This window comes from Paramisgurnus dabryanus, chromosome 10 (assembly GCF_030506205.2).
Source record: "Paramisgurnus dabryanus chromosome 10, PD_genome_1.1, whole genome shotgun sequence".
Classification (NCBI taxonomy): domain Eukaryota; kingdom Metazoa; phylum Chordata; class Actinopteri; order Cypriniformes; family Cobitidae; genus Paramisgurnus; species Paramisgurnus dabryanus.
The window spans coordinates 18,997,185-19,068,350 of NC_133346.1; the positions used below are offsets into that span (position 1 = coordinate 18,997,185).

General features: G+C 37.6%; 6 protein-coding genes across 8 annotated transcripts; 2 read left to right on the forward strand and 4 right to left on the reverse strand.

The window, feature by feature from the left end:
• Positions 1-4,300: 4,300 nt before the first annotated feature.
• Positions 4,301-5,836, reverse strand: ccl19b (chemokine (C-C motif) ligand 19b). The gene is made up of 4 exons (XM_065290471.2): positions 5,510-5,836; positions 4,956-5,076; positions 4,743-4,861; positions 4,301-4,650 (listed from the first exon to the last, which is right to left on the reverse strand). The coding sequence occupies exons 1-4, from the start codon at positions 5,586-5,588 to the stop codon at positions 4,628-4,630; spliced, it is 342 nt and encodes a 113-aa protein (XP_065146543.1). The 5' UTR covers positions 5,589-5,836; the 3' UTR covers positions 4,301-4,627.
• A 10,435-nt stretch (positions 5,837-16,271) lies between these two features.
• Positions 16,272-26,778, reverse strand: pigo (phosphatidylinositol glycan anchor biosynthesis, class O). The gene is made up of 11 exons (XM_065290470.2): positions 26,638-26,778; positions 25,606-26,087; positions 24,008-24,151; positions 23,730-23,853; positions 23,467-23,626; positions 21,574-21,753; positions 19,878-21,423; positions 19,598-19,801; positions 19,181-19,368; positions 18,934-19,004; positions 16,272-17,589 (listed from the first exon to the last, which is right to left on the reverse strand). Exons 2-11 carry the CDS (start codon positions 26,084-26,086, stop codon positions 17,460-17,462), a joined length of 3,228 nt encoding a protein of 1,075 aa, XP_065146542.1. The 5' UTR covers position 26,087; positions 26,638-26,778; the 3' UTR covers positions 16,272-17,459.
• Positions 26,779-28,530: 1,752 nt separating this feature from the next.
• On the forward strand, positions 28,531-32,914 carry LOC135779667 (uncharacterized). 3 transcript variants are annotated; one of them, XM_065290467.2, is made up of 13 exons: positions 28,531-28,689; positions 29,005-29,058; positions 29,177-29,209; positions 29,341-29,379; positions 29,460-29,489; positions 29,641-29,661; positions 29,733-29,765; positions 30,893-30,958; positions 31,106-31,129; positions 31,285-31,305; positions 31,555-31,572; positions 32,082-32,120; positions 32,210-32,914. In XM_065290467.2, the coding sequence occupies exons 1-13, from the start codon at positions 28,635-28,637 to the stop codon at positions 32,248-32,250; spliced, it is 474 nt and encodes a 157-aa protein (XP_065146539.1). In that variant the 5' UTR covers positions 28,531-28,634; the 3' UTR covers positions 32,251-32,914. The 3 variants fall into 3 exon arrangements, with proteins under 3 accessions (XP_065146539.1, XP_065146540.1, XP_065146541.1); XM_065290468.1 differs by having other exon boundaries at positions 30,920-30,958; XM_065290469.2 differs by lacking the exon at positions 31,555-31,572.
• A 2,523-nt stretch (positions 32,915-35,437) lies between these two features.
• On the reverse strand, positions 35,438-46,699 carry slc20a1b (solute carrier family 20 member 1b). Its single transcript, XM_065290466.2, has 11 exons — positions 46,413-46,699; positions 44,629-45,369; positions 44,401-44,541; positions 44,225-44,310; positions 43,881-43,977; positions 40,120-40,239; positions 38,619-38,846; positions 37,986-38,529; positions 37,612-37,797; positions 37,387-37,471; positions 35,438-37,248 (listed from the first exon to the last, which is right to left on the reverse strand). Exons 2-11 carry the CDS (start codon positions 44,969-44,971, stop codon positions 37,093-37,095), a joined length of 1,986 nt encoding a protein of 661 aa, XP_065146538.1. The 5' UTR covers positions 44,972-45,369; positions 46,413-46,699; the 3' UTR covers positions 35,438-37,092.
• Positions 46,700-48,202: 1,503 nt separating this feature from the next.
• Positions 48,203-57,516, forward strand: stard7 (StAR related lipid transfer domain containing 7). Its single transcript, XM_065290465.2, has 8 exons — positions 48,203-49,257; positions 49,351-49,511; positions 49,717-49,766; positions 49,998-50,108; positions 53,612-53,694; positions 53,781-53,880; positions 53,965-54,049; positions 54,515-57,516. The coding sequence occupies exons 1-8, from the start codon at positions 48,797-48,799 to the stop codon at positions 54,679-54,681; spliced, it is 1,218 nt and encodes a 405-aa protein (XP_065146537.1). The 5' UTR covers positions 48,203-48,796; the 3' UTR covers positions 54,682-57,516.
• A 6,438-nt stretch (positions 57,517-63,954) lies between these two features.
• Positions 63,955-69,921, reverse strand: drg1 (developmentally regulated GTP binding protein 1). Its single transcript, XM_065290463.2, has 9 exons — positions 69,730-69,921; positions 69,423-69,546; positions 68,842-69,017; positions 68,409-68,478; positions 68,146-68,315; positions 65,754-65,884; positions 65,495-65,662; positions 64,937-65,059; positions 63,955-64,318 (listed from the first exon to the last, which is right to left on the reverse strand). The coding sequence occupies exons 1-9, from the start codon at positions 69,766-69,768 to the stop codon at positions 64,219-64,221; spliced, it is 1,101 nt and encodes a 366-aa protein (XP_065146535.1). The 5' UTR covers positions 69,769-69,921; the 3' UTR covers positions 63,955-64,218.
• Between the last annotated feature and the right edge of the window lie 1,245 nt (positions 69,922-71,166).

Here is a 71,166-nt window from a genome sequence, read left to right on the forward strand (position 1 = left end):
GTTTTGCCTTCTGTTCTGAAAGCAAACAAAAAGATGCATCATTTTAAAATTGACAGCAATGCAGATAAGAACTAAAAAACTTAAAGGAATAGTTCACCAAAAAATGAAAATTCTGTCATCATTTTCTCACTCTTATGTTGTTACAAACCTGTATAAATATTTTTTTTCTGATGAACATCCCAGATAGCAAAAAATATCCGCAGGACTTCTTTTTGCCGCCAGCCCTAAGCTGTCGGCTATAGGTGCGTCCCGCTGGCGGGGATGAAACGTTTGCCGCTGAATACGTCACTCCACTTTCTTGCGATTTGCCGCCGGCATGCAGCCAGCGGACCGACTGCTTAATTTATGCAAAAGCGGCTACCGCCGGCGGTAAATTAAGAAAAGTCTTGTTACTCTCAGGTTAAATATGGTGTGCCACAGGTATCAGTTCTAGGCCCCATCCTCTTTTAATTTTACATGCTTCCTCTAGGAAACATTATTAGGAAAAATAACATCAATTTGCATTGTTATGCTGATGATCCCCAGCTTTACATTTCCTAGTACCTTGTGAAACCCACCGGTTTTCTAGACTAACAGACTGTGTCAACGATATCATTACAGACATTTCTCAAAATATCTTCCTTTGTGTTCATCAGAACAAAGAAATTTATACAGGTTTGTAACAACATAAGAGTGAGTAAATGATGACAGAATTTTCTTTTTTTGGTAAACTATCCCTTTAAAGAATTAACAAACTGTCAAATATTTGTTACTGCTTTAATTTTTGTGTGACCAAAATGATTTCAACGTATTGTTTTATATCCTGAAAATGATTTGTTGTAGCTTATAAAAATTAAGACATTGTTTAACTTATTTTTACTACATCATTTTATACAGTGCAATGCGAAAAATCTTTAAAAACCTTATAAAGCACTACCACTACCTACCGGGAAGTGACTTCTTTTTCGAAGGTGCAGGATGCGAAGCTCGTCACAACATGTATGTTCCCTGCATGTGTGTGGTTCGTTATTTCAAAATATATGTTCTGCACGTCGAGTGATCATATGTGCATCACGTGTTTTGTCAAAATAAGTGCTTGTTTCACACGCGTCTAAACGGTTTTTGATAAAAGTGACGCTCGCGTTTGCCAGATACTCGCATAATCTCATGTGTAATCAGAGTTTACTGTTAAGAGAGTATCTTGCGTGTATTTTGTGAACTTGAGTTTCTCTTTTATCATAAACGGTTTTGACGCATGTACAGCATGCACTTATTTTGACAAGACACGTGATGCACATGGTTCACATGACGCAACAAACATTTATTTTGAAAACACGAGCAACACATATTTTGAATTCGCGCCCCTCTGAAAAACAGTCACCAGCTGCCACTGCCTATATTATAGTCAATAAAAATAATAATGCAGACACACGAACAATTACTTAAAAGGGGTCAGACACATTTTTATGTTGCAGATTATTTCCGGATGTTTTCAACGGCGTTCCTATCTAAGCAATCTAGGCCAAACATATTCAGCCACACCAGACTCGGTAAATCATATTACTAGTGTCACTGCCACAACCACTGAGGTCTTCTGGTACATTTCATTTTACTAAATATTTTGTCTAAGATAAATTGAATAGCTTCATGATTTATTTTATGCACCTGCTGACAATTCCACAGAAGACAAAGAGGCTGTCGTGTATATTTAGTACACAGTATAAGTAGGTGATCTTGGACACAGCCCCTGGTCTCCGGACCGGTGCGGTGCATTAGCACACAGAACGCTGTGAATGATCTGACCCTGCAGGCTACATCCATTAGCTGTAATGCGCTTCGCTCGTCCATTTAGCCTGCTAACCTCCACCCCCACATGCTCGCCAGCTTTCTCCCTGCATTCCCTCACTCCAAACAGACTTATCATTCAGGAGACAGAAAGAAAGAGCAGGGTGGGAGATTTCACCTCTTTATTCTCTACCAGGTCTGCCAGGCACAGAAAGACCGAAAGAGTGGGAGAAAAATGAACACGAAGATATACAGAGAGAAAGTTTGAGAAAGCTACAGGGTTCAATACAACTCACAAAGACAGTTAAGAAAAAAATAATAGACGAGAGAGACAGGCAGGAAAGCATGGATACGGTTAAACTCCGCCCCCAAGGAAGATCCATCTGCTAAATTTGAACACCTACAGTATCATTTAGAAAGGTCTACATACCTGTTTGTTTCTTAAATATTTGTCTAATTTAATAATGCTTTTATCTGCCTGTGAGAGTGCAGTATACTCCCAGATCTAAAAAGTCCAAATTTAATATACTATTGAATTATTTTACATAATATTGCCATCATAGACTGTAAAAATAGATGGACAACGCTCGTTCGCTCTCTTCCATTGGTGAAAAGTGAAGCCACCAGTGTCCAGATACGGCGCTGACATCTTGAGTCTTGAGTCTGCGCAGAAGCGACTTCGGGACCAGTCCTGCGCAGTAGTGAGCAGGAAGTAAAGCCGCGAAATCAAGGCCCCGCCCCCGCACTTGCAGAATGCACATATCACAGCTGTCAATCATGACGTGACACCACCGTTTTATACTATTAAATTACTACCTAAAAACAAACTTATTTAAAAAAAAACACTTGAATTTACATCAGCGTGATAAAAACTACAGTAAATGACAGAAACCAGCTTCGGAAAAAAGATAATTGAAGTCTAATTAAATTGTTTAGTTGGTCTCAGGTCCCTTTGAGTAACATGGGGAGGCGGGGTTTATGACCTATACTAGAAGCAGTCACTAGGGGGCGATCGAGACGTTTTGGTTTCATTTTATGGGCTTGTGCGGCACGCTTGATTGCCAGAAACAGTAGCACAGGGATAACAAATAATGGAGACTATAAAGTCGGTCAGTAATAAAAAGTAATGTTGCGTCTCTAGTTTCTCTTCCGTTTGTTTGATGACAAAGATGTTATGAACTACTCAACATTTTAAGGCAATGTGTTTGGTTGATCTCTGTGAATACAAACAAAGTGTCTGTCTGTTTGCAGCAGTCATATAAGAACAAGAAAGATAAACAGTAGCTAATGTTTGCTTACAGGTGTGCATTGTGTTATTCAGTGCAGTCATTTCATTTTAGCCAGGCTCACACTGCAGATTTATCGGACCAAAATACCCAGATTTTACCAGATTGATCTCACGGAAAGTTGTGTTATAGTCACAATTTTTTTATTAATTTATTTATGTCAATGGCACAAAATTCTGCTTTTTTCATGTCTTGAGCATGAATGTCTTTTGTCACTCACACGAATTTCTATAAATAGTTGTTTCATGTCATTTTATGTATTGTTTTCTCATAGTTTTTCCTATTTTCTTACCATTATCGCTAGGGTTTGGGGTTAGAATCACTTTTGGTTACATTTTTACTAGGGCTGTCAAAATAAAAGTTTGTGTTTACATAACATATGTCTGTGTACTGTGTATAATTATTATTTATATATAAAAACACACCCAATCATGTATATATTTAAGACATTTTTTTAATATTTACATATAAAATATTTATATATAATATAAATTATATAAATGTATATACAGTATTTAAAGGCAAATATTTATCATATATATATATATATATATATATATATATATATATATATATATATATATATATATATATATATATATATATGTGTGTGTATTTATATATACATAATATTTACACACAGTACACACACATATATTTAGTAAACACAAACTTTTCTTTTGGATGCGATTAATCTTTTCACAGCCCTAATTTTTAGACATCCTAACCCAAACCCCAACTCCAGGTGAGAATAGTTTTAAAAGCAGAAGAAAAACATGTAGAAACCAATACATAAAAGTACATCCAAACCCCAAATCTAACCCCAACCCCAAGCGACAATGATTTAAAAATAGGGGGGAAAATGAGAAAACAATACATAAAATGACACGGGATAGAAAGTCGTGCCATGGACACGAGAAACTATACACGAGAAATCATGTTGGATTTTTCCCTTTTGAGATTCAGAGTCCTGTGGCTGGATTTAAATTAGACCAATCTACATTTCTATCAGTTATTATCAGTCTTGAAGAAAAAAATCCATGACTAACTTTTAAGACCAGTCTTAAAGGTTTATGCAACTGGCCACTGGACCTTGATCAGTTCAGTGACATTTACAGATCAAATCTTACGCCTCTGGCCATATTTAAGTCAGGATGATTACATCGTAATTTTTTACAATAGCCAAAGAGAGCTGGAGGTGAAAACTTATATTTATTTTATTAGGCGGGAAAAAACACACAATGTTCATGTTTAACATTCACATTATTTTATTTGTTTTCAAAAATGGCAAAAATGTAGAAAAATAACATCTCATCATTTACTGGCTCGGGAAAAACAACACACTAGCTATATACAGAAAAATATTTATACAAAAACAAATTATCAATTTCTCTTCATATAGACCAGAAGGAGAAGGTTCATATCTCCGCAATCTCTAAAAAAGCTTATATGACATGAAATGTACACTTTGACCCGCTACACCAAAGTGCACGTGTGGTAAAAAAATACTACATTTACTATAGCATCTACTTCAGGATCAGTTAGTAGTCTGACATCAGGTTAACCCTCTTCTTCGTTTACTGTTTTCTATGTTTCTTTCCTGTAAGCAGAGAAAGCAGAACGTTTTATGTGCTTCACTTATTGTATACGGTCGGTTACAGTATATGTTAGGTTGCATGAGTTGGATTGTACCGTTCAGTTTTCTAGACTTTTCCACTGGTCCTTTAATTATGGTTTCAATCAGTTCGCTGACCCAGGAACTCTCACTTGGAAACGGTGCGCAGAGTTTTAAGCCCTTCTTTGTGACAAACCTGTAAAAATGTATTTATATTTCATTATTATATTGCACAATCCAACCACACAAGTCTGTTTAAGATTTGTCGATTTTCACTGTGTGTGACTTACACAGTGGCAGGAATTCTGCAGGCTCCATCTCCGGTCTGAATGGTGAATGATGTCACCACCTTTTGTGGGATTCGCCGGGTGCTGGTCGATAAACAGCAATCCACTGCCATATCACTTTGAGCTGTAGTTAAACAGTGCACAAAATGTTAACCATTACCAACATTATCATCTTTACACCAGGGGGTCCAAAAGTCTGAGACCAGAGTAATAATTTTGCATTATTGTCCCATTAAAAATTTTCATTGGAAATTATATGAAGTGTACAAAATAGTGAAAGATTTAAATGACTTGCATAACCAACTTGTAACCGTAAAATAAAGTGTTACCAAATTGTAATTGTGGCCTCAAACTTCTGTATTGTTTATAACACTTTGCCATTTTGCAACTACAACCTTACTGAGATACATTTTAGGAAACTAAACAGCTTAATGTGATTTTAAGTTTTAAAGAACCTCAAAGTCCATGCAATAAATCAATTTGGCAAAATTAGTTCAATTGTCATTGTGCCCCTTACAAGTACAATACAATGATGTTCAAAATGCATTTTGACTCACCTGTTGTACAGCACCATAGACTTGCGCTCAGAATAAGCAGGACACTTGCCCACAGTGTTACAAAGTTGGAGAACATCATTTTTTCGTCTCTTTCTTCTCACCTGTGCTCAGAGATCTGAGCCTCGCTCTGTGCACACTCTCTTATTTATACTTCTCTTTACTCTAACTTTCACTTTCTGTCCTCTTTGAAGCAGCGATTTCCTGTAAATCCATCCCTGTTGAAACCTCCTTTCACCTTTTGTTACCTGGAAAGGTATACCTGCCAAGCAGGGTCATTCATTCTCCGAAGGGAAAGTTTCAACTTGTCTTATGGGCTTTTGAAATGTGCTTATCAATGTCACTCGCTGATGGGAAACAAAACACAGTGAAATTATAGACCTATTAGCGTATGCCATTTTCTGGATAGCTTGGACATACTGTACAGATGAAAACAAAAACTATTGATTTTGGCAGCTCTGCCTGATACCACCTTGACAGGACAGATATGTCTGCTAAAGTTCACACATTTTGGCCACCCTGCGCTGTGAAAGTTTATACAGGGTGTTCAATAAAAACATAAAAATCTATTAAGAGGTATTTAACATACTGTGCTTTATGACATACCGCATGATCGGATCAGATTTTATGACCGTTTATGCAGTAGCTTGTAGATTGATCGATAGATATATAGATTGGTTGATCTGGATATGTAGTAATATACTGTATGATTTGTTGGCATGCAGTAAATTAGGACTGATTATTAATCTATTTACGACTCATTTGTGTAACATATTAACATAATATCATAGGCAGGAAATTGTGATTCCTCACATTGTTTGATTGACGAATGTACTATTATGAATATGTGTGTGTTTGTGAGTTCTAGGTGGATTCCAATATCGAAATGTATTGGCTTTCAGCATGCTGGAGGAAAGACATCTCATGCATGTTCATTAAAGTGCAATATAAAGTCTAGGGTGGTTGCTTTGGTACCTGCTAGTGAATTATTCTCAAAATTCCAAGGTTTGTTTAACCCAATGGTTAGGTTTGTTAATGTTTGGCACAACCATGGGTTTAACACAAACGCTGCATGTTTTGAAAGTGATATGAAAGTCCCTCTTTTATTGTAAATCTATGGGATTGTTTTGTAATCATTCAAACAAAAAATGATTTGTTTTATTGCTTCAGACTCTTAAAAATCCTGGGTTATTTTCAGGCCAGCAGTGGTTCAGAAAGAGACCAACCCAGCCATTGGGATAAAATAACCCAGCATTTTTGTTTGAAACAACCCAGGAAAATAAATAAAATTATATCGGACGGAACACATGTTGGGTTATTAAATAAACCTATGCTGGGTTGTTTTAATGTTTCAATCAATTTTGATTTAACAACAACCCATCCTTGGTTTATTATAACCCAACATGTGTTCTGTCCAATATTTATCCATCATTGGGTTAAAAATAACCCAGCACAATTAAGAGTCTACTTATATATACATTCAATATACATTTGCATAATTAATTACATATAAAAAATTAAATTTACTGTAAAAAAGTTCCGTAGAAATTACAATGTTATCGCAGCTGGGTTGCCGGTAATTTACCGTAGATTTAAATGTATGTTATTTACAAGCAAGAGTTTGTTCGAAGTTAAATACATTTTAAATATTAACAAGTCTCTATCTTTACAAAATAAAACTATAAAATAACAGCCTCGTGCAAAGCATTCTGGGAACCAGAAATCATCATCAACCTTTTTCAGTTTTTTGCTTCAGATTTTGTTTCCCAGAATGTTTTGCTGGATGCTGTTTGTTTTTTTTTTTACTTTGAAAGACAAAGACTTGTAATGTTTAATGTTCATTTAACATCATTAACATTGAACAAAATGTTGCCAGTAAAAAACATAAATTTAAATCTACGTTAAGTTACCGGCAACCCAGCTGCAATTTCTACTGAATTTTTTTACAGTGTAGCTTAGCAAAATCCATTGAATCTGATTAGACCATTAGCATCGCACTCAAAAGTAACCAAAGAGTTTTGATATTTTTCCTATTTAAAACTTGACTCTTCTGTAGTTACATCGTGTACTAAGATCGACAGAAAACTTTGAACAAACTCTTGCCAGTAAATAACATAATTTAAATCAACGGTAAGTTACCGGCAACCCAGCTGCAATAACATTGAAATTTCTACTGAATTTTTTTACAGTGAGGACTTTGCTGCTGTAACATGGCTGCAGCAGGAGTAGTGAAATTACGCACTGCCCGAAAATAGTCCCCTTGGTTACTTTCAATAGCAGGGGACTATTTTCGGGCAGTGCGTAATATCACTACAGTACGTTACAGGCAACCACCTGCAAAAACACTGTAATTTCTACGGATTTTTTTTACGGTAAAATCTAATGCATGTTCATCTTTTTTTAACTTTGAACTTGTTACAATGCGTCGTGACTTAAGGTAGGACCAGACCAAAATATTTTTTAAACCTTGTCATATTTTCAAAATGTCAGAGACCACAAACATGCTGAAAAAAATCTACGAATTACCAGTTTTGTTCCTATAGTGTGTGGATAGTGGTCATCACAGCATACCACACATCTTCAAATTCCTTTAAGTCTACAAACAACTCTCTCATCGACCCTCGACAGAAATCTCGCGTTAATCTTGTAATGTCTCTCGTGGTCAAATGTGACTTCACAGTAAACAAACACGACGGGCATAAAAATGTCCAAACAGATTCAGATGCTCTAAACACGCCACACACCACAGGAAAATCTGATAAGATAATCGGTTCAACCCATAGACTGTAAAAAATTATAGACATATTGTCTGTGACGTCAAACAGGGCTTAATAGCACTAAAAGTGGTTCACCAGTTCACTGGCTCGTAATCATTTGGGAACCATTTTAAGTGCCAAATAGCATATGAAGTACCTGTGTAGCACCGGTGTAGAACCATACTGTGCTGTATAGAACCATAACTGGGACTTCTCGTTAAAGGGACATTTCACTTTTTTTGAAAATATGCTCATTTTCCAGATCCCCTAGAGTTAAACACTAGATTTTTACCATTTTGGAATCCATTCAGCTGATCTGGCGCTAGCACTTTTAGCGTAGATTAGCATAATCCATTGAATCTGATTAGACCATTAGCATTGCTATAAAAAAGAGTTTCAATATTTTTTCTATTTAAAACTTGACTCTTCTGTAGTTACATCGTGTACTAAGTCCGACAAAAAAAGTTGTGATTTTCTAGGCAGATATGGTTAGGAACTATACTCTCATTCTGGCGTAATAATCATGGATTTTGCTGCTGTAACATGGCTGCAGCAGGCGTAGTGATATTACGCACTGCCTGGAAATAGTCCCCTTGGCTACTTTCATTAGCAGAGGACTATTTTCAGGCAGTGCGTAATATCACTACGCCTGCTGCAGCCATGTTACATCAGCAAAGTCACTGATTATTACGCCAGTTATAGTTCCTAGCCATATCGCAGCTTTTAATTTTCTGTCGGTCTTAGTACACGATGTAACTACAGAAGAGTTAAGTTTTAAATAGAAAAAATATCAAAACTCTTTGGTCATTTTTTAGCGCGATGCTAATGGTCTAATCAGATTCAATGGATTGTGCTAAGCTATGCTAAAAGTGGTACCACCAGACCCGAAGATCGGCTGAATGGATTCCAAAACGGTAAAAATCAAATGTTTAACTCTAGGGGAGCTGGAAAATGAACAATTTACAATAAAAGTGGAATGTCCTTTTAAGACCGGCACATACCAAAAAACTATCGGGCTGAATTTGGGACGATTTTCCATCTTACGACAATTCTAGGTGAAGTCCTGATTGTCTTCGTTATTGAACCGATTATCTCAGACTATTGAAGATTTCCTGTGTTGTCCATCGAGACTTGTATTGTTTGTGAAAGGAAATTAAAGATGTGTGGTGTGCTGTGACGACCACATAGCGGCAATCCACACACTATAGGAACACAACTGGTAAATCGTAGGTTTTTTTCAGCATGTTTGTGGTCTCTGACATTTTGAAAATATGACAAGGTTTAAACAATCTTTTGGTCTGGTCCTACCTTAAGTCACGACGCATTGTGTAGAAGTTTGTGGTCTTTCAAATTTTGAAAATCTGATAAGATTGGTATGGTCCTAGCTTAAGGAGGAAAATCTGGCCAAATTCAGGCACGATGTGTACTGGCCTTTACAACTACATTCACGCCATATCGTAATTACCGTAATTACAAGATTGCAACGCGACGGAAGTGTTCACGTCCTCTCAGAGTTCGTAATTACATGTGTACTGGGTGTTGTCTGAGCGCTACGACTTGTTCCAGATGACCGGTGCAACCTCACACGGAAGAACTTCCAGTATGTTATTATTGTCATCTGATGCACTTTCTGTGTTCTGCAATATTTAGCAAAAGCATTCAAATGAATTTTAATGTTGTAAGGGTTCAACATGAACAGCTTTGAGGTCACAGGTTGTCATCGCAAAATACCAGTAATTATCTATGAACACAGAATAAAGCCACTAGAGATCATTTTTGTTCTTTGTTCCAGCTTTTGAGTTCTTACAAAAAAACCTATAACAATTATTAATATTTTGTGCACACATTTACTCGTGTGGACATAGCCACGTAATAGGCGGAAAATATGTATATCCTTTAATTGTGTTACATTGCCTGGCTTTAAATTATCTCTCACTTAACAAGGATATTTTCTGCATATTTCTGACCTCTTCGGTGCAGCTGGAGTGTGAATCATATTATTTATAGATAAGCATTCGATGTTGGCCATACTGTATTTCAGGCATGCATCAACGTGCGAATGCTAAATATATGCTTGGAATGCATCCAGAAGATCTCTGAAGACCTCAGACAAGCGTTAATAGTGCTGAACGAAAGTTTGCGTTTTTAAAAACAGCTCATGTCTGGATTAAAATCCTTATGAGGGTCGTAGCCTCCACACGCCAACCAGGTTTTCCTTCTTTTGAATCTGTTGAATGTGATGTAGATGATCTGAGAGTAGTCCTAATGAAGCATGAGAAGAAGATCAGACTTTGATCCTCGGGCAAGTTTCATTCGTAATGACAGCTATATTCGCTACTCATTGATCAGTTCAGGGTTGTAAATGAAGGATAATTTCTCACTTCCGTTCTCGCTTCCATACTGGCAACAGCAACTTGAGGTCCGGATGTAATCAGGCTGCATTGTCTGATAAGGAGGAAAATCAAGGCTAATTCAAGTCTTATGAACTCGAGTTAAACCACAATCATATCTTTATGACACTTCTTCATGGGTCATCATAAAAAAATTTAATTAATAAGGAAACTATTAACTATTTAGAAAGCCTGCGTTACATAGCATAAAACAATGTCGAGTGGCTTTCGTGACACTGAGAAAGTCTTTGCTGTTTTGCAACAATGCAAAATTGTGAAAAGCACTTTTGTAATTGACAAACATTTGCAAGGAACCAAGGTTTCGGATCCTAAGGTTTCCTTTTCCCCTCCAAATCGTTTGGCGATTAAGTATTATATTACAACAGTCACCACTTATACAATATTTGTTTTGTATGACATATCAGCAGTCTTATTCATCGACCGTGTTTCACATGTCTTCCAGTGTTATGTAATGTCTAAACGTGCTTTATGAAATATTTGTGGTTAGTAATTGGCCTAAAGTTGTTTAACTTACAGGAGGCTGTAAAAACAAGACGCGATCAATTCATTTGATAGTTAAACTCATTTTCTTCACGATGAAAGGCAAAGATCAACTTTCACTCGCCCACGTACGTCACAACGGCTCTTGTTCAAACACGAGGATCGGGTTTGCTCTTCTTTAATAACAAAAAAGTCATGGCACTTCCCGCAGTCAGGCTGCACTCTTGCCAGATCTCTGTGGACCGGTACAAGATAAACACATTGCAGAAATCTGTCGGGTTTGGTTGGCATTGTTATGATGCCCTTAAGCTAAAGATTGCTATAATTGTTTCCTGTCTTTCACATGCAATACTCGCACACTTAAATCACTCACAGGAACATGCATGACATTTGTCGGCAAAAAACATTTGTGCAACGTACAACACATTACATTTTTATCAGTATTTTGTGCTGCTAACACAATGATGCACCAATTCTACAGGAACAGTTATACTATACAAGTTACAATGGCATGATGTTGTTTAAAGGTTTATACACCCTGCACAGAGATAACACCAAGCTAGAGATAAATATTAACTAGCGAGTAATCTTTACTGATTAGAATCTGACCATCCCTCCAGAAATCCCCTTTTGAGTGCCAGGTTATATAATGCGGGGGACATTTTTTTAAAGTCATGCCCGCCTGCCAAATATGCAAGATTTTCTTGATCTTTCTGTCCAGATAAGCAGTATATTCCCAGCACACTTATGGTGTTTTTGAGATCAAATGGGCATTGACAGTTTACCACGGTCTATGGGATGTTCGGTCGATAAAAACGCGCTTAATGTTTGATCTTCTTCCTGTTTTGAATCGGTTTTTTATGTTTGTGCACTGAAGCTTTTTATAAAGAACCTATTCTACTGCAAGGACAAAGCACATGATGGAAACTCCCTAACGTTAATTTGTTTATGGTTGGGCATGGATGATTTTTAAAATCACTAACAGGTATTTCCCACTTCTGATGCATGAGATACAAGAGTCTAAAGTGCATCAATACAGTGCATTTTAGTTGATTTGTGTTATGTAAAAATTAGTGCTGGGCAAAGATTAATCGTGATTAATCGCATACAAAATAAAAGTGATTTTTTTTGCATAATATATGTGTGTACTGTGTATAACTATTATGTATATTTAACCACAAACACATAAATATATTCATTTTTAGAATTGTTTTATTTATATATTTAAAAAAAATAATTTATATGTAATATTATAAAAAATATAAATAAATATATAGACATGTACATGTTTTTGTGAATGTGTGTGTATTTATTTATTCACATAACAATTACACACAGCACACACTCATATATTATGCCAAAAATCACTTTTATTTTGTATGCGATTAATCTTTGCCCAGCACTATGCCGAAATATTTTCTATGCATAGACATGACAAGAAATATAACAAAGCAGACGACTGAAATCACCGATAATTTTTTTGTAGAGTTTCTGGGTGGATTTTAATGCTACAATATATAACTAAAATAGAAAGCATAAAAAATGCATAAATAAATATTTTCTTTGCATTGATGTGACAAGCCATATAACAAAGCAGACGACTGGAAATCACCGATCATTTTTTGTAGAGTTTCTGGTTTGGTTTTGGTTGCCTTTTAAAGCAATGCATAAATATTTTCTTTGCATTGATGTATCAAGTAATATAACAACCAGGTTCCAGATATGTGATATATGGTGGGGCAAGTGATAATCCAGGTGGGCCGGTCGGATTGGGGGGGTTAATCTCACATTTCTATACAGTTATGTGTAATATCATATAGTTTTAATATCATATATTCTTTTTTTTTCTTCATATAAGTCTTTTTGTAATGTAATTATAGTGATAATGTTGATGATTGCATGAGAGAGAACGAGCAGTGCCCCGCACGCGCACACTACTAGAGTGGGCGTGTCTGAATGCGAACGCTGCAGCCTCCGGAAGTCGCATATCCAGGCTGCATACGTCATCAAGACTGTCTTGTTTCAGAATATTAGCAATTATAAAGTTAAATATAATTTTTTGTTTATAGTAAATTGTTGTAATATGCGTATGACTTGCGAATGTAATGGTGAGTTAACTTGAATAAACCAGGCTTGATGACGCTGCCTATGCGACCTCCGCAGGCTGCAGCCTTTGGAAACGGACAGTATCTGCTCGTTCTTTCTCTCCCTCTCTCGTGCACGCTCACGCGGATCCAGCGAGAAAATGTTTTCCGTCTCGTGTACAGAAATGTTTCGCGATGTCCAGCTGGGATTAGTTTACAACGCGTCTATTCCCGCTAAATACGCGAACTAATGACTCATCTGAACCGATTACGTTTAATAAACGATTGAAACTATTGATCTGTAGCCTACAACACTGAACTCATGAGACGTCAGTCAATCAGTCAGACACTCAAAGCCAGGTAAAAAAAAATCACAGCTTTTTTTAAAGAGGGCAAGAAATGACAAGCCAGAGTATATGTGTCTAATAAATGCATAGGCCTATTGTGGTGGAGATTGTAAAACTCTTTATTAGTATCTTAAAATGCCTCTCATTTTCTGACCTGCACAATGAAGGATAACAGAACATTTTGAGTGCACTCACATACTACATGTGTTTTTGTTACCACAATTATTTTTTAAATAATCTATTCTGTACTCTATACACTTTGTCATTATTTGCCTGGGCTTCTACTTTCAAAGCTAGATATTAATTGAGGTATTTAAAAAAACCAATAGTAAGCAAATGCAGAGAAAACTATGCAATGTAACGTAATAAAAGAGTTGATACATTCATATAGTCATTCAAATACAACCGGCCCTTTGAGATTAACCGTAATGCTGATGTGGCCCGGGATGAAATTGAGTTTGACACCCCTGCCTTAACAGATCTTGGATTAATTCAGTAACTTTTGATTTGTTCTTAAAGATTATTCTCACGTCTGTTAACATAGTATAACATTACACATTTTTGGCCAAAATATTGGTAGAGCCAGGCCTGATAACAAGCGAATGGTAGGGAAATCACTGATAATATTTTTTAGAGTTTCTGGTTTGGTTTTGGTTGCATTTTAGTGCTACAATATATAACTAAAACAGAAAGCTTTAAAAAAAGCATAAATATTTTCTTTGCATTGATGTGGCAAGCCAACAACGCAGGCCAATGGAAAGGAAATCACCGATAATTTTTTGTAGAGTTTCTGGTTTGGTTTTGGTTGCATTTTAACTCATATATAGCCTAACAAAAAACAGAAACAAAAAAATTCAATTTAGTTGAATTAAAATTCCTAACACCTTAAACTTGGGTGTGTTATGAAACACTGTTAAAAATGATATCAAATCTATAAAGTTTAGTTTCGCGCTCGCACACGTGAAAGTGAAAGTTTCATGTGCGCATGCAAAAGTTTTTTTACTCCAATGTCACCGTAGGGGCTCGGTAAAATTAAGTTGTTACTATGTAATTCAATTATGTACACAAGTTCAACATTGTTGAATCAAGTTTTCTTGATTCTCTAATGTTAATTTAATTTTAGGAAAACGTAATTCAATCATGTGCAACTGGTGTCCAAAAGTTTTTTTTTCAGTGTATTAACATAACAATTTCAACTTGTTTTTGTAAGTTATGTCAACATATCTCAAGTCAAAACTTAAATAGTAGGCTGAAGTTGCTTAAATGTTGAAGTTTTTTTTACAGCGTATAGGGTCTATGCAATATATTTACGTCCCCTTAATGTCTGTACTATTTTAGTTTTAACACAATAAAAGGAAAACTCAGACTGAATCTCACAGAATTTTACAAAAAGTCCATATTTTAATGTAAAAGAATTTGTACCATGTTCCCAGATTTCTAAATTTAAAAAAGCCAATTTATTAAGCCATGTATTAGATTTTTCTTAATATTATTATTCAAATGTTTAAACAACCCAACAATCTTTACAATATTGTTTTAATTAGTAATCAATGTTTTTTATTTCCTACTGTATGTCCATAGCATCCATTTCTATTTATATCACTTTAACAAAAAATACACTGTAAAAATACATTGTTAGTTCAACTTAAAAAAATAAGTTACCTGGTTGCCTTACACATTTTGTGTTAATTCAACTTAAAAATATTAGTTGATAATACTTTTTAAGTCAACTAATATTTATAAGTCAAATCAACTCAACATTTTAAGCAACATTTTAATCAACTTTTTTTAAGTTGAACCAACAAATAATTTTTCATTGTGTATTGTTTAATGACATCATCTTCCAGAACAATTTTGGTGGGAGAACTACAACAAATAGAAATCATCAAATATCTTTAACTTATATTTTCATTCAGTTAAGTTCCACTAAGTTTCACGTTCCATCTGAATGGTTTTCAGTTATTTTCTCCAGCATTTACGGCTTGATTTATGAACATTACAGATGGTAGCATAGATGTTGAGTTCCTGCTTGTTATAGGCACATTTGTCTTCTGTCTTGTTTTTAGAGAGATAAGAATGAAAAACATACAAGACGTGAGATTTCGGTTCCTTTAGGTACCCATCTTCCAGTGGCTACATATGGGATACAAACATATGGGGGGCGGTTTGTCCTAGATCATTTTGTATCAGTAAACAAATTACCATTCTTAATGATAATAAAACATTAATCACCTACATTTTTCTTTTACAAAAAAGCTTTGTGTCAACCCTGTAACAGCTGTACTTCAGTGCTGCACACAAAATGTTTTTGCACTGCACCTTAAACATGAATTATATCAGTAGTAAGTCACAGAGATACACACAGCCTGCTGGTTTTCTGCTGACAGTTTAGCTTTTATCACACCTCTGCCCACAACCGGGCCGTGAATGGTAATCTGTAGACCAACAGAGCTCTGCTCTGTGTTGTTGTCGTTGTTCACAACCAAAGGATTTTAGACCACTGGCCATTCCTGAGCTTAATGCGGAGTTAAATCAAGACTTCTGCATGTGATGTCTAATGAGATTATTATTAGTTATTTAAAATTTTCTTACAAAGTGAAAACCCAGCTAAAGCCTTTATTTTTTTATGTGATTTACTGTTTTTTACATAAACTAATCCTTTCTGTGAAAACATAACCCTAATATCTTTAATATTGACTGAGTAAGGTCAAGACAAATATTAAAACCAATGTGAAATTAATCATGATTGAAATCAAACTTTGATGCTCGAAATCTCATTATTAGCTTTACAAGACACATGGTCACATATTTTGGTCTCTGAAAGAAAAAACAGTGGGGTATAAATCCAAAACAATTGTCCAAAATCTTCAAGGTAAGCACCATCTTTAAGGCGAAACAGTGCCCTCTATTGGCCAATAGCCGCACTGACAACCAAACAAAATAAGCAAACAAACATTTCAAATTGTACAAAATATTTAATCGATTTTCTCCCTTTCATAAATGATTTTTACATTTGTGATTAAAATGATTTTCACAGTCTCTAAATCAGTCAGACATCAATACGTTATTAAAAGCCATTATTTGGCTGTGAAAAAACCCTTACACACAAAAACTGCACCATGCAAAACAGAATACTTCTATTGCATCATAGCGAAATAAACCTGAGCACATGATGTTATTATTTCCCCATGCATTTCTCACAAAAATGAGATCGGTAAAAATATTTAATCCATTAGTGAACTAAATATACGACGATATAAGTAAATAAATAACAGTCGATGCACATTGAATGAATGCACATTTCATTTGACCCTGACACTTATTGCTAATGAATAGACGCCAAATAACATTCAAGCAATGAGGTCAACAAAAATCATGAGAATAAAACCGACGTCTTACGTAAAATCCCTAATGAATAGTTACAGTTCAATGCTGAAAATATTGATGCCCTCGAGCACACTTGTGCTTTGAATGTTTGAATAAAAGCCTTTCCAAGTTCAAACACGCCATTGCAACACTGTGATTTCATGTAGCCCTTCAAATAATAGCATACAATCTTTCCTATAATGACTTTGTATCACGGCAGTAATAAAGGCATGCACAAACCATTATCTCTCTTTCATTAGCTCTCTTTTCAATACAAACGCACCGACGCAATAAAAGGCTGACTGTTCGATGGCTTGTTCAAAGCGGTTGCAGTCTCGTAAAATATATCAATTTCAGTTTATCTCACATACTTTAAAACATGAAGAGACACTTTGGTCCAAATGAGTTCCGCTTGCGTTTTCGTTCACGTGTTTGGCAGTGGAGTCGAAAAAAAACAAACATCGGGCATCTTCGGCAAGATGGGCCATCTGGCAAACAAGGGCGAGGTGCTACCTTGAGTTTTGAGGGAGGAGTTTCTTAAAGAGGCCTCCCACTGATATGTCCACCCTCATCACCATGGCAACTCCCAGCATCAGAAACACACTGCCCACGATAAAGCCAGATGCCTCAAACATCAATCTGCAGGAGAAAGATGCTTAGAGCTCAAATTTGTACAAAAATTCATCCTATTTAATTTAAAGGGGACATTTCACAAGACTTTTTTATGATGTCAAATAAATCTTTGGTGTCCCCAGAGTACATAATGTGAAGTTTAAGCTCAAAATACCTCACAGATAATTTTTATAACATGTTTAAATTGCCACTTTGTAGGTGTGAGCAAAAATATTTAGTTTTGGGGTGTGTCCTTTAAAATGCAAATGAGCTGATCTCTCCACTAATTATTATAATACGATCCCCTTATGACATCACAAGGGGAGCCAACTCTGAATGACCTATATTTTCACATGCTTGCAGAATATGGTTTACCAAAACTAAGTTACTGGGTTGATCTTTTTCACATTTTCTAGGTTGATAGAAGCAATGGGGACCCAATTATATAACTTATGTCCCCTTTAAAGGCCATTTTGTGAAAATATAACCTTGATATCTTTAATATTGACTGAGTAAGGCAATGCCAAAATTGAAATCAATGAATTAAATAACACTTTGTTGCTCCTGATCTCATTTTTACATTATGAGACTTAAGGGATTTCAAACAGGGTCACTCGTAGTCTATAATAAACAATAGTCACATCTATATCTATAGCACACTTCAGTATAGAACACTGTTTATGTTAATATTATGATGGTGTTAATTATCACAAGGTTTACATCGGCAGACAGTAAAGATGAACAAAACGTAATGTATAATCAGTCCCTCCAGAAAAACGCGATCGCATGATTCAAATACGCCGCACTTTCGCAGCATAAATTGTAGATTTCTATGCGCACAATATATGCGGGGCTTGCATGATTTCATAATCCCCGCACTTTCGTAGCAAAATTCACATATATATTAGCAGAAAGTGGAAAAATTTTGCATTCACCTGTTGCCATGGCAACGTTATGAAGTGATTATGTGACGTGAACATCATTGAAAAGCTGCAAAGGCTGAAACAGTTTTTGCAAGTTCCCGCAGTTTTTGCAAGTTCCCGCAGTTTTTGCAAGTTCCCGCAGTTTTTGCAAGTTCCCGCAGTTGCATTGCATAAAATTGCATAAATATCCCGCATATTCCATCGCATTTTTTTATAAAACGTGCCGCAAGATCAAGGATTTTTGCCAGCAAGAATCACAAAAAAACTCTGCGTTTTTCTGGAAGGACTGTATAATACAGCTCTTGCACAAATTACAATAGGTTACATCTCAAAATCACAGCTACTACCAACAAATGCTCATCCTGGTTCATTTCATAAGTAACTTAAAATAAGAAGCAATAAGAACAAAAACTAGTGAGAGAAACAAGTTTGATATGGTGACACTTACTTAGGTGCAAACACTTTCCAGACCATGAGGTGTCTCCTAAGAATGGCTGCAGCACACACCGACGCAAACACCTTAATAAAGCAAACAAGACGAGATATTTCTTTAATAAGTAAGCTACAGCAATGTGTTGTTGAACGAATGCATGCTCCTGCAGACTGCAACTAGGTCAGGTCTTCACAGGTGTGCGTGCATTCGTGTGCGAGCATGAAGTCTTCTTGATTGTAATGAAAGCATTGTTTGGACCCACCTGCGCTCCATTTACAAACAGGTAGCGTGCGGTGAGCTGCAGGAGAGCCGAACTGAACTTCTGAGGGTTTTCTCTCAATCTCATTTCCATGACAGCGTCCTCGCTCTCCTCCACTCCCGCTGAGCGCGCGGATCGAGTCCCACGCACCTCGCACACCAGAGGCCAAAACAGCAGCAGAGGACAGCCAACTGCAATTAACAGTAAAATGGCTTTATTTGCCGGATAATATGCCGGCATAGTTTCACAAAAATTTTGAATATTGGAGTAATTTGGTTATTTAGATGTATGCAAAATCACATGTTTGTGTACATAAATGAATGTACCAGGTTTAATTTTCAGAATTGGAAATATAGGGCTATGATTGTTTGACAGATCATGCTAAGTGTAACTCTATATTTATTTTAAGATCAAGCTTACCTGCAAAAATAATGTGAGAGGAAAAGGTGTTGAGGGTCACCAGTGAGGCGGGAAGCACGGTGCCTGTGTGACCTTGAGGAAAGCCCACAAACGCGGCACCCCACTGAATGGAGGGGAAGGTCGGGAGGTGTCCTGTGGCATGGAAAAACTGGGCAGCTGCCAGAGACCACGCAACCACAGGAACCCACGGCACACTGAAGCCATCTGAAAGTATTCAGAGAATCGATTAAGACTAAATGCAGTCATGCGAACAGAAGTAAGGCATAAAATTGTTTCTTACTCGAGAGTTTGTTCAGGCTGGACAAGTTGGTGGTACAGGCGTGGATGTGCAACACAGCTCCAGCTTCCAGAAGTAGAAGCAGGAACGCCAGGGCCATTCCTTCGGCGTGGAGCAGCAGCAAAACCAGTCCAAGAAGCCCGCAAAGTAGTACCAGGGGTGCGGAGTACACCGTCCCCAACCCGTAGGCTTCCACAGACGGTCTGTCATCTGCTTCACCGGCCTCCGCGGCTCCATCTTCCAACGAGTGTCGGATACGCTGGTACAGCTGCGGTATGAGGTGGTGCAGTTCGGCCTGCGGGCTGATGCCTGTGCTGGCTCTGTATTTTGGGGGTGGGAGCGATGGCCCACGAGAGTTCACTGGGGTCCGTGACTTGATGAACACGGTCATGGGGTCGACCCACAACAGTAGCAACCCCAGGCACAGCAGGCAGAAGATGGCACGTGGGAGTAACACATGGGCAAGGCCGATCAGTTCGGATAGGTTCCTGAAGGTGTCTTCAGGTGTGGCGCTTACTGCCCAATGTAGCCCCATGCCAACACATGCCAAGGGTAAGATGTAGCAGGCTGAAATCACAGTCACTCTGGAAGAGTTAAGGTTTCCGTAGTGTCTAAGCCAACGATGAAGAAGGCACGCACATGCGACTAATGAGGCCACTGAAAGCACATAGTAAACATTACGAAGTTGGCTGTCCTGTACACGTGACAACGGGAAAAGAAAAGCGGAGGGCTGGCAGCTTCCCTGCTCTTCTCGACAGTTGTGGAAAGAGAGGGAAAGGTAGAGTGATCCTACCAACACCCCCAACCAAACCAACAAGACGTTGGCTTCCCTTTTCACTACCGATGACGGTAATGCTGCTTGGCGCAGCAGAGGGGGTTTCTGGGTATCTGGTGGAGGAAGTGGCACCAAGAGTCCATCCCAGTTGAGTCGGAGAGGAACGTATACGCTCAACGTTAAAAGCAAGAAGGTCACCACATGACCTTCATAGATGACGTAACTGTCTGATAGCAGCGAGGCGCAGCGCAAGAAAAGCACAAGCAGGGCCGGTGTGAGAAGGTTAGCGGGAGACAACCTTCCTTTGGGAGAAACTCCATGAGTTCTCCAAAAAAATAAAACCTCTGATGAAAGCGTTGAAGCACCTAGGCACCACGAAAGCTCTAAATGGCCCTGCATAAACAGCTGGCCTGTACCTACGGCTAGTCCCACCACCAATCCTGATAAAATGGGCAACTTTAACAGGCCCTCCTGAATTACCAAATGGGACAACTCAGAAATGACGTAGCACAACATACAGCCAAGACCCAAGATTAAGAGTCCCGCAGCCATTTTGAATGGGTTGAAACGAGCCCACGATGCTCTGCAGGTCTCTCGAACAGCTGTCAGATAGTTCTGCATGGAGACGACAAGCTCAGGAGAGGGGAGACGGCTTTCGTGGACAGTGGCCAGGTACTGAGAGGAAATGTTTGAGAAGTGAGCACGCAGCCGAGAAAGACTGTCCGGTGGGATGTCTTTGGCCATGTTAGAGTAGGTCTCCAGGAAGCGGTTTACCTAGCCAGAAATTAAAGTTTGTGTTAGGCTTAAGGTAGAAATGTACAATTATGCGAAAAAAAATTCAAGTGGGATACATAATAAAGACTTATTTATATAACTAAGCCTTCAAATATTATATCTGTGCCGGGTGAGCAAATTTCCTCTAACCTGTCTGACGTTAATCCACAGTGCCTCCGCCTGGCTGAGACTCGTAGGTGCACTTTGTGAGCCGTTTTGAGGAAACAGTGGCAGGAGAACTTGGCCCACGCTGCTGAAAGGAATGGGAACTCCCAATAGCAATGCTAATGTGGGTACCAAATCAGTCTGGGGAACGACATCGGGCTCTACCTACAGATAAATAAACATGCTGTTTACCAAATGAAGTAGCATATACATATATGCGACCCTGTCAGTGTAATCCAGGCTAAAGTTTCATAATCTAATTATGAGAAATCAAAGTTTGATTTCAATATTTGATATGGTTTTACTCGGTCAATATGAAAGATATCAAGATTACATTTTACAGAATGTTCTTTACATGATTGGTTTTATGTAGATTACAGTAAAATGCAAAAAAATGACTTCACAGACTTGGTCACATATGGGTAAAACCTGCAAACATATATGCATACGCTGCCATATATTTTAGACATAATAAAGGTTAGAAGGCTTTTCAGAATATGCGATATTTTGATCACATTTCAGCTTTAATGATGAAGGAAAATATGAAAAATCTTTACATTTCTGCTTTTTAAAAGAAAACAGCACCGTGTTTCAATATTTTACTATGTTCTTACCTCAACTTGGACGAATGAATACATCCCTATCTTTTTTCAATGCGTGCACTTAATCTTTGTACAGCACGTTGTGAATGTGTTAGCATTTAGCCTAGCCCCATTCATTCATTAGGATCCAAACAGGGATGAATTTAGAAGCCACCAAACACTTCCATGTTTTCCCTGTTTAAAGACTGTTACATGAGTAGTTACACAAGTAAGTATGGTGGCACAAAAGAAAACGTGGCAAATTTTTAAGCGGATAAAAAATGAGAACTATATTGTATGGTGGAAGAGCACTTCATTTTTTAATAATATCATCACTCCTGACTACACCCCCTCTTTTGAGTTTGAGCGAATATTATTTATGAGAGCATGTGCGTAAAGGGGGTTGCACAACAGACGCACAGCGTCACGTCTAGAACAACTCGGCGGTTTCGTAAACCGGAAGCGCACATTAAATAGCTCAAGGTTAGATAGCGTCTACTTCAAAATACAATAAATACGTTAGCAGCCAATGTTAATCACTAACGATTTGGGACAAATATGATGTTATTTAATGTTAAACTATGTGAGTGGCGCGACAGGGATTTGAGCAACTTCCTGAGTCGTAGCTGGGCGCCGTGGACAGGCGCCGGTGTGCGTATACTCATAGAAAACAATGTATTCTGTTTTTTTAGAACGGCGTTGAGCTGCGCATCCGGTGTGCGACCCCCTTTAGAAACGTGGTATTGTATTGATGATCTGTGGTCATAGTTGGTGGGAGTTTGTGCATTATATAGGGTGCAATTTTCTGTTTAAAGAAAAAAAATTGCAGTGTTTGTACATACCAACTGAAAACGATATGTGTGTGTCCACTGGTGATTTATTTATATGCTTCATTCAGTGGTAAAAACTTTTATGGTTGTGCCTGTGAGATTGTTTGGGTGTCTGCCACATGAATAAACAAACAATGTGCTTAAAAGACTGGCTGAGAAGCCATTTTTGCTGTGAAATTGGCATATTACAGCGGGACATCGAGCCAGGCTGAACGCTCTTAAAGGGGACGCACACAAATCACACTGTTTGAATCTGACTATGAAAAACAGGGTGGAAAATGGTTATAAATTACTAAAAATTTTGTGTTTTCTGGCAAAAAAACGTAAGTAATATTATAAGTACACCTCAGGAAACATAATAAAACATAAATAAAAAAAACATGTCTGGGCCCCTTAAAATTTTTTATGAAGGTGCCACTGGTTGCAAAAGATTCAGTATAGATAAATCCTAACAGCTTATCTTTTACCTGCGATCCTGGAGCTGGAAACAGTGATGAGGAGCTGTAGAGAAACAGGGCAGCGTCTGTCTCCTTCTGACTTTCTCCACCATGATCCCCAGTGTCTGTCATTCCATGATCCCCCATCACCACCAACAGCGTGTCATTCTTCAGACGCTTTATTACTGACCTGGAATCAGCATTTCAGTAGCAACAGAAGAATAGCAAATGAATAATGCAAGAAAATGTCATTATATTCTAGCAGTTTTATTTGTTGGCAGAGAGAAGTTAACCTGATGACTCCATCCATCTGGGAGAGTTTCTCAGCCATGGCAGGGTGATCAGGGCCAAATCTGTGCCCACAGTGATCCACACCCAGGAAGTGAGCGATCAACACATCCCAGTCATCCCCCTCCACTGTGGACAGCAAACAAGAAGCGTTACACCCACTCATTCAGATGCCGTGTTTACAGGATAAACTTAAGGTATGTATGTTTGTTTAGGATTTAAACAAAGCGAGATCTTTAACAAACCAAGCTGGTTTCAAACTGATGGATAAAGCAAAGCTTACTGGTAGGATAGATGTTTTGGAGAATGCCGTTGTCCACGGTGTGCAGGTCTTTCACGTTGAAGGAGGGGAAAGGCAGAGATCTGTGAAACTTCTTGGGGAACAGACTCACCCACGTATCATCACCCATAAAGACCACTCGCTTGCCTTGAAACAGACACAAGAGCAGAATGCATTAACAGTTATGAATTTGGCAGATGCTTTTTCAAAGCGACGTACAATGCATTGAAGGTAAACATTTTGCATCAGCCGGCGTGTTTACTGGGATTCAAACCCATAACTTTTAGGCTGCTAATGCAATGTAGAATCATACAGGACTACATAAACTAATTTCTACATATACATCACTAGACCTAGCAACTCCAGCGTTATGGATGTGACATTTTCCGAAACATTTTATATAATTTTTTAGAGAATGAATTTTTGACTAATATATTAAACCATGTGTGTATGTTTTCATAAACCTCTAATGATAGAGTATAAACTTTAGAAATATCACGTACATCAGGGAAACACACGTTTTATGGATATGACAAAAATGTGGAAGTTTTTCGGAGAACAAATACTTTATAGGAATTCTGTAAAAAAATATGTAAACAACAAACGGTGAAGGGTTTTGTTCCTTTTAAAAAATGTAATATTTACTTTTCTTAATTTGTGTGCATTTATGAGAAAAAAAACTGCATTATGGATGTGACATTCCTCAGTTATGGACATGACAATTCTGAAATCTGTGCTTACAGAAATATAATTGAGTGAGTGATTTGAATTAAAATAGATCTGATTAATGCAGTCTGATACAATCTAGTGGACAGAGTACAACTCCATCAGGGTAGAAACTATGGTAAATCATGACTGTAAGTGGGTGGGGCTTTATCAATGTGACCTCACAATGATAAGAGAATCAAAACAGCATGTCTAATGAGACCGCTTTGGTTTAATGAGGATTAAAAAACAAGGAGCGGGTGGATATTTTTCATCGTAGGGTTGTTGTGTTCACACAGTGCCAACACACATTATGTGCAAACACCTTGTAAAAGTGGATTTTGCATAATAGGAGCCTTTTAATATCCTATTGATTCTTGGCATAAAAAATTTATAATTTTGATCCAAACAATGTATTGTTGGCTATTGCTACAAATATACCCGTGCTACTTATTACTGGTTTTGTGGTCCATGGTCACATTAAGTTAAAACTGAATTTTTTCATGATAAGGTTGACATTTGCATGAAATTGCTCAAATCTTATGATTATGGTTATTTTTTGCATGAATAATGTCTATTTTATGACCATCAATTCTGCATAATTTATTCGTGTTCAACTATAGATTTTTATGTTTACAATGATTCACATCACAAAACTAATCAATGAATCATATGTATTTAAATAGTATACATTACAATAATACAATAATATACATTTAAGCATTTATACAGTAATGAGAATTAGATTTAGTTTTGCATTATGCTAAAGCAAATAAAATGAGGCATGCTGCAAAATGTAATATTCCAAAAAATTTCGGAATGAAACATGACCCCCACATGACTCCAGAGTTTCACCCACAAGCTGTAAAGATCAAAAAAAAATTAAATTCACTCACCCACTTGACCCAACTGGTGCACCAGATTATCCTCCAAGATTGCATTGGAGGCAAAGTTGTTCCCCACGTCGATGAACGTGGGCAGCGAACCTGTAGTAAAGCCTTTGATCCTCTGCATCGTGGTGGTGGGGGGATCGGCCCGAAAGGTGTAGAGTCTCGCATGTGTAGGGTGCAACGATGCCATTTCATCTAACACGGGCAGTTTATTCTCAAACGGTCTGGGTGCCGTGTTCTCGGGATCATAGCGGGTGAAATCAGCTTTGAGGGCGTCGATGATCAAGACCACTGCTCTACGAAAGCGTGGCTCGCTCAGGCAGAAATCTCCCTTCACCTGGGCTCCTGGAGATAAGACGTCCGCACAGGTGCTGGTTCTGTTGACCTCCAGTCTGACCAGTAAAAATCCTCCCACAAACAAGAAGATGCCTACATAAAATACTGAGCAGACCCAGATGAGAGGAACCAGAACAGGAAGTCTCCTCATTCTAGAACAAGGGGGAAAGGTGAAGAAGAGTGTGCATATGAACATTTCTGAGTTGAAGGTCTTCACACAGGTCCACAACAATTTTTGAAGCCCACTTCTATGAAATATTTTGATGTCTAGCTTGTTGTTTAGCTCGTTGTAATGCTTATTTTAAATCATCTTGAAGCTTGGCTGAGAAACACTTTGATAGACAGACAGTACAGACAGATTCAAATGTACCTATGATGCTGTCTGCTAAGTAATTCACTAGGTTTTAAGATACTTGTTCTGTACTGTAAGTAGTGCTGCATACTAACTCAAAACTTGAACACAACTAGCTATGGTGGCTTGGGGTATAGTATGACAATTTTTACATTCATTTCATTGACAAAACCTGTCCCACTTTACCTTTTATCCCCCTATTAAGACGTGAGGTGAAAATATACGTGCCCCAGCCCTGACTACTACTACATACATACTCCCAATAACGCACTTAAAATTAAGACCGTAATGACAGGTAAGTGACTGCTGTTTCATTCATGTGTCTGCATGTTTAACGTTACAGTACTGACCTTGCTTTGCTGTGTTTGTCCTCTTTATTTCTCTCTTGGTAACAGAAACGTAAACAGCAGCATAAACACTGTGAGGAAACTAAGGCGACATCTGTCTGAGATCCTATTAAAGCTTCAATGCTCCTCTACACTCGCTGACATGCAGCGGAATCGCATGTGAGTTTTGTTTAAATATTGTTCATCGCCCAGCCCGGTTTCCACTTCCGTTGACATGCGCAGTGAGTGTGGAGCGCCTGGTAGCAAATTAAAAGTCACGTATTTGCTGTTGCCATAATAAAGGTCACGGAAACGGCTTGGTAGTAACGTGACGTGAATCTCACGAAGCTGCAGCTCGAAGGACATTTCAAGGAAATGTGTTACCCACATAAATCAATACGAATTATAAATTTAAGTTATAATTATACATCTTTTTTAAAATTTCATCCATCATAAAATCATAAACTAAATAAATACTTGATAATATACTTGAGAAAAAAAGGAATTTCCTCGTTCTTTTAAAGGAGACTTTTTTTAAGATGTCAAATTAATTTTGTGCATATGTGAAGTTTTAGCTCAAAATACCATGAAGATAATTTATTATAGCATGTTTAAATTGCCACTTTGTAGGTGTGAGCAAAAATGTGCCGTTTTGGGTGTGTCCTAAAGGGGACATTTCATGAAAATCTGACCCAGGAACTTTGTTTTGGTAAACCATTCACTGCAAACATAAAAAATAGATCATTGAAATCTGTATCCCCTTGTGATGTCAGAAGGGGATAATACCGACCCCTTAATCTGCACTATCCAACCAGGTACTGGCATTTAGGGCAGAGATCAGCTCATTTGCATTTTAAAGGACACACCCCAAAACACCACATTTTTGCTCACACCTACAAAGTGGCGATTTTAACAGGCTATAATAAATTAACTATATGGTATTTTGAGCACATGTTTGCAGAGAATGGTTTACCAAAACTAAGTTATTTTCTAGGTTGATAGAAGCACTGGGGACCCAATTATAGCACTTAAACATAGAAAAAGTCAGATTTTCGTGAAATGTGCCCTTTAAACAGACAGAAACAAATACATAACCAACTGTTCAGAAACAAATGTTTTAAAAATCTCTTTTAGTTTTATTAATTAAAATATTTTTTAATATGTAATATTTCCCTAATGAATAAAATGTCTAGTTTGCTGGTTTAGCTGGATAAAGGTGCTGATGGCTGGTTTAAGATGGTCCTCCCAGCCTGGCAAAGCATGATCATCTAAAACCAGCTTACTACGCCAGCTAAAATCAGGCTGGGAGACCACATGAAACCAGTTTACCAGCTTATGCTTTTTATAGCTGTTTTTTTTTTCACTTTACATTTTTACTTTGAATTTAAACATATGTTCACCCCCAAGTAAATTAAGCTTGTTTTAGGGATGCCAAGTAGTACATTTCTTGCAGTGCAACAAATTAGAATTTTTATTTCTAAATTTTTTAGCTTTAGTGAAAATTTTATGTGTACTCATGGTTGTGTTTATATTTTATTTAGAGGCAGTATAAGACACCTTAGCTCACCCCACATATAATCATGTTCAAAATAATTTCTACAATATTTTGCTTTTAAACTGTGCAGAATATACTAGCACAACAACATGTTCATGTGCCAGCTGCAGTGCCATCATCAGATCTGTTAGAAGAACAATCAATCATTTCCTTTGGTTAAACGTCCACCAGCTTTAGAGAGGAAATGACCATCCCAAACTTACACCAAAGTCACCACTCACTACAATAACAAGAAAGCTGATCAGAGGGTCAACAAAGACAGTCATTCATTGTTAAAATAATGCCACTTTTGTTTGTCGGGCGAGATGTGCCACCCAGCTGCTGGCAGGTGGACAGAGATGAGTCTGTCCGTCCAAAACATGTGATGACCAGCAACATATATAAAGACTTAACACTAAATGCTTGATTCAAAGTAGACACTGATATTTTGTATGACTTTGTATTGCATCCACCCTATTCGTCCAAGATGAAAATTGTGATACCCATAATCGTCTTTGTGGCAGTGGCAGGTTTTCACAGGGGTAAGAATACCATATACCAGAAAGCATTTGCATATGTCTGTGTAGTTTCTTTTTAACCAAAAATACTTTTATAATTGGATATTAATGTAGCTATAATGTAGCCAATTGTTAGTAAACATTATTTCTTATTTAAAAAGCATGAATTGCATATGTTTAATTTAGCTGTAAGATATTACAAAACAAATATATTCTTTGTATTGATAGAATTCACAATATTGTTTACAATGTACAAAGTAATTTAAATAGAAGTTACACTTGACTCATAACATCTATAGATTTGTTTCTAAAAACGTGTGTATATTTTTACACCTGTAGTGATTTCTGCGTCTCTGAATTCAACTGAGAGCACTGAATCATCTGAAGAAATAGGTAACAATATTTTCTGCTACTTTCTATTTTGTAAATATTTATTTTTCTTTTAATCCTGATAGTTGCCAAAAAATGCTTTAAGTAAATGAACACTTTTGTCTGTTGTGTTTTGCACTAGAGTCTGAAGAAAACACTACACCACAAAATCAAAGTGGGTCATCTTTTTTATTGTTCAACAACTATGCCTTTTTATGCAGCTGCTTTGCATAATGGAGCTCATTTATCACATTTTAATTGCATACAGTGTTATTCTTAAAGTCTAGGTTTCTTTATTCTTTGCAGCTACAGATGATCTGGATTTTAAGGCAGCACATGTGAAAGGTAAGGTTAATTTAAACACTTAAATCTTTTTGAGACATGCATGGAGTCGATAATATTGTGCGCTATTCTATAACTGACAGATGAAGACAGTTTACGAGTGACACACATGGGTAAGAAACATTTTATATCCATCGCTTTTGGTTTGCAATATATGTGTTCAAAATATATTATCACTTTACAATTAAATAATTGTGCATATTAATATAATAAGTAATAGAATAATGCATAGATACAATTTATATTTATATATATTTTTTGCAGAGGGAAATGATGAAGAAGATGGTAAGAATTTTTTTTTTCTTATGATTATTGTTGAAAATCATGTTTCATACAATTAACTGATTGTGTTTCAGGCAAAGAAGTAATTGATGAAGAAGATACTGAAGGTGAGTTGACACGTTACTAACCAATTATACACTGAAAAAAAGATTCATTGAATTTGCTACATTTTTTAAGGTAAGTAATTGCACACAATTAAATTATCTACATTTAGATTTAAGTATTTAGTTGAACTTAATCTATTTACAGTAAGGTTCATTAGTTAACTACATTAGTTAAAATGAACTTATAATGAGCTGCACTTCTACGGCATTTATTAATCTCTGTTAATGTTAATTTCAACAATTACTAATACTTTATTCAAATCTTGTTAACGTTAGTTAATGCACTGTGAACTAACATGAACAAACAATGAACAGCTTTATTTCTATTAACTAACATTAACAAAGATTAACAAAGACTGTAACAAATGTATGGCTCATGGTTTGTTCATGTTAGTTAATACATTAACTAATGTTAACTAATGAACCTTATTGTAAAGTGTTACCCAATTGGTTTTAAGTTACCTTAAAACAATTAAATTGAGTTGATTAGAGTAAAAATGAGTTAAAGTCACCAATGATACTATTATCTAATCATGTGATTTCTACTTAAATGTAGAATTATAAATTTTTTACTGTAAAATACAGCAACAGCACACATCAGCAAGCTAACCACAACAAACACTCAATGGTTATGGCATAAACATTTCCAATGTAAATGCTTTCAAATCAAGGCATTTACATTTACACTGTAATGCTTTCTGATCAGAACATCACTAAATACTTGTTTATGTTAACACATGATGTTAATGTTTTTATCCTAAGCAAATTCTATCAAATACTAATATAACATCTAACTAAAGCCTCCCTATTTTCTTATCTAAAATAAAAATCCATAAAATAACCCTTTATTTTGATATTTACTCTCATTATTCAGTCTCATGTAAAGCTTGCTGGGAACTGTAAATTCACGGTCAGTTTTAGCAATATTGCTTTAATACAACTCAAATTATTCATGTAGTCCCAACTTAAAAGAGTCAGGTTCACATAGGTGGATTTAAAACACATGATATGTTTTTGATTAAAACAAAAAACAATATTGGAATGGATTAAATGAGCAAATTTTAATTATGCTATGTTACATTTTATTAGGGTCAGAAATATTTTTTTCAGTGTATTTTACTCATCCCTAGTTACTGTTCACAATCTTAATTTGTCAGATGGTGAGAAAGAGGCAAAGTGTACTGCAAAAAAGAGAGGTAAAATTTTACATTAAACAAATTATTACATAAAACAAATGTTCTGATTATGTTACCTTCGATATGACTTATGAATGTAAATTTGAACAACTTGTACTGAGCCACTGATTCCTCCGCTTACGTCATTTCTGTTCTATTCTGACGTAGGAAACACCAGAAGCGAGTCTGTAGGTAAGTGCGCGCTGGGTATTAATCACCACACGAGGGCGACAGAGACTCACTTACATTGTGACAAGCTATTACCATATGCCATGTGTAAAACGTCATAACTTCAACCTTGATCATTGCCAAACCGTCCTCACATAGTTACTTTTTGTTTATTTCAGAAACAGGCACTGTGGGCGACTGTGAGTATATTATATGATATGAGGTGAAAGGTTACAAAATCAACCTTTGGCATTTGTAATATTTTTTTTATATTTTAATGTCTGATTTATCTGTAACATTGATTTATCTGTTAGGCTATCTAAAAATACCATTGTGTGTTTTTTGTCTTTGATCTTTGATTTTGTTATCTAAGATTATTAAAACAAGTTAATGGTGTGGTTTTATTGCTGATTTAATGTTTTGTAACAAATTATATGTTACTTTTACAGACTCTAAACACACAACAGGTACAAGCTTCACATTACCCAGTTTCAAATCAACAGATATTTTTATGTTAACTTTAAAAAAAAATAGGTTAAACATTTTCAACTTGTTTTTATAAGTTATGTCAAGTATCATAAGCCAAAACTTGCAAAACCAAGTTGTTTTAACTTTATGCTGCATTTTCTTTCAGTGCATAACAATATTTGAAGTACCCCAGTCACAATTTCTGCCCAATAAAATATACTATAGCTTGGCATAACTTGAAAGATGTATATGTGTTATAAAAAACACGTAAAACAAAAAAAATCTTGAGTTGTTTTTATTTTATGTTTTGTCTTATTTTAAATAATTTTAAGTCATTATGAGGCCTGAGTTAACATCTTTCCTTTCAATAAATTGCATTTTTTGAATTTATATCGAGAAGGTCACTTGTTATTTCATTTTGTATTGTGAATGTGATATTATATTGTGGCCTGTATATAATAGTTTCCTCTTTTTTATATATATTTATACATGTTTTTGTTCTTCCCAGAGCACACAAAGCAGGTGGATAAGAGTGTGAAAAGTGCTGGTGAGTTGAGAATGATGGTCACACATTATTTAAAGGAGTCATAAGTTTAAAGTAATGAGTAATCTCACTGTGACCATTTCTTTACACAGAAGACCTCTATCAGTATGAAGAAATAAGATATGATTCATAGACCTGAGTGTTATTAAGCCAAGTGTGATAAGACCGTCAAGGAAGTTATATATCTTTTAAACATATATGGCAAATTGTTTGATAAAATATTGCTTGCTAAAAGCGTGTTATAAACGTGCTAAGCTCCAATAAACTGGAAGTATTGTTTTGACAAAATTTGTAAGATCACAGCTTTTTATAAACATTCACCACAGTGCACAATGTAAAAAAGAAGAGAATTTAAGTGGGTGTAATAACATGGGAGGTTTACAGCTGTATGATTATATACAGCCTTTTGGGAGGAAAGAGTTTTTAAGTAACAGATGTAGGTAATGGATCTAGGACAGCTATCCAGGCCAGCGCTGTCTACAGTGCTCATTTGTCTGCATCGTCCCAGCTTATTTTTGGACCAAAGATGCAACATTGCTCTCCACCCTCTTCAAAAGCCTGATAGGAATGAATTGTTTTATTCAAAATGCCCTTAAGCAAATTCTCTGGAAATGTTTTGTTTGAACTGATGTGGAAATGTTGATGCTTGGGTTGTATTTTAAAGTGCTAACCAAATGACTGACAAATTAGCCTATGTTATAGCCTAAATCTCTATTTTGTCTGTTTTTCAACAAATGCTTGCAAAATCAAATTCTTTGAAAAATGTAAAGTCATCTAATAACAATATTTGCAAACCATTTTAGTTTTTTCATTATGTATATTTCTAAGAAAATATTTTTGAAGCGAATGGAAAGAAAATGTTAACATTTAGTATAGACCATTTTGCAGTATGTAAACAACACTGGTCCAAAAACACTTCCTGTTGTTCTTCTGTTCACATTTATTTTACATTTTGATTCAGTTCTAAATGTTCTGTTGGTTGTATTTTGTTCCAATATTAATATTTTGTTCAGTCAGTGTTAAAAAACTAAAACAGGAAGTGATTCTGGACCAGTGTTGTTTAGATCCTGCGGGATACTTCCCTCGCAAAAAAGCAAATACATTTTTCACATAAAGTTTGTTTTGACTTCATATGCCCCCCCCCCCCCCCAAGAACCGACAGTCGATGACATCAATGTACCGCGAGAGCGATTCGACAGCAAACTCCTAAGTATAATCTCAAATTGCTCTCGCGGTACTTTGATGTCATCCGCCGGTCGGATCTTGCAGCGCCACATGAAGTCCTTTGGATTGTCAGAAAAAATAATATCTGTTTACCAAACTAACTTTTGGTGTTTAAATCTTTTTTTAGATTATTATACATTCCTAAATCGAGGTTAAAATGCAGGGATGACCGTGCTTTCTCCGTTGCCGCCTCTAGATTGTGGAATGCCTTGGACCCTTTCTGTCTGTTTTTAAATCTTTGTTGAAAACATACTTTTTTGATTTGGCTTTCTTTAACTGTTTAATGGTTTTAACGTATTATTGTGTATTGCTCTTCTTAATATGTTTTTGGTAAACTTTTGGTTGAATATCTTTAAGGATTATTAATAAGTTAGGCTATAGAGAACACACCAATAGTTTATATGTAAAATCTGGACTTCTAAAATTTAATGATCTGGTTGATTTGAAGATTTTGACTTTTATGTGGAAAGCTAAGCAGAGAGTTTTGCCTATGGATATACAAAATTTATTTACTTTGGTATCAGAAGATTATGGCCACAGAAGGCAGTATTATTTTAAAATTAATTTTGCACGTACCACACAAAAGCAGAGGTGTTTGTCCATTTATGGAGTTAAATTGTGGAATACCTTGGACTATGAACTGAAATGCTGCAAAAGTGTTTGTAAATTTAAGAATCTATAAGAAAAATATTTTGGAAGGTTATAAAAAAAAAGATGACTAATATGATGATAATTAAATGTAAAGATAGGTGGTATATATATATATATATATATATATATTTCTTTTTTTGGTGGTTGTGGTAAGGAGGGGGGTTGACTTATTTATGTAGTTTCTTTCTTTATTTTTTTGTTTTGTTTTGTTTTGTTTTTTGTTTGACTCTGTAGGCATAAGTGACAGGTATTATAAGATTTTCTTCTTCCTGTTTCTTTTCTTTTTTTCGTTCATGTATGATATGAATGAATGAGATGAAATAAATATATATATAATATAATAGCGCTATACAAATAAAATTGACATTGGCGGGCTTTCCGTTGTGGTGACGTAAGCACTACTGAAAAGTCCAGCTAAGACCAGCATAAGCATAAGGTGGCAGTAGCTGGTTTAAACTGGTCCTCCCATCCTGGCAAAGCAGGGGCACGTTCAATCTCACACCGGTGCGCAACGTTTTGCTACGATTTCCGGGTTGAACGACATGTTTCCTTGAAACGGTGTGCAACGGAATGCAACAGGTTTTAGAAGCGTTTTCTCTTGTTTGGTGGGTGTGTCAGAAATGTCGGTCCAATCAGCGGCAAGATGTATAAAACCACGCGATAGTAAAGAGACAGCTCGCTCAATGGGTTCAAGTTGGAATGTTGTCTTTCATTCTGGACAGCAAGGTCAGTGACTGAAACATTGAGGGTATTTTACAGTAATAAACACACATTTATAACGATTTCATCAGGCTTAGAGACATTTAAAAAAGAACACAAAGCATGGCCTCTCAGCTACCGTAGTTGCAACTCTTGTGTCATCACAACAGGGTGTTCAATGCATCACCGTTTCAGTTTAATAAACGTTGTGCAACGTTTTGTCGGGGCTGAACGCAGCCCTGGTGTGTCAGCCGGTCTTCCAGCCTGACCAGCTTAAAAAGTGACAAAAACACGGCTAGAACAGCTTAAAAAGCGACCAAAACACAGACCATCTTGCTACACCAGTTTATGCTGGATTTTTCAGAAGGGTTTTACAGTAGCACTCACTCTCTCCTGTGTGTTTGTGCACCTCTCATCCTCGATCACGGTCAGAGCAAGCAAAAGATCGTTCACGCTTCAATATTTGATTGACACAACAGCTGCATCAGTGGTTGCCTAGCAATATAAAAAGTCGCGCTGCACTAAAGTGACCAAAAAATAAAGGCATTGTGGCGTGTATTTCGTTTCCACGCGTTTGGCCAGCCTACAAAAATACGTCATCCCTGCAGCACTCTATTGTTAATACGTGGATGTGAATACAGGGAAAGCCCCTGCCCTAAAACACAGCCATATTTTATTACAAATGTCTGTCCTTAGTGAATATATATCATTAGCTCACTGGTGAAATAAAGAGACAAACACAGGTTATATTTAAAAAGACAATTTATTCTCTTGTCCCCAAAGCCCAGGGTGGACAATAGTGTATGCTGGAAAAGCCAACAGAACAAACCATTTTTTCTTTGGTACCTAACAAAAAAAAAAAAAACTTAAGGCAACTACAGCAAATATGTAAGATGTATTTGTGTCAATTTCAGTAACCAAGCCACTTCACATCAGTGAAAACCTTCACAACCTGTGAAGTACAGAATGATCTTTCTTATTCAAACCAGTATAAACTACACCCATCTGATAAATAGGTCAAGTCATTTGCGTTGCTGTAGGGGTTGGTATAGTAACCCTGTGTGTGTACATACACACTGCATATGTTTGAATCGGTATACATTCCTCAGTACTAGATCTTTATGAGAAGACTAGGTTTATGAGAAGGCAGGAAACTGTGAAGATGTTCACCATCAGCCTCTACATCAACCGCAGGCTGCATTTTTCTAATAGTAAACAGAGAGCTTTAGTATCCTAGTAACACTTCATCCGTATTCAACAACAGTGGCACATTGTGACAGCGAGCACAAAGAGATGTAATCCACCATATGGAGTTCAATTGTCTACAGCAAACATTTGGGAACAAATTTTAGTTAACAGAGTCGCCAAGAGCATAGTAACTACAGCGAGGGATTCTGAACATTCTGTGCCTTAAGCGCAAATATCTGATGGCATGGTGAAGTTATTCAATGTATTATTGTATTAATCTTTGCGTGGATTGGTCCGCTATTATAAGAGAAATAGTTTTTGTTAGAAATGCTGGGCAAAGCGGAGCAAATATTAACAGCTCAATTATAGAGGTGCAGAAAACAAGAGTTGGATATTTAACAAAGCACTAAAGAAAACAGAAAAATAATTACATTAGAAGTCTGAAAGAACAGGTACAGAATTGCCTTTTCGAATGACTGAATATTTTACAAATGTATCTGCTTATGGGATTGTTTTGTAGTGTAACAAAAAAAAAAAAAAAATTGATAGACATGCAAAAAGGGTCACTGAATTGTATTAAGAAACATGATTTGAGCAAAACAAATTATTGGCAAATCAACCCTCACAAAAGGGTGAGAAGGCTCTATTTATGACAGTCACATGCTCAGCTTTAACTCACAGCAGGCCTGTTTGTAAAAAAAAAAGTGAATATGTAAATATGTATAACAAATGTACAGTAGGAACAAAATAAAATACAAAAACAATTATTTTCTCAAATTCATTTGCCCCTAAATACTGCTCCTCTATGCAACCCTCAACCAATTTTCGGATGTTATGAACAATGAATGTCAAACAAAGGCTAATACTGCATTGTAATTGTTCTTAAACCTTAAAAAAAAAAAACTTTATGTACATAATTACATAAAAAACAATGATTTGTTTTAACTATATACACGAGTGAATTTAGATGGCAACCAATCTAGTTTTAAAGATAATATCTTTACTCCCCATAGCCTATGGTACTAGAAAGCACTACAGGATAGAAAATGACGCATCCCAGAATCACAAGCTCTATCAAAACAGTATTTTACATTCTCCACCCATCACAGGAATGAAGGGAACATAGAGAAAATAAAGACGGAAAAACACCCTCCATCTCTCTCTGCTGCTATTGGTTGCATCACGGGTTTTCCTCACTAAGACTGTTGAAACCTTACAGAATGACATAGGTGAATAGAGCCATGATGGCAGCGCTGATGAGACCAGAGATGGGCACTGTGACAAACCAGGCCAAGAAGATGTTTCTAAACAGGCGCCAGTCTACAGCCTTCTTGGAGCGCAGCCAACCGACAGCCACGACTGATCCGACCTGAAAAAACAAGTTCAGCTTTTAAGCATCTCATGTGGGCCACACCCTCATCAGCAGGTTGAAGTTATCAACATCATTCAAATATCTCTGCTTGGGACTTGTTTTGCATCAGTTTGTTTGCATATGTGCGCTGCTTACCTTGCAATGAGTGGTGGAAACTGGAAGACCGATGTTGGAAGCGACCACAACGGTGACGGCTGAAGCGAGTTCAATGCTGAAACCACTGAAATTCACAAATACAGATGTCCGTCAGTACATGATGGAAAGTTTTATTAAACTTAAAATGGGTATGGCAGGTCAGACATTGAAAAAAAGGCACTTCCAGAGATAAAAATAATATGTAATTGTGTGTGTATATAATACCTAGACGGGGTGATGGGGGTCAGGTCCTTGCCCATGGTCTGGATGACTCTACGGCCCCAGACCCACAGACCAACGCAGATGCCCACTCCTCCATACAGTAGCAACCAGATTGGAGTTGGTGCACTTGATATGACGGAGCCACTTTCATAAACCAGCCACAGAGCAACCAGAGGACCGATTGCATTACTGAAAGAAAAAGAAAATTAATTGGATAGGTGCCCAAGACTGGTCGAACTGGATGTTCCATACCTAGAAGTACTAAAAGAAATGTTTGGGTTTGCAATATTAATGCGAAGTCATTACCCTGCTTTGATTTATTTAAAACAAATTGTGGATGGTGTTAGCACTATTTGAAAAACTGCAGTCTTTATTACCTGACATCATTTCCACCGTGAGCGAAGGAGCCAAAGCAAGCAGTGAGAATTTGCAAGAACTGGAAGAGCATGGACACCTCAGGCCTGTCTGCATCCGCTCGGTCCTCTATAGAACTACGGCTGCTCCCGGCATCGTCATCTACAATCTCCAAGGTGACTTCACCTTCCTCAACGCCCTCGGGTGTCCCGTTCTCCGCCACCGCGTTACAGTAGCTCGTGTAGCTGTCCATTCGGATGCGCTTACGCTCCTGCGCGCAAGCCTTTTCTCTTTCTCCTTCTTCCGAAGCATGGAACTCGCCTTCCTTGGGCTTGAAGTCTCCGTGCATGCCGATGATGGCCATCGTGTAAGAGGTGTAGCTGTTGTTGCGGCGCATAGGCCGGTCTCCGCCCTCGCCCATGCAGTCCCCAACTTTGGCCAAGTGGAGCTTGTGCAGAAGATCCTTGTAGAGGCCAGAGTCCTTGTGAACCGTGTGGTACTGTGTGTAACCGTTGCTGGGAATGTGAGCGGGGCCGTTAGTGAAGTGAACGTGGGCTGTCTTTGGAGCTGTTAAAGATACAGTCAGGTTAAACGATCCATCCACAACAAAAACACCAAGGCTGTGACTTGATGGCCTAAATAGCCAACAGGCTTACCATTGTTAATTTCTGATCCTTTACAGTCCTTTTGATCGCCATCATCTGAATCACCGAAGTCAAACGTGACCTTGCGTTCCTCAATGGGAGGTGTGGATGGAACGACATTAGAGGAAAGGGGAGAGTTGGACTCCTCAGGGACAGTCTTCAGGATGGGATTAGGAGCTTCATGAAGTTCCCTCTTCTCCATTAGAGGACTCTCAGAGGGGCTGGAAGACTTGACTTTACCTGCACATCAGTATTTATGATTAATCACTACCAACCACCAATGAGAGTAAAAATTGACACGGTTTACATAAAAAAAGAGTGAATTAAAGTTTTTACAGACGTTTAGGACTAGATTAAAGCACACACTCCAAATAAGAAGGACAAACTTTCTGTAGGACTCCTAACTTTAATTTCAATGTAGAGTAAAGGTAAATCAGATAAGCGAAAGAACAGGTAAACAACATTTAAAAAAATCTTTAAACTCTGAAATGGTCACTACAACCTTCACTTCAAGCACAGTTTGACATGGCTTAGTACATTGCTCATTGAACTTGTCATAAGATTCAAGTCCACCTGAACTAATTCACTGTCAACACCTCAACCTGACCACAAGCTATTCCAGTCCACCAGCAAAAGACCAATTAGTGAATCACTATGACCCAATTAGGATATGTCAATACATAGTCAGACTATCCAGCTCTATGTAGACAACACATACTTCGTCCTGTCTTTGTAAAAAAAACAATAACACCAACAGATAATGTCTTAAACTAAAGCCTTAATACTTAGCATTTCAGTGTATTGTCTATTGTAAATACAGCTTTTCAAATCAGATAAATACATTTGTCAACTCTTAACATATCTAATGGCATTTGAACTAACAAAATAAAATGTTTACCTAACAACTAAAATTTTAGTTTGCAGTTGTTACATTTTTATGGTGGAAAAGAGAACTAATAATACTGTCAGTGCTTTAAAGGAGTAGTGAACTGTCTAAGATACAGATTAAAAATGCTGTCTACCTCCAACATGTTTAATCTGTAGGGTATTATCCCCTAAGTGCACCTGGTGCTTGCCCTAAGACTAATAAATCTTACGTGTCTACACATTGCACTCCAAAGGGTAATAAGACCTTGAAAAATACCTACGTAATGTATGTACATGCATTATGTGTGTATGTATATATTTATCCCAAATAAGAAACTTGCTGTAGTGTAAAATAGCTTACTATTTATGTACGATGTGAGAACATCTGCAGTGGCCCTGACACATGCCTTTGCAGTACCCCACCCATTCATTTCACTTTGTGTTCTTGCCACACATAACGAATGTGTGCTTTGTTAGGGATAGTGAGCAACTACACATTATAGCATATCTGCAATGGTCAACTCAAGTAAACTGGGAAATTTTGACAATCATCTTAAGGTCTAAAACTGCCCCAATTTACTTCAATTCACCCTATGATTAAAATGAGACAATAAGCACTTAAAAAGATTAAGACATTGGTACTCACATTCAATTTTCTTCTTGAGCCGAGGGCAGACAATGAACCAGACGACGAGGGCAGTGATGACAGCAAAGCCAATGGAAATGAGAAATGATCCCCACCAGGGCAGGTTATTAAAGCCCAGCACTGCAATTCCATCATTCACAGGTGGTAAGGGACCGAGGGGGCAGTGGCACAAGAGGGGAAGAAAGGAAAAGGTGCTTTTGAGACAACAGGCAGCATGTGCTACCACTAACACAATAAACAGCATTAGGGAATGGAGGGGGACATGATGGGGTCCTGGTTATTAGTAATGGTGTTAAACATTATTAAGCATGCAGTAAAGGTATATTACAACCTTTTTATATAAAGGGAATGTTAGTCCATAGGACTAACAATGATCATGTTCAATAAAAACAATTACATTAACAGTATAAAAAAAACTTAAGGTTCTAAACAAAAAAACTAAGGCAAAACCGCAACCAAGTGTCAAATATCCTGGTTGCATACAGAATGCAAGGAAAGGGCCTGCCCTCTTACATAACACCTCAAAGTGAGACGCGAGTATGACAAGCAGGAAAATGTAGCACTGATACAAGGCGACGTGCAAAGCCACGGTAGCATATGGTCAGCAAGTGTGGGTGCCTTAAAAGGCTATTGCGGCACGATACCCCAGGGAGGAGGGAGGGGGGAATTTTTTTTTACCGCTCATGCAGAAAGGTTATATCTGAGCCAAGACTGCAGTGGTAACTGCGGTGGCGAGGTATGCAAGCAGTTTTTTCTGGGGAAGACTTCTGGCAGAGAGGGCAGACATTTAGAAATTCCCCATGGGGATAAAAAACCACAATAAAATGTGCCAAAAAACAGAGGAAAGGGGGGTACTCAGATCAGCCAAGTGCAAAAAACTAGTATTGACGCGAGCAGGACGTGACAAAGCAAACAAAAAAATGTTTACGAGATAAGAAATTGAGCAGTAGAGTACAAACTCTCTTGCACTGCTACATCCTCACGCAGCAGAACACAGGGCATGCCGCAAGCTTTGGTTATGCAACTCCATTTCAACCTTCCCGAGAGACAAGACACAAAAAGCGTCACATTCTTTGAATAGAGCACTAAGGTACATGCGGGAAGAGCAGCTGAACCTCCTAATGGGATGACTTGGCAACATCTACAGAGGCGGAACAGGTGTGGCAAGTGGAAGTTTGTGGTTGAGAGACAGAAAAAATACCTAACATGCAGTTATTAAGTATGTCCGTCTGTCGTACTTCCTGCTCAGTGTGTGAAATGCACTCTGTGTGCTATGGTTTTAGTAGGGAAAGCATTCATGGCTTGTCTGACAAACACTTCCCCACACCGGGGAACAAGCATACCGCAAGCATGCAGTGGGACGAATGAATGGAAGTGTTTTTTCCTGCTGTACCTTCATCACATGGCCTTTATTATTCAACACAGGCTGTTTTTCTAGACGCGGTAGAGCACAATGCCTCATAGTGGTGAAGAGATGGTTTATGAGTCATGGTAGGATGGGCACTGTTGTTTACGCCAGTAAAGCTCTTTGACTTTTGCATGTCTCTGAGAAACATATGCCGTTCATGTTCTGATTAATTAGATTTTAGGAAATTAAACTTTTATGGTGCCAGGAGCAATGGTTAAGTTATTCTGCTTTTATAGCACAAACTAGTCCCTGCCAAAAAGTTGTTTGGTGTCTGGCAGTGACACACCCAGTTTTTTTTGCTCATGCCAAGCACCAAGTCTGGCACCCACGGATGAACCCAAGTGTAAACAAAACTTTCATTTTGTCACTGTAAAATGTTTTGGGTAACGCTGAGCAAGTCTGGCCAGCTATATAAACGTTCCACTTCAAATCTGTAAGCTTAGTAACCGCTGGCATGTGTTTGCTTTACATCCCCAGGGCAACAAAAACACCCTTCTGTCTGTTTTTGCAAAAACGGAAGCAGACCAGAAAATAAACACTGAGTGCTGAGGGGTGGAAGGGTGTTAATTTTATATTTAAAAATATTAAGTTTAAAAATAAATAGTCTACAACAAAGTATATCCTAGTAATATACTTATTTAAAATCTTCATGAAGTATAAGGCACATAAAATAAAAGAGAACTGAGATTGTGTAATCTGTGCTTTGCATGGGGGAATGTTCCAGGCTGCGGTTACTGAATGACTATGATGCCATGTGCTAAACTTTTTGGGGGTGGGTTGGGTCTATTCACAGTAGTAATCACATGATTACTGAAAAGTGTTAAACGGGAACCACATTACTAGAGGTGGATCATTTTGTTAGTAACAGATTCTCTTTGAAGTCTTTAACCTAAATATCCACTTCAAACTGGCTAGAACTGGTTGAATTTCTTATGAAGCATGTGAGAGTATGCGAACAGGGATGTGTTATATCACACAACCCTCATGCCACACAAACTGTTAAAATAAAACCAGAAGAACAGGGAGTTCTAAGTAGGTTGCAAATACAACGATTCGAGGAAACTCCACCTAGTCACATTCTGACTGAGTTTGTACGGGACAAGTGTGCTGTATGATTTGACTGCAAACAGCCCCCCAGAACACAAAAGAAGATAGTCAACAATTCATAACGTGCCGGATGCTTCTCAACCCCCCCTGGCTGCTGCTGGTATTGTCCTGTCCTGAGATAGGCACTCTGGATTAGCTAAACCCGTGAGAACTGCCTTAAACAGGCTGGGAGGGAGCAGGGTGAAGGGGCGGTGCCTTTAAAGCTAATCCAACAGCAGATGACATGACTCGGTCACTAAGTTTGGCAAAAGATCAGGACAACCTTGTGTCAAGCTGGCTCTGTTACAGTCAACTATACTGACCTAAATTGTACCTTAGTGTGATTTTGAGAAGACAATATCTAAGTGCTGGTGTTTATCACATGATGTATTGGATGTGAATTGAGAAATTTGGCTGAAGTGAACGTCAGTCTAATTCTATCAGAGCCCCTGAAGTTACACTAAAGTGATTTATTGGACTCCTTGGAGGACAGTCCTTTAATTTTCGGGGATTGTTAATCTTTTAAAATCTTTAGAAACTGCATTCACATATATGATAAAAATATAATGTTTTGGATTGACTGAGAAAATGATAATAAGTTTTAAACTTTTTAATAATCTCAGATGCCCCTGGAAGGCCAAAAGGCATAAGTTCTTTTAACATTACCTATAGACTGTCCAAATAATTTAATAGTGATGCAGAATGTGTTTCTAAGGTACAAAAGCTATGTGTGTTGCCATGTGCATGCGTGTATGATGCACCTGCCTGGGAGTGCATACATGTACACACTACTAGGTGCATTTCACATCATACTCTGGCCTGTAGCCTTCATTTAATGGCCCAGGCCAGGTGACTTCTTGAATTGTTGAGCCCTGTAGGTAAAAGAAAACAAAAAGGAGCGAAAGTTGCTTATTTAATAGGGTTTCAAACTTGGGACGGTAATAATATTTAGAGCTCAACAGCTAACAGCACTCAGAAATGTGGTGCTCTCTCAACATTTACTGAGTATGAGGCTGATGTTTCATTCGGCTGGATGAGATTTCTTTATTCCAGTGTTTAATTCTCTCCTATGATGGAGAAGGAAAAAACCCTGACTGCGGTCATGAACACAGACACCACATGTCCACCTCATGAGTGCTCCGACAGAGCCCACTTGTTAAACACAGCTTTGCCTTATGCACTGTAAACACAGTCTGGCTGACTTTGGGCTTCTGGTTAGGATGTTAGCAGACAGGCAAAGTAAAGAGAGAAATCAAACAGTACTCACTCGGTGCTCCAGTAAACATGATGGAGAACAGGTTGATTCCCATTGTAACTGCATAAAAGAAAGGCAGAGCCCTTAGTCCATTGGGCACTGGATCTTTCTGCAATGAACACAAAAGAGGACTTAGCCAACATTCAACTTAATATAATGTTATTATGTTAGGTTACATTTGGAACTAAAGCAAATTATTTGTTCTGACTGTAAGATAATGACTGTGATTTATCTCTGTAATGTATTTTATCATATAATGACCTAGTTGCAAGTCATGACCTCATCTTCATTATTCTCATTCCACCTGCATCTAATTAACTTAACAGGACCAAGTTATAAATAACTTAATTCTTTACCTTTTGCAAGATGAACATGCGAACAAAGTAGAAAAGAATAGCAGACATGATGCCAGACAGGACAGGAGAGAGGAACCATGAAGCAACTGTAAAAAAACACCATACATAAGAAATTAACATAATATGGAAAACAGCATTAATAAACAAATACAACATACTGATCGTCCTTGACTTACCAATTCTGAGAAGCTCCATCCAATGGACTCCCTGCTGACCTTTGGCAACCAGTGAAAATCCAATGGTAGCCCCCACAATGCAGTGAGTCCCAGAAATAGGAAGTTTGAGAAAAGATGCCGCCAACTGCCATACAGCAGAGCCTGATGGGTAAATTAGAAAAAAATTAAAGACCTAACATAATCACACACAGTACATACATAGCCTACATAAAGCGAAAAGCTACTTACCAAACATAGCACTGACCGAGCCAGCCATCAACACATGCTCCGAGCCGTTGTACATGTTTACGTCGATAATGCCTTTGCGGATCGTCTCGCTGACCTTGGCTCCCAGAAGCACGGACCCCACAGTCTCAAATATAGTAGCAAGAATGCAGGCCTGTCTAAGGGTTACCACACCTGACCCCACTGCCGTACCAAAGGAGTTGGCAACATCGTTAGCACCCACCGAAAAGGCCAGGACAAAAGCTATGATGAAGCCCACCACTAGGAGCCATAGGTAATCTGACGTACTAACAACATAACCAATGGTGGTCATGAGCGTTACCGTGGCCAGAGTTGTCGACACCATTGTGCTCAGATGGTTCTTAAGTTATAAATAAGAAATTTCACAATTTTACAGGGATGAGAACCAAATAATCTTAATAAATAAATTACTTCAAGCAGCACGCAGGATTTTTATCCCCAGAAAATTGAGGTATAAGGTGTTTTGAAATATTTTTCTTCCTCAGACCGACCTTCACCCTCGGCTAAACCAGCAAATCAAAGCAATTCAGACACCAAAAAAGAAAATCTGTATTGCTCCGCTCTAAACTGATGTATAACGTCAAGGGAGAAAGTGGAGTGAGGGCCTATTGTTATCCCCTGAATAGTCTAGATCTGTTACAGGTTGCTTTGGTTTGGGAAATTAGGCAGATAGAGCAGACATCCATTGTGCAATAGACACGGTGGGAGAATGGTAGCGCATTCCTGAAAAAGATAGAGAAGAAAGTGGGAAGGTTCCCGGTTTATTACTGCAGATAACTGATGTCAGAACATGGACACAAGTCTATTACAAGCTGTAGTGATACGTTATGCCGGAGAGGGGTGCTATAAAAAGTCAAATCAAAAAGAGGCGCACATCAACACCCGTCCAAAACATCCAGTTAAGACCAAGTGGCAACTGTATATGTGTAAAGGCATATCCAAAATAAACACATGCCAAGTAATGAAACCAAACACTACACCAAAAGAAAAGCATGTTGTATAACTAGTTTATGATAGCTGAATTGGATCGCTTTCTATTACATGCCAGCGAAGCCGTCACTTTGATTAATATTTTAAGCTCCGTGACAACAAACAGGTACAAGTACTCAAGTTAAGTTGCCAGGTCAATTGTGCCCGTGTCCCTTTCTAGCACATTCCTGTAATGTAGCCTCGGGCAAGAGTAAGCAGGCGTTGACTGTCAACGCTGGGCTGTTTCAGCCAGTTCTGCGCGCTCACGCTAGACACGCACTTCCTCGCTAATGTTAGCTCAAGAGACAAAATCACTTATGAACACCGGTGCAAATCGACCGTCTTTTAGGTTATATAGATCTGCTGACCTACAAATACACGATGCAAAGACGACTTAAATTTAATAAAAGTAAGGTTTTTATTAAAAATGTTTTTTGAAGGCAGCTTTATCCGTGCTGCGCGCGCCGGCTACATAACGTTACTACACGTGTCGTCATTCATTCGCACCCGCTAACAGCTAACATGACATTTTGAATCATGAGCGCTTCTTGAAATGTATAAAATAACACAATATTTTAAAAGGTAAATATTGTGTATTAGCCATGATGTGTTATTTTAAAATGTAAAAGTGTCGCACGACTGCTTTACAACCGACGAGATCGCGTCAGCTGACAAAAGCCATGAGCTCGCGCTCATTCCAACCGTTAAAATTAGAAAATAAAAAAATGCCTTTGTAAAGTACAAAAGACGACTCTGTAACAGTTGCAGCATGGCATAAAATAAATGTTTTTACTCACCACTCTAAGAAATTTGTCGAGAAATGTCGATTTTGTGTATTTTTTGACACCGAAGCCCGCCCAGTCAACTTCCCGTAGCCGCTTAACGCGCGCGCGGGGTAAGCGATGGTTATAATCTCCTTCTTCCTTACTAACGTCGGGTAGATAGAGTGTATTCAAAGTATACGGCGATGGAGACGAAAAACGCACTGTTTGTAATGATATCGTTTAAATAATAAATGAGAAAATTACACAAAAACCGCTATCAGTCAGCTTCAGAAGATGAGTTCCTGCTTGTCCACGCAATACATATATCGCCGGAGAGAGAGGGCGGGACGCCGGGGGCCGTCTTTGGTTGACAGTGACGCGGTGACGCCAATAAACCGCGCCCCTTGACGTTATCAGGGGGAGGGAAAAGCTTATTTACTTATCAAATATTGAACTTTCTGTACAAATCGTTACTGCACCCTTGAAAATATTTCTAAATACACTTCTTAGTTTTTAAAATGATCTAAATAACTCGTTTAAGAATATGTGGACATTTAGCAACATTGTCTTTTATTGTCCTGTTGTTGTTGCTCTTCTGTGTTGTCAACCAAAGTAAATTCTGCTGCAGCAACTGCCGTAGCGAATAAATTGATTCTGATATTTGTATTTTTAATACATCTAAAATTATTTTTTGTCTCTTTTTTATACTAGTTATCTGTTCGTTATTCGAATTCTCAGACATAAGGCATGTTATGTTTCTATCAGTTGCAATTCATGTGACACTATTATTTTTTAAGTAAAATGTGGTGGATTATCGGAATTCAAATCACGGGAAAAAGTCAATTGAAGCTCTTGAAGATTCCCGCAAACTATGCTGTTAACCCCCCCATGTGGCCACAGCTGATAATAATCTAAATGTCAGTTGAATTTCACCTTTACCTGGTTCAGGAAACATCCAAATGTAAATATTCACATACAACAGGATTATATATCTACTTCCTGTATATGTAGTTGCCTTGAAAACTTATAAATAAATTGTTATCATTTATTTAAATAATTAGCATTTTATAATTAGCATAAATAATAATTCGCATAAATAATTAGTGTTATTTACTACCCTACATGAAACTGTGATAAAATGTCATACTTTAGTATATTGTAGTAGTAATTACTATTTTAATGATGTATATACTATTTTATCATGTAGTATTAGCTATAGTGAATTCAAAAACTGTAGTAGGCTACATAGTGTAGTATACTTTAATATATTTAAAAACATCTTGGAATTGTACCAGTAAAGTTTACTTTATTACTTTATTATTAGTACACTACATACTAATAATTTTCATGTAGGTGTCAGTGCAAATTATTCAAAGAGTGAGATTTTATATAAGTGTGAGATATAATTTTTATTCATTCATATATTTAATTTCTGTATTAAGTATTGATTAATTTTATTTGTGTTATTAGTTGAAGTTTTATTACTTTATTTTATACTAAGGTGTGAAAACATAATGATAAGGTCAAACGTTTGACTAATCGAGTATTTATAAACTTATTTTAATATTCATATTTGAAAATTGTAATGTTAACTTTACAACATGGACCAGACACGCAGACACGTGCTGCTAAACCTCTATAACCTTAAAAGTTGTAGAGGACTTTTACCACGGGTTGACTTAAGGTGAGACATGTGAACATGCTGGTTGGTCCAAGGTAGAGACCAAAGAAGAAAGGCAGCAATATTACCCTATTACATTGACAAACGGATACACTACGTAAGGGAGCACCAATAGAAATCCACATTGTTTAAAATGGGCGTGACCAACAAGCTTGTTTGCTGCGTAGCTGGCACACTCCGCTCAAGAAGCGTGAGGATATGTTGCTAACGCATTTCAATAAAAGTCAAATTAATTCAACGACAGCAATATTACATTATATTTAGCTGTTACTAAATATCGACTGTGGGACACCGGTGAGGATATTCCAGTTTTTCGATTTATTTATTTTGATTATTCACAGTAACAGAGTTTGCGTTGATCACAAGCTAGTCAGTCTAACGTTAACGTTAGTTGATCCGTTAAACTCTCGCTTATGTCAAACTGTCTGTTTATCTAGTAAGGAAAACAATAGCTTCTTAAAATATTAACGTTACATGAATTCGTTTTCTCTCGTGCATTTTGTCTGTACAATAAAACATACAGAACTGTCATTAGCTGTATTGCAAAATAACCACTCGTGCATGTTTGACATTGGGTTGCACTTGTTATCCGAACACCAGTGGCACATGGAAACTAATTTATATAACAAAGCATTTATTTTTTGCTAATTCAGAAGGCATTATTCGCAAACGTCACTTGGAAGCAGCAAGTCAAATCTATTGCATAGTGCGCAATACGTGATCGTAGCAAACAAAGATGTTCCCCTCCCTCCATCATCGCCCTATGTGCAGCATAGGGACCAGAGCTGTTCGACTTCAAACTTTAAGTACTTTTAAACACAGCGATGAGATAGGAAAAATAAGTAGCAGATCGTTGACTTTCTCGTGGCTGGGACAGCGCGTGGGCCTGCTGCTGTCATGGCTCCAGAAAGCAGGAAGGGGAACTAACGCACTGGCATCCGAGAAGAAGAAGAAGGAAAAACTGTTGTCTATATTTGCAAACCACTGTAGTTTTGTGACAGGCCAGAGGTTGAGAAGGGCTTTTCAGATAGGAGAGCTGTACTCAAACCTTTACTCGGAGAGAAGCAGGTGGACGCTCGTGGGCAGCATATGGCGGCGCCTGCAGAGCAAACACGCGCCCGCTGGAAAGCTCATAGCAGCACTCGCTGGGGTCTTCATGTGGGAGGATGAGAAGATCCGAGATGATGAGCTCAGAAGGTCTGTACCACACAACCCCTACTAATATTTGTGAAAAATACATGTGATCTGAGCATGTTTTTGTAAAAGTCACCCTATGCACCTGTGCTGTAGGTGTGCATTGGAGCTGCAGGCACTGGAATCTGTGAAAGGTCAAAGTGGAAACCCAAAGTCTGCTGTAATTGTAGATCCCGGCTGGGAGGTGGTTATGGATAAGAAAAACTTTAGAGTATGGAGAAGACCTATCCAGGGAAGCCATCTGTTTGAATACAGAGGCAAGTATTGAATACTTAAGTTTAATCCTCCTGTGAAATACATGGTACATTAAGAGTGTAAGGAAATAAAAACTTAAGTCTTATAGTGGCCACCAAAAGCAGGTTTACATATGGTGGCTGACAGAATGATTTTGTGTATATTAAATTGAACGCTATAATGCTTTTAAAATAATAATGCATTTCTTGACTGCTGCTCTCTTTACAGTGTTTGGTTCTTATACAGATGTCACTCCGCGGCAATTCTTCAATGTTCAGGTACCTACTTTATTTCAGCAAGACAAAGTACACTTTACATGCGATTGTGGAGTAAAAATTTCCATAGCACATGACTTAAGACATCATAGGATGTTTTTAGATTTCACTTATTGTCAATACAGATATAACAAGATATTGCAATGTATATATGTGGCTTGTATCACACTGTTGTGGCATATAAGTTATATTTAGACTCTTGTAAGACCTCTTAAATATTTCCCTTTGCTCCAGTTGGATACAGAATATAGGAAGAAATGGGACGCACTGGTTATTAAACTGGAAGTGGTGGACAGGGATGTCAACACAGGCACTGAGGTTGTTCATTGGGCAACGCATTTTCCGGTAAGTTGTGGAATCACGTTTCCCTGATGCATGTTGTTACTGTAAGGAAATATCTGTGTGATGTAGTACTAGTTGACCTGACATTTAATAGCCGCCCTCAAATCTTAAGTACCTAAAGAGTAGTATAACATATTTCAGATATCCAAAGAGTCTTTAGTTTTATCAGATTTATAAAAAACAGATCAGCTGTACAAATTCTTTCCGAATAAGTCTGAGCTCCTGAAGGCGTACCGCAGGCGGAGCAAGCAACATACACAAAACATTATCCCACTATCTCTGGATAACTTATGATTCACTACACATTTTTGTTGTTTACATTATATGCACTTACATGACGATTTCCAACGAACATTTGATAGAGTTTTTCTTAGCGCCTGCGACTCATGACCCAGTTGGGACCACCCCATTTCAGCGAAATCCAGCGTTAAACAACCACACTTGCACAATTCCACTGCTGCAATGGATAAACAAACTTTATCCATTGTTTACATAATGCTAGGTTCATTGGGAAGCTGAACAAGCTTACATTTCCCTCACAAACAACAACAACACACTTTTTTAGTGACGTTGATTTCATGTCAGCCCTTGGAAGGTGTGTGCCTGCGCAGTTCCAAGTAAAATGCCCATATAAGGACTTCCACTGTACTTTCTGCACTGCAATTCCCCATAAAAGAAATAAAGCAAGATTGTTACGTATGATTTTTCCATGTTCGAAAAAACCTTCCGATACTTGTACAAACCCTAGCGAAGTGCATTCGGCACAGAAATACACTTTATTTTTTGACACATTTTTTGACAGTGTTATTAAATCAGAAAACGAAAAAGTCCCCCCCCCCCAAAGGTTATTGTGTATCTTCTGTCATGTTTCATTAATCTGTTGCAGTGGATTTAACTTATTATTCAGACCTATTGAAGTAATAATTTACACAAAAACTAAAACTTTGTAATTGCTGTTAGTTTTCATATTCAAAAATGGTACCCCTGTGCATAGCTTTAATGTTATTGTGTGAAAATGCATTGTTGCACGTAACTAAACTAAACTCAGCCAAACTGTTTTTTTTCACCTTAAAATAAAGTTTCCAAAAAAGTTTCAGTCGTTCATCCACTCAAAACAGGGTGAACGGCACTTTCACATTCGCTTTGCCTCTATCGGCCAAAACCGCACTAAAGAAGTTTCCAACTGTCGGGTCGGGGTCCTGTAGTTCGAGTGAAAACTACAAAAACTTGCTTTACGGCAGACCTACAATCCAATCAGAGCCAGCTATGCTGCAGTAGGCTAAATTATTTACGACAGTGGTAATGAACAATTCCACTTTCAACCTGTAGGGGGAGCCAAGAGCAAAAACTCTTTAGTGTTGCTTTAAAGGACAAGTTCGGTATTTTACACTTAAAGCCCAGTTTTCAGATTGTTTATGATGAAATAGAACGGTTTTGACTGAAATTTCAACATATGCGGCTGCCCCGAGAATTTTCGGGTGTTTATGTTCCACCTCCCACCTCTACAATGGGTTTAATGGTGCACTGGAACAATCCTTCCTAAAATGCATTAAACTTTCGTTGACAAAGACATGAAACTCTCCGAGTGGTCAGGGGTGTTCACTGATATGCTCACACAAAAATCGCTGCAAAATAAGCATTCCAACAGCTGTTTTATCGTAGTTTTTGCCAACTCCATTGGCTTGTATTAGATGTGCTGTGAGGTACGGTATTACTCCGCACCGGGAACTTTGTTTCAATTCTTACTATTGGCAATGGCGGATTAGCGCCACCACCTGGGCTGGAGTGTCTATTATTCAAGCTCTCAGCGGAAGAATGTACGGGTGTGAGGCGTTTGGAAAAATAGGTCCACAAGTTAAAACGAATGCTAAAACAGCTGTTAGAAAGCATCTTTTGCAGCGATTTTTGTGTGAGCATATCAGTGAACACCCCTGACCATTCGGTGAGTTTCACGTCTTTGTAAACGAAAGTTTAATGCATTTTAGAAAGGATTGTTCCAGTGCACCTATAAACCCATTGTAGAGGTGGGAGGTGAAACACAAACACCCGAAAATTCTCGGGGCAGCCGCATATGTCGAAATTTCAGTCCAAACCATTCTATTTCACCATAAACAATCTGAAAACTGGGCTTTAAAGGGGAATTCCAATCTAGACATTTTAGCCTGTTATCACGGGTAATTTATGTCCATTTTGCATTTTACATGAGGAAAAAAAAAGAAATTTTCACGATTTTACTTATAAGATTGATAGTGTGTCGAAGCGGAATTTTCGTAACGGTCTTTAATGGACTCAATTAACCAGAATGCACTGCGCGAAACTGAATCATTAGCTCCACCCACCAACCACTGTTCGATGCAGTCTTCAGGTTTGTTTGACTACATGCGGCGCCGCAGGAACCGACAGCCAGATGACGTTGAGGTTCCGCGAGAGCGATTTAAAAGCAAACTCCTCCATATGATTTCGCGAATCGCTCTCGCGGTACTTTGACGTCATCCGGCTGTCGACTCTTGCAACGCCACATGAAGTTTAACAAGCCTAATAACAACTTTTACAGCTCAACTTGCTCTCAAATCAACTCAAGTCAACTTGAAGTTAGCCGGCAGACGAACCCATCCAAAGAGTAACTCCGCTTTAACCGTCTCTGAAGGGGAAATCACCAAAACCCTTGATAAAAGATTACTAGAAGGAACCTGTGCAGTAGGCTATGTGGATGTAAGGACAACAAATTCAGGCCACCGGGAGTTTTATTGTTGACATCAACGCGACCCTCAGCTGACAAACCACTCGAAATTTTGAATATGCAACCAGCACTTTCGTCAGGAAGATTTTGAGTACTGTTTTTCAGCCCAGTTTTTCTGCGGACTCAGGTAATGTAAAATTGTAAAACTATCTGAACATCATTTGGCTTAGTTGTTGCTTCTTTTGTGTAACTATGGTAAACATACTACGTAGAAAGTTATTATCATGTCGTTGTTATGAACACGAGCAAAGCAAGCTAACGTTAGCTCCTGTGCAGCTGTCAATCAAAGAACGTTATCATCTTCTGTCAATCATCTCGCCTCAAGACCCGCCCCCATTTAGAACGTTCAGAATTATGTAGTCGTGCATTTTTCTTCCGGTGATTTGATGACGCGTCAAATCACCATTACTGTAGCAGTTAAAAGCTTTAATTTTTAAAATGGAGTTAGTACATTTGATGGCAGCACAATCAAGTACATGTATGTCATGAAATATAGTGTTGGAGCATAATGTTGTTTTAGGCTGGACTTCCGCTTTAAGTGTAAAATACCGAACTTGTCCTTTAAAGAGTCATCTACCCACATACATTGGATAAAATTGTCTTATTTTTATCTTTAACTTTGTTCTTCACAACTTTTATATATTTTTTAATAAATTTGACAATGCAGGACCCGCCAGCGGGTCCGCAGAGTTTAAGGGTTAACATTGGCTAAACAATGAGTTATGAGTGTCCTGATGTGTCAATTTTGATAACCTTTCCCGTGCAGTATCCCATGTACTCCAGAGATTACGTCTATGTGCGCCGCTATCATGTCGATATGGATAACAGCTTGATGATTCTGGTATCCAGGTTAGTCTTGTTGTTAAGATTTTATTTTGTTTAGTGTTAAAACCTCAATGTGTCTTATTGCAATATTGGCTTGTGTCTGTGCTCAGAGCTGTCAAACACCCTAGCGTCCCTGAGACCCAGGAATTTGTCCGGGTTCATTCTTACCAGTCTAAAATGGTCATCCGTCCACACAGGTCATTTGATGAGGTAAGACTATGAAATGGTTTATGTGTCTATGTCTGGGTTTGGTCTGCGTATTCAGCAGTTATGATAGTGATCATGTCCCAACAGAATGGCTTCGACTACCTGCTGACTTACAGCGATGATCCACAAACAGTCTTTCCTCGCTACTGCGTCAGCTGGATGGTATCGAGCGGTGAGCTGCCTTTCTTTTATTCAATACTGGGGGTTACTATGTATTAAAAAAATCACAGTTTTGTATAGATTTTTATATGATTGCAGTACATTTTTGTGCACAATTGTGACCCAGTCTGTAAAAACCTGAAAAAGTTGGGGGGGTTTACATAATAACATCCTATATACTTTAAAGAACATTCTGTGATAATATAACCTTGATATTTTTAAATTGACTGAGTACGGTCATGTCAAATATTGAAATTAATGTAAAATCAATGAGTAAAATCTATGATGCGACTTCAGCCTAGATTTCATAGTTAATCAGATATGAAATATTAAAGCATATTTTGCATGCTGTCCGAGGGGATTACATAACCATGCTCCTCCTGAACTCAGTTTAATAAACTATATTTGTTTGCCATTCTGGACAACTGTTTGCTTCGATTATGCTGGAAATAATCTCAAATTTCTGTCCGTCTCACAGGCATGCCTGACTTCCTTGAGAAGCTTCACGTTGCCGCTCTCCGAGCCAAAAACATGGATGTAGGTGTCCGCGACTACGTCAGCTTCGTCAAACCCACCCAGATCACCCAGGAACGGCTTGGAGCCGACAACAATCACAACTCTGGTCCAAACCAGATCTATGCCTGAACAAGAGACACTGGATAATATGACCCACAACAATGTGGTCAATAATAGAAGGCACGGATATTCAAAACATCTACTTCCAAATGTTTTTGTTTGCCGGTCTTGCACTTCTAGCAATACTGAGCAACATCCGTTTTTTGTGCTAGTTTACTTCCGCTTTCTGTAGGGTGCATCTGCGCTACCATCAATTACAAAGCTTGCCAAAGCTGCGTTTTTATCCATTTTACGCTTTATCATTGGAATCAAGTGTGGTGTTGAGTTAAGGAAGAACCATAGCATGCATCACTAAGTTCAAGTACAGGAAGTTGTGATGCAAAAGCTACTTTTCTTTTTTGTGGTTGTTCTCTCAGCTTATAATGCAATCGTCAGCAAGCAGACTAAGTAACTGTTTATGTGCGTAAGAACATTCACTGCCAGTACAACCAAAACAGCATTCACAGGGCCACCAACAACCTCTACTGGAAACAAAAGAGAGGCGTGTCTTATGCCAACCGCAAGATCCTCACGAGCAGTCTTTGCTTACTTCTGCACCATAGAGGGCTGTTTGAAGTGTTTTCTATTCTGATTTCAGCAAATGTTTGCTATACCTTCACTTTACACAGAGGAAGTTGAATTGATGCTTAAAGCAATACTCCAGTTAAATATCTAAATATGAAGTAATTCGAGGGTCAGTACATCATGGGGTAATTTAGATATTTTACTGGGGTTTGCTTTAAGTTGGCGCATAATCTTACTTCAGGACAAAGATTTTGTGCAAGTGAGTAAGAGTTTTGTCTCTTCGGTGTCTGTTATACACATTTATGCTGTAAACTAAATACGTTGTTGGAGAGAACTGGTACAGTCTTTATTAAAAATAATTAATTGGCCCATTTAGTCTTAGATTTAGATTCGATGAGATACTTTTTATGTCGGTATATAGTATGACCTTTATTTTACACTGAACAGTCCTGTTATAGTTACAGTTGCACTTAACATTTGCATGAGAAACCAGAATACGGAAATCAAGGTTACGTAAATCATCAGAGGAAATACAAAGGTACACCGAAAATTGATTTTTCCTCTGTTGTCTTATGTTGTCTGCAGAGGAGAATTTAAAATGAAGACGGCTTGTAGGCTATTCAGTCCCAAGGTCGGATTTTACTTGGAGGATTTGTGCAAATACACTTCTGTAACATCCGAAATGTCCTCAGTTAGCACTTGATAGCGGCATGACAAAGTCTTGAAGACCAGAAAAGTGTTTGTGATGTTACGAGAGGGGTTTATTAATATAAGTAGTAATTAAATTATGAGTTGCACTTAATAAGGAAAGTTTCAAAAGATGAGCAGTTAAAGATTTTCCATTGTTAGGAACTATAAGCAAGTGTGATTTCAATATATTTAACCCATGTGACTGACTATCTTTATTAAAAGCATAGATGATGAACATGTGTTTCTTGTTGCATCACGTGAACGCATTTGTTTTTGTTTTTTAATTTTGTAAAGATTAGTTCAAGTTTAGTGTGTGTTTACCCACTATTCCATTGGGCTTCTTCTTGACACTGGCCTAAAAATTTTTGTTGCAACTTGTGTGTCTAGATAACAATAGGATGTTTACATCAGCAAATGTCATCAGATAAAGCGGCAAAAAATCTCTTGTATTGAAAAAAAGTGGTTTTGTATTTCCTTGATTTTGGCCAGTCAAAATGTACATCTTCTATTGCGGCGTTTCCCAACCCTATTCTTGGGTTTTGGCTAGAAGGGATACAGCAAATGCCTAAAGATGTTTAGGTTTGAGGGGTAGGATTAGGATGAAAACGGTGGTTCTGACTAGATGGGATACAGCTATGGCCTAAATCCTGTGAAATGTTGGATTAAGGTTTAGGTTTGGGGGTACACTCTCAGAAAAAAAGGTACAAAAGTTTCGTCATTGGGACAATACCTTTTAATAAGGTCTTAATATGTACCATTTATATGTACCTCTAGCATGTACCCAATGACAACTTTTGTATCTTTATGTACTTTTTTTGAGAGTGTAAATTAGGATAAAAACGGCGCTCATCTGGCAAGATTGCAGTGTTTGCTGTATTCATTCTAGCCACAACCCTGTTCCTAGAGGCACATCAACACCATACATCTCTTCCTATTCAAACACACTTGATTCCACTCATCAGCTTATTCGTAGAGACTCCAAGATGGGAAATGAGATGTGTGGGAGACATTTAAAATGTGCCCTGTTCCGGGTTGGAAAATGCTCATTGATGTACCTTACAAATTAATTTTTTTTCTCTGAATGTTTAAATATGTTTTTTTTATTAAGGATGATCCTGTAATAGCTGTGTCATATTTATCACCAAAAAAGTAAAGGGTTTCAATGGGAACGTTTTCATTTTGCATTATGCCGAAGAAGCAGCATTGCAGTCCTTTTCCATTACAAAAAACAACAGTATTAGTTTATAAGCAGATGGATGTTACAGTTTCTGCTGATTCTGAAAATTATTGTTGAGCATGTTCAATGCGTTCTGCTTGACTGTTTCGTCTAAACATTGTCTATGGCATTACTATAACACTCAAGTGCATTTCCTTGATGTTGGAAAACTGATGTTTTATACTCATGAAAAACGTATGATTTAAAAGTTAAATCATTTAATGGCATAATAAAATAACTCCGCTGTGGCTACACATTTGATTGCTTTTCACTTTTTATATGAAGCTCTTGAATTGTTTTCACGTAATGAGTGAATTAATGCTGAAATCGTTTTTGAACGAGTGAGTAGATTAGATTTGGAGCATGAGATTTTTTTTGCTCTATTGTGATCAATGTAATTCATTAATTGGTGACAATAAAAGCCTAAAATAATTCATTTTTGAGTCCAGTGTCATCGTATACATAGCTGATTGAAGCTGTTTTGTTTTTTGGTACTTGATGGTGACAGCTCATCCTAGTGATGTAGTGCCGAGACTGGTCTCTGCTTTCTCGGACTCGTCTCGGACCACAGTGGGAGGAGAAAGACTCATAATTTCAGACCGAGTCCTCGAGACCAACGCATTTTAACAACAATAATAATGAAATGAAATGTTGACGGGCATTAATAAAAAAATGACATCCCATGGTGCAATACTGACATAAATAAATAAAGCTACAGCCATCAGAGCCGTTTATTTAAATAGGCAGAAGATGATAGCCTGGTCTAACCAGACTCTCGTACATTCATTTCATTTGTACAGAGAGTCTGGCCACGCTCCATTGCAAAGCGTTACTTCCGTTAAGGAGGGTCCTCTGTTGAAGTTTAAAACTATTGGATCTGCGCAGAGTCACTCAGGATCTGCCATACGCAGTTGCTAACGTGTAGTCGTGACGTATATCATGCGCCGAAACCGGACGGAAACAACAAGTACGAATAATCAGACCAACAAAACTTAGCAAACCTGGTTCTTGCTCCGGCTTTAACTTCTGTATATTCGGCAGCTTTGCAACAACGGACCAAATAGCTTTTCTCACGTCTTTCTCCACTGCCATTACTGAACTACAACTCAAACTGACGCACGACCTCAACGTCATCATTTTTAGCCACCCCCCTCTGTTCGCTGATTGGACCTGCAGATTTTTGCAGGAGAAAACGAAACTCTCCAGAGCAATCCCAGACGTACTGCTGAAGCGAAATGAAAATTAAGCGGAAGCACATAGGAGGGCGGAGCCAGGATAAGAAAATGATGCATGTGGTAGGGATTTTTTTAATGATAGTAAAAGTATAGTCCATATTAAGACGTTAAGACTAAACAATTCCCAATCTAGCTTAGTCTGTAGGCCTAACTGTTTATTATTAACTGGGTGATATTAAATCATGATTATGAAAACTGACATGTTTTATGGTCTTGGTCTCGACTCAGACTTGCTTCCTCAAAGACTCGGTCTTGACTCTGACTCCACTGTATTTGAAAACCAACGGACTCGGTCTCAGCCCTTCAAAGACTCGGACTCTGCATAGGCAGTCTCGTCCCCATAACTAGCTTGTACCACACTTTGTATAGGTGAGCACTATGTATGCACTAATAGTTCATCAGAATAGTTAAAATCCTGTTAAAATGTTGAGATTATTTTTAGGATGGTAAAACTATCAATTTTATGGAAAGTCATGTGCAGCAATATTAATAAGTACAAAGTAATATTGGCTTTATTTTAATTCACGGTGCATTTTCATTGGCTGAGAACTTCCACTGATGGACTGCATTTCTAAAACTGAACTTATTTGATCAGCCACATAATGGTTGCTATGCATCTTCCTGAATGATCCATGAATCAGCAACCGTCTGCTGAGGTATTCAAAGCTTCATAAAGTGCTATAAACACTTATAAAGTGTGGACCGGTGCCTTGGAGAGATGATGAATTTATTAAAACAATAGTCATACACGGTACAGAATCAAAATGGTGTTCATTACTCTTGACCTGTACTGTACTGCTCAACTCAAGTGAACTGAATCAGATGTTTTATATATGGAGAAACATATTGGGGAGGGGGGGCGAGGACTGGAGTTAAGAACCACTGCTCTTGACTATTGCAACCTAATATATTAACATTTATATTTAAAAAAACAACATTTTCCTTTGGTTCAAACTCATGACCTTTTGTGCTGTGTGTTTACCACTGAGCTACAAAGGAACACACATGATCGATCATGGTGATGCAGAGTGGTGTATTTTTCTAGTGGGTTTGAATAAAAGTGGCACTCTGCGGTAAACTGCGCCCATGACCTCTCCGACTGCATCTGAGATTACATTTACTCAAGACCTTTGGTCTTGTAACCATGATATTTATGTTTTAGCTGTCAAAATGTGGCTGCTGTGGATGATTTATCTTAATCCATTTCATAGGTTGAAACAGGGACCTTATTTTTAAGCCATACTTTTGAGAATGTAACTGGGACTGGGTATTACAATGTTGAGAGAAGGTCAAGAACAAATATTACAAATGAAAGAATCTACTGTTGAAAATCCCACTAATCTAAATATGAAGTTCCCCTTAATGATTATGTCCCTTCATACTTTTTTACTTGAATAGATGATAAGATTGCCAAGATTTGACCTTTGTTGAAGATTGCAACAGTGTGAAAACCATTTCACTATTTAAACACAATTTTTTCAAGCGACAGAGATCATGTTAGCAAAATGATGTCTTGAACAAAGCAAACAACACAAGGGTCTTGGTCTTTTATTCGTTAAAATTGCTTCGGGACAACAGAGGCACACTGCGACAGGCTGATGCATAAGGTTTCGTTGTTTGGAACCAAAATACATCAAAAAGAAACTGAAAGATAAGAAACTGCAACAGAAGAAAATGCACACAAGTCTCCAAAGTGCTTGGCACAACCATGGACAGAAAGGAAACTGCATGGTTAGATCAAGCACAATGGTGTCCTGGGCAAAGAATCATGTCAAGAAAAAAATTCTGAATCGTGAAGATAAAATCATGCAGAAATAAATGTATGTCGTCTGGAAACAGCTCAAGGCTCCAGGTCTTCTTGAGGTAGAAGCCATATCAACAGGTAAAGTCGATTCAAAAAGACTATCGAACGACTGGTGTCCACTTCTACAATCTTTCGACACTGTAAGTATTCGCTTCAGAATTGTATTCAGGTTCTCCAAAATGGGAAATTGGAAAAAATCGGCATCACAGAGGTCTTTGCAGGTGACGCCCTGAGAGCGTCTGTGTCTCGCGCAGTTGGGGGATAAGGTGTTTGTGATAGACTGCGACTAAAGATGTCTGCAAAATTAAAAAAAGAGAAGAGATTAATCATAGGTCGCCTTCTTACTGCAGAGATACGTGGGCACCGCCCTTTCTGCGCAAAACTGCGTCAAACCCCACCCCTTTCAAAAATCGATCGTACGCCACCCTACTATACGTATATGATAACCAATCGACAAGGCTCCAAAATTTCTGTAAAATAACGAAATAAAAGTTCAATGTAGTTCAGAGCGTGGTAATACATAAGTGGTTCTGGTAATCAAATAAGTTTATCCTTAAATTTTCAAAAAATCTATACAAATAGAGTTTGTTTGAGCAATGCTTGTCTTGTTAAGGCGCATCTATAGGTCTTCAGCAGATTTACCAAAGGTTTGCCCAAATAGACTAAAAAGACTCGAGACGGCTGACTTGACGGTATTAGCTTAATTTTGGAGTTTTTGGATTGTTACATTTTCCCACTAATTCTAATAGAGAAAACACTAATTCTGAACTTACAATAAAATCTATTGTGGTAACGGTCTCCAAGCATCTTCAATAAACCTGCCTCAGAATCTGCCCATCCATCTGGGAGGTAATCTCGTTACCCTCTTACTTGCCATGTCCCATGGGGCATTTTAGCAGGAATGGGAAAAATGGGTGCGCTAATCAACTCTAAAGGTCAAACAACTGAACTACTTAGCATGATGAAATGGAAGAGAACAAACATTGAGGATGATGGTTTAAGACGTTAGAATGCATGGTACCAGACAGACAAAGATGAGATATGAAGTTGAAGAGGGTTTGGATTGAAAAATGGACTGGCACATCTACGCCTAAGTTCTACTATTGTTTCGAGGTACGTTTGCCATTCCACCGAACCTTTTAGGTCTATCCTACAAGACTTGCGCAACAAATTTAGGTCTTAATCAATTGGTTGTTGCGCATTTTGGACTGCATCATGCTCCGTATTAAAAATTCTGAGATTTTAAAAGCTGTCTCACCAAGAAAACTCAAATTGAGCCAAGAAATTCTTAGATTTTAAAGAAGCTGTTTCTACGAATGATCAAAAGCATGAAGAAAAGAAGAAAAGTTAGATATTCAACAGTTGAGCGCATTTGGTGTTCTCACCTCAATGTCTTGCTGAGAACCATCCAACAGGTCACCATAGAGATGGGTGCCCTCAAAGACAATCTTTGCCCGATGCTTCTTGCTCTCGCCCCGTTGGCGACTAAGACCGCTTGAGGACGAAAAGGAGCTGCTGCTCCGAGCTGGTCGTCTGAACTGGACTTGTTAGTCGGACTGAAGGCAAACTGTCCAGGATGTCTCTCCTCCAACACCCCCATACTCCGCCCCTCCCTCCGCCTCACGAGGGGGGGTCATACAATATCACCCAGGATAGGTGGGTTACTGACGAGAAGTTGGGTGGTGTGGGCCAGGATACTTGTCATTGGGAAGGGGTTGAGGGCCCAGTTCCGCAATTCATAAATATTAATACCGAGTCCTCCCTTTTGGGAGGGGGGGTAAATTCTTTAATTTTGTTAGAGGGGGAAGCGCTTTATTCACTTAATGGCTTTTATTAGTGCTCGGACTTCAACTCTTTCATTAGCTAAAGTGCTGCTATAATTTACAGGGAAAAGTGCAGCAGGGGATGATGGTGGGGGAAGGGCGGAGCTTGTTGGGCGACTACCGCTACTCTGCCATTGGCATATGTCCCTATATCGTCTGAATAAATACGCTCCGAGCAGCGGCTGAATTTGCCTCCATTTCATTCCAATGAACCCAATAACCCCGACATCTATAGTACATTTTTAGTTTTATGCTGAGGCCACACTTTACATTTCCATTGGTGACTTTAAAACATCTTTACATTATGCTTTACTTTAAAAAAAAGTTAATTATCTTAAACTATCCACAAAATGTTTTTTTTAAAACAGGGCCACTGGTTTGAGGTTTTGCAATTAGTTTTATGAATGTGAGACGTAGGAACTGGATAACCTTGAAAGAAGAATGGCAAGAAAATGTCCAATGCGTCGGCTGTTCTGAGGGTTGTGGAAAGGTTTATCTGTAAGCACGGCTTTCTATCAAATTTATTTAGGGAAGACTTAGCTTCACCACTATCAATTAACTAAGAATTTGCACATTGAAATAATGCGGATATCTTGTAAATATTTTCTGTCACAAGAAGAGCTTTAATGTAAGGTTTCCACACCTTTTGATCAATGAATTTTCCTTTACTTTTCTGATTACTTAAAAAAGATAAAAAAAACATAAATCAATTACATTCTCTTACCTCAATTTCAACACACAATATTTATATCAGGGCACAAAAATGTTTAACACTTTAAAATAAGATGGTACGTTGTACATAACAGTTTTTACCATTAAAAATACTATTATTTAACAATAACCAATAGTTGGGCAGCATATTTATTTATATATTATTAATGTTAGAAAACTTTTGCATTAATTTATTATGAATTAATATTGAATGGTAGTAAATGTATAAATGAACATTAACTAAGCTTAATTTATTCTAGTTTATTATACAATGCTTTAATTTATATACAAATTGTAATATATAGATAATAAATATATATAAATAAATTGTAATAAGGGAGACAGTATATCTGGAAAAGAAAAAAGGTATTAATACAAAAAAAATGTTTGTATTAATAGTTGTATGCATTTGGATAATATTATTTATTTTTCATTCTGTAAATTAATTACATCTCTCAAATTCCAATAAAATAATGTTTATTTGCATAAAATGAGAACTGGTTGGAATGAAAATTGGTCAAAATAACGAAAGATTTCTCAAGTACTGCAAAGAAAACGAATTTACATTCATTTTTATACCACAATACATATGTTTTGCATTTGAGTTTATAAATTGATTTGATTTAATAACTGTAAAAATTGTATCACAGCTTTGTGTCTTGGCATGCTCTCTATCGCTCACATTGCTGTTGGGTGACTTATTTCTACTTCTTTTTTGAAAATTAAACATTTTAACATTTATTGTATTTTATTTATGTAAATATTTATTGTATTTTACCATTTATATGAATATATATTTTTTAAAAATTGTAATTTACATAACCATATTCAAATATATAACACACACATTTACTAGACATATTTTTATTCATGTCAAGCCTAATTTTCAGATTTTTTACTATTGCAAACCCTGAATGCTATGAAATACAAAATGAAGCACTGCCAAATTCATATCGGTGCAAAACCAAGACGCAAGAAAAAAGGCTTTTTGGCTGATTAACCTTCGAGTGAGCTTGCACCCGTCACGCATAATGTCAAATGTCCCTAGTGAGTGGGGCAGTTTAAGGGCATCAGTGGCTTTGAACGGGTGTGTATTATTCCTCATCCATTTCATCCACTAAGTGGCCTGGTTATCCCAGTGATTGATTATCAGAGAGGGGGAGGGTGTTATATGCAGCCACGAGACTACTCGAGTACCCATACGGACCCTAGACATCTCAATAATTCCTTGTCAACCACTAAACATCCCGAAAATTCAACAGTACGACTTCTATACGCTCAAATGAACGACGTCATATATCAGTCTCACATATTGACGTTTATTGATTTTCATTCCAGAGTTTTATTTAACACTTTCATACACTTTGATAACAACACCTGCATTCAAATATCTGATGGTAATCCAAAATGAGTCAGATTAACAATGTGTCCATTTCCAGGTCCGTGTCCTAAAATGAAAGCTGAAAGACAGGAAAGGTGCCGTGGGAACCTTCGGGGGATTTGGAAATGTCTTATAACTTCTTCTTCGATGTGTAATGATCATGCAAAACACCAGAGTCTTTTTTATTTCTTCACCAGCTGAATCACATCCTCGTCTTCCATCACGTGATCTTTGCCGACTTTCTGCGGGTTGTGCTTTACAGACGACCCCCACACCAACGCACTGCGGAGAAAGGAAATCGATGCCGTTAGGAATGTTTTAACACAGCAGGTTTAAGCTTCTTACACACGGTTTTAAAACGTTATGCATTTATAAATTAAAATTCGATTTTTTAAATAAAAAGGATCCCCTTTTTTAGATTCACTGTTGTGGTTTAGTTCTCACTTCTTTCTGTGTGTATTCAATTACTATGCAAATTAAGATTTGGAAATTGTGGGGTCGAATTTTGAAAAATAAACATAAAAAGATGCTACTTCAAAAAAATGATATAATTAAAGCAACTAATTATTATCAATTCCAAAAAATAAACACATACAGCTTTTTGTCCTCACAGCTCACAATGGAAAACTTTAGGAACAAGATATTACCAATAAAAGTAACACGCTGTACTAACCTTGAACAAAATAAAGATAACTTGTACTGTAGTGACATCAGAACAACTTACTCCCGAGAATTTAAATCAGATACGTTGTGCATAATTCTTAGTCACTGAATCTCAATACAAAGTAATGACGTACAACATTTGAGACATACATAATCATACTTGCACTGAAGGTTGCATTAAAGCCAAATGAGGCATTGCAATGTTATCAGTGGATCGGGTATGAAGTCATCACTTACTATTTGAATTCTTTGATTAGATTTTTATGGATCTTTAAGCAGAAGTCCTCAACAGCTGTCTTTCCATCTGGCAGTACTACAGGGGATGTGTAATCAGGAAGCTGTCCTTTTGGTTTCGTGTAGCTGTGAAATATGAATCAATATTACAATACATTCGACTGTGGGCTGTCGATATTTGTTAACGTCAATAGCACTAGACGTAAGATTGGATTCTCGTTACTATAATGTACTGGATTTCGTTATTACAGTAAATTAGCACATTGATTTTTAAGTAGTTTAATAAAATGCAACCATATACAACCATAATGAATAACCCATAATAAATACACGAAACAGCTTAACTGTGCTGAAAACATCTGAGGTCCTAAATTCAAAATATGAGGTTGGGAGCATTAAAATGTAATTTCAAACCTGGCCTTACTCAGTCAATTTTAAAGATATCAAATTTATATTTTCATAGAATGTTTTTTACATTATGTAAGATGATTTTATGCAGAAAACATAATGCTTTAAACAGCATTGTTATACACTGCTTTAGCATTAAAGTGTTTAACTCACATGCGCACTAGATGCAGGTAGTCCCAGATCCTCTCGAGCAGATCATCGAAGTTCCAGCGGTGATGTGCTGAGATTGGCACGCAGTGAGGGATTTTGTAGATAACGTCCAGCTCCTCGATGGAAATCTGGTCGATTTTGTTTAACACGTAAATGCAGGGGATGTAAACCCTGTGGAAGACAATAAGAAACTGCATTCAATCCAAAACTAACTTCAATGTTTGAGTGATTTAGGTGATGGTTAAATTCAATACAGTCCTACCGGTTTCCCTCCACCACATCAATGAGATCGTCTGCGGTGCAGTCGCCTCGCAGAGTTATATCAGCGTTGTGAATCTTGTACTCAGAGAGGATGCTCTTCACCGTCTCCAAGTCCAGTTCACTTTGGGCGCACTAGGAAAGAGAAGCGTGATGGAAATGGTTATTGCAACTGTTTTACTTTAAGACAGAAAATTAGAAATTAAAGGAAAAATCTTCATGCTGTCCTGACAACAAATTGGCATGAATGGTGCCATCTGGTGTACATTACATTACAGAAACATAACATTTCTATATGTTTTACACACACAACTTAAAATTACTTAATAGTATGGCATATAAGTGACTCTTTTTCTCATGACCGCATTCTGTTTTTATCATTTCTGGGGCTTATACTGGTATTGTTTGAAAAAGAGCTGCTTGGAGATTCAACAAACTGGGGTTTGCAAACCCCTGGTGGTTCGTGGGGGAATTGCAGTGGGTTCTTGAGTTGATGAAAAGCAATTTATTTATTACAAACAAATCCTATAGTGTAAAAAAATGAAAGAATTCTGGTACTTACACAATCTAATCTGCATGTCACAGCATTACAATATATCAGAAAAATGGACAGATGTGTTACATAAAACTACCAGTTGAAGGTCCAGTAACAGGTAATAACTATGTATTTATGTAAAATACTACTGATATAAACTATAAAACGGATGAAAAGTAATAAAAAATGTTTAAAAAGGCACAATGAAAGTGACACCTTTTATTTCTTGTGGCATTTTTTTTAACAAAATATTCCAAATTCCGTTTTTATGAAATTATGGGCCCTCATAATTTTTAATCAAAAACGCTAATCCTCCTCCCCTTTCTCGAAACGATCTCTTTTTACTTCTGGTCATGGGGAATGGCAAGAGGGCGGGGCCGGGTAAAGATCGAGCGAATGGAAATTAGCAACATGACCCAACTTCCAACAATCCCATTAATAGGCTTTATGCCCAGCTGCACTACTTCCTGAACTTCAGCCAGCTCCTTGTTTCCTGTCTGCCATTATTGGACAAACTGATTCATCTAGGTGTGTCTGATTATTGTTGTTGTGACTACTGAGGTCAGGCACACCTGGATTAATCAGTTTGTCCATTAATGGCAGACAGGAAACAAGGAGCTGGCTGAAGTTCAGGAAGTAGTGCAGCTGGGCATAAAGCCTATTCTTGATGGAAAAAAAGCCTATTCTTTTATGTGCCACCCTACTTTTTTCTCATTTCAGAAGCGTCATATACGTCACGACGGGAGAAATAAGATAATCACTACTTCTGTTGCTTTGACATTAAGGTTAAACATGCAAATGTGCCATTACATTTTTGAAATATTAACCTAAAATTTCAGGGGGCACTTTAAGTAAATAATTTGGGTCAAGGGGCCGAACGGCTGGCAAAAAAGTGTGAAAATCCCTGTCTTATGTGGCTGTTACTTTTCCTCTTGTGAAAAGTTATTCCAAAAGTCATGATGAAGCATGGCGCACTAACATTATCTTGAATTGAAGGAGATGCAGGCATTGGCCTTTTAAATCTTACTCCGCCAGGGTTTTTTAAAATAGTATTCCTTTCTTGAATGACCTGAAACCACCTCATGCAAGCATAAAAACGTAGAGAAATATGGTAGTTGCGGCCGATACCACAAAAAATTCTGGCATTGGAATCAGAGAGTACTTGAACCTGCGTACCGATCCGATACCATTTTTCTTAAACTAGACCTAGTTGTGCCCGTTATAGCTAACGCTTCAAAGCGGAACTCATTTTTTTCTTTGCTGCTCTGAATGCAAACACCAGGGATCATATTTATGAAGCAATTTCACACGCAAAGGTGGTGATCAATAAAAATCTTAAGCCTTAATATTTTTTAGAGTATGCCATTTTTGGCTTCTGTGCGTACACAGATTTTTAGTAAGGATTCTACGCACAATTTTATAAATGAGACCCCAGGAATTTGCCACAAGCAACCACTGTTTAGAGCAGCAAAGAAGTAATGGAAACGTTCTAGCCGTATGTCTGCTGTTTGGCAGTTTTTCAGACTAGTAAAATGCCGACATGTCTCTCATGCCATGCTGCAATTTCGATGGGTGACACAAATATTAGTAACTTTAAACATGTAACTTAATATAGCACACAATGGTTAAGTCTCTTATTTCATTTCACTACTTTGTGGCAACACCTTTTTTAAAACTGAAATGCCTTTTATTTTGTCCTATTTTGTTTTTTATACAGGCACATTCGTATGATATTGACATTTTTTCTAATTTGCAATATCAATTTGCACAACTTAATGGGTAATGCAACTAGTTTTGAACAATGTGTGCAAGTGACTTCTTTTTTAGTGAACTGGCCCTTTAAATACACACGAGTTCTTACAGTGGCAGTAAAGTTGATTCCACCCTTGTCTTTCTTTTTGAAGCCGATATTTGGTGGTTTCTTGTTGAGGCGGATGCCAAAACCTTCCAGCTCATGCTCGATAAGTTTCTTGTGCCCAAGAGGCTTCAAAACGTCCAAGACAATCAGGATGAGATTACAAGTGCGGGCAACTGTTGGCAAGATGAGAGGAACACTGAGATCAGAGAAAAGATGTGACTGGAATACAACGTGTGCAGGTGATGAGACTGCGTGACTCAAATTACCAGCAATCACTTGACGTCCTCGGCCCTTGCCATCTTTGGCTCCCTCAATGATACCTGGGAGATCCAGAAGCTAAAAAAAAAAAAGAGTTTTAAGAGCTCTTACATTTATGAAATTTTACTGCTGACTGCTATAAAATTGCAACCATTTGATAGTTTGTTGTACATTATTAAAGCACAGAGTTTTAGATTTATTAGTCTGACAACTACAATGATCCACTTGAACAGGAAACTGGAAAACACCTATAATAAATATGCGTCTACAGTTGACTAAAATTGATATACATTATGCCTTTATCTAAAGCGACTTAAAAGTGAATTCAATCTATACATTATTTTTCACTATGCGTGTTCGAACTTATGGCCCATGACACAATGCTCTACCAACTGATCTACAACTTAAGATGGCTTGTGGTGTAAATGCAAGAACTTGTACCTGGATTTTGGCTCCTTTATATCGAATGACACCGGGTACAGTTGTCAGCGTGGTGAATTCATAGGCGGCTACCTCAGAATAAACCCCAGCCAAGTTACTCAGAAGAGTTGACTTGCCGACTGAAGGGAAACCGACAAAACCTATTCGGGCATCACCAGTTTTTGCCACATCAAAACCTGTAATAAAAATAGCAGCGATCCATCACTTGCCAACACCCTGCAATTCATTTAATATAGATATGCATTTGAAAGGTACGGTATTATCAGCAATAGAGATGAACTGAAAGGATTTTTTTGGCCGGTCCTGACATTTGTCAACAATAAACCAATCAAACAAAAAACAATGCAGCTTTTTTATTCCCTGTTACTTTCCAAGCAATTTAAAGTGTCAAGATCAGTTGAAATTTTGCTTAGTTAGTATACAAAAACTGGATCTCACAGTGTTCAAGTCAACTAAGTACCTAAATCATTTGTTTAGTCGATTTTATAGCATATGGAGTTACCCAGTGTGCTTTATTGCTCTTTTATATTTTCCTTAAGTGACCCAAGATGTCATGCACGTGATGTTATCAATGTACAAACCCTCTCCAGCGCCTCCTCCACTGCCTCCTTTAGGAGTGATGAGCTCTCTCTTCAGTTTAGCTAATCTTGCCTTCAACAGACCCAGATGATGAGCTGTGGCCTTGTTCTTTTGAGTACGAGCCATCTGCAACACGTAACAAAACAGCACGTTTGCAATGAAGGATTAAGACGACAACAATAAACATGGACGATTTTACTAATTTAATTGTTTAATGAATATTAAGTTCATCAGTTTAACAGGATTCACTTTGGCGCTAATATGCTAATGCTCCAAGTTACTTCATACTGTCTCTCTCTGACAACTCACCTCGTTCTCGATTTCTGCGATTTTGGCGAGTAAACTCATTTTGGCGTTGGTCGTTTCAAGCTCGTCTCTTTAAAATGAAAACAAAGTTGATAAAGTTTTATTTAGTTATATAATCAATTCTGAAGCTTGTGTGTTCGCCGTAAGCACGCCGCTGTCATGCTTTCCCATTCACGCTGCGTTCTCGCGATGTTTTGATGTCCTCGTCTCGCGATGTTTTGACGTGCTCTGCTCATACCTGACAAAAGGACGCCGCTCACTGGTGAGGAGTAAATATTCAGCGTGTTACTGGTCGTTTACTCCTAAAAGTATTATAAGTTAAAATGTCCAATTTCTCTGGGATTTCTCACATTAAAAAATTCAGCACTATACGTAAGTATCTACTATTGTAAACTGTGGGAAAATTCCTACATACTATCGTGTTTTTAAACTAGCATTTACTAGCTTATCAATCTTCTGTGAGCAGGGTGTTAAAATTTTTATATTATACCTTTTTTATATATATAAATAGATATTGGTTATCTCCAAAGCTCAACTTAATCTGTGATAATTTATATAAGTGCAAAAATGCTAGAATATGCACTACCAAAAAAATGTATGTCTTAATTTAGTATTTTTGTCTTGTTTTCAAGTATAAATATATAAAGAGATATAAAATTCAAGATATATTTACTTAAAGGTGCAGTGTGTAATTTTTAGAAGGATCTCTTGAAAGAAATGCAAAATAATATACAAAACTATATTATCAGTGGTGTATAAAGACCTTTTATAATAAACCGTTATGTTTTTATAACCTTAGAATGAGACGTTTTTATCTACATACAGCGAGGGTCCCCTTACAGCGAGGTCGCCATTTTTTGCCACCATGTTTCTACAGAAGCCCTTAATGGACAAACTTTTTTACTAAGTTGTCTCCGACAATGAAATGTTTGTCCGCTAGTGGCTATCGTAGCTTCTTTATGTGTTTTAAAAGCGAAGGTTGGGCAGTGTGCTGAGCCGCTGGTTGCAATTTGCAACTTCACCACTAGATGCCGCTAAAATTTACACACTGCACCTTTAAGAATCAACCTAACATAAGAGATTAGGTAATGCTTAAAAAAAATAAGAACATCAATTGAGTTTAGGCCTAAACAGGTAAAATATCTGAAAATGTTTAATTTGTCTTACTTGCAGACATTTTTACTTGTTTTGGGTCATTCTACGGAAATGTCATTTTTTCCTGTACCTAGCCTTTAAAGAAATATTACACTTGAAACACCCTTTAGGGTTACAATTTTTTATATTTTAAAATGAAACAATATGTTATTTTAACAATTACAACACCTTGAGCCATCAATAGCAATATTTGATTTTTATTAATTAATTTGAATTCCAAGCACCACAGAAGTACTCGTCCCCACAGTCATGCACAAATGGGAAATGCTTTATTTTGAGATAAAA

Coding starts and splice junctions, on each gene's coding strand:
- ccl19b (XM_065290471.2), bottom strand. CDS start 5,588: ATGATGTTCTCCAACTTTGTAACACTGTGGGCAAGTGTCCTGCTTATT. Junction 4,862..4,955: donor TGCAGAATTCCTGCCACTGT/GTAAGTCACACA, acceptor ACATTTTTACAG/GTTTGTCACAAAGAAGGGCT. Junction 4,651..4,742: donor AAAGTCTAGAAAACTGAACG/GTACAATCCAAC, acceptor CTCTGCTTACAG/GAAAGAAACATAGAAAACAG.
- pigo (XM_065290470.2), bottom strand. CDS start 26,086: ATGAGGAGACTTCCTGTTCTGGTTCCTCTCATCTGGGTCTGCTCAGTA. Junction 23,854..24,007: donor CCAAAACATCTATCCTACCA/GTAAGCTTTGCT, acceptor TGCTGTCCACAG/TGGAGGGGGATGACTGGGAT. Junction 19,005..19,180: donor TGTTTGTAAATGGAGCGCAG/GTGGGTCCAAAC, acceptor TGCTTTATTAAG/GTGTTTGCGTCGGTGTGTGC.
- LOC135779667 (XM_065290467.2), top strand. CDS start 28,635: ATGAAAATTGTGATACCCATAATCGTCTTTGTGGCAGTGGCAGGTTTT. Junction 29,059..29,176: donor TGAATCATCTGAAGAAATAG/GTAACAATATTT, acceptor GTTTTGCACTAG/AGTCTGAAGAAAACACTACA. Junction 29,490..29,640: donor TTTACGAGTGACACACATGG/GTAAGAAACATT, acceptor TATTTTTTGCAG/AGGGAAATGATGAAGAAGAT.
- slc20a1b (XM_065290466.2), bottom strand. CDS start 44,971: ATGGTGTCGACAACTCTGGCCACGGTAACGCTCATGACCACCATTGGT. Junction 37,798..37,985: donor CACGGTGGAAATGATGTCAG/GTAATAAAGACT, acceptor TTTTTCTTTCAG/TAATGCAATCGGTCCTCTGG. Junction 37,472..37,611: donor ACCCCCATCACCCCGTCTAG/GTATTATATACA, acceptor TGTGAATTTCAG/TGGTTTCAGCATTGAACTCG.
- stard7 (XM_065290465.2), top strand. CDS start 48,797: ATGTTCCCCTCCCTCCATCATCGCCCTATGTGCAGCATAGGGACCAGA. Junction 49,512..49,716: donor CCATCTGTTTGAATACAGAG/GCAAGTATTGAA, acceptor CTCTCTTTACAG/TGTTTGGTTCTTATACAGAT. Junction 53,695..53,780: donor TTGATGATTCTGGTATCCAG/GTTAGTCTTGTT, acceptor GTCTGTGCTCAG/AGCTGTCAAACACCCTAGCG.
- drg1 (XM_065290463.2), bottom strand. CDS start 69,768: ATGAGTTTACTCGCCAAAATCGCAGAAATCGAGAACGAG. Junction 69,547..69,729: donor TCGCAGAAATCGAGAACGAG/GTGAGTTGTCAG, acceptor TACGTGTTGCAG/ATGGCTCGTACTCAAAAGAA. Junction 69,018..69,422: donor TGGAGGAGGCGCTGGAGAGG/GTTTGTACATTG, acceptor TTTTTATTACAG/GTTTTGATGTGGCAAAAACT.